General features: G+C 44.1%; 1 protein-coding gene and 1 long non-coding RNA gene across 3 annotated transcripts; one reads left to right on the plus strand and one right to left on the minus strand.

Moving 5' to 3' along the window:
* Positions 1-23697: 23697 nt before the first annotated feature.
* Positions 23698-41531, minus strand: LOC143768463 (uncharacterized). The gene is made up of 4 exons (XR_013213878.1): positions 41429-41531; positions 40359-40555; positions 27093-27251; positions 23698-25023 (listed from the first exon to the last, which is right to left on the minus strand). It is a non-coding gene; the product is annotated as an uncharacterized LOC143768463 (long non-coding RNA).
* A 2714-nt stretch (positions 41532-44245) lies between these two features.
* Positions 44246-59370, plus strand: LOC143768464 (germ cell nuclear acidic protein-like). Of its 2 annotated transcripts, none has more exons than XR_013213879.1 (11): positions 44246-44425; positions 45285-45353; positions 45583-45658; positions 46161-46237; positions 54534-54579; positions 54669-54739; positions 56021-56066; positions 56162-56306; positions 56738-56867; positions 57113-57834; positions 58441-58561. XR_013213879.1 is itself a non-coding variant. In XM_077257142.1 (11 exons), the coding sequence occupies exons 1-10, from the start codon at positions 44296-44298 to the stop codon at positions 58608-58610; spliced, it is 960 nt and encodes a 319-aa protein (XP_077113257.1). In that variant the 5' UTR covers positions 44252-44295; the 3' UTR covers positions 58611-58648; positions 58921-59370. The 2 variants fall into 2 exon arrangements, 1 of the variants encoding a protein (XP_077113257.1); XM_077257142.1 differs by lacking the exon at positions 57113-57834 and adding an exon at positions 58921-59370 and having other exon boundaries at positions 44252-44425; positions 58441-58648.
* The last annotated feature ends 12719 nt before the right edge of the window (positions 59371-72089 follow it).

The following is a 72089-nucleotide window of genomic DNA, read 5'->3' on the forward strand; positions in this document are numbered from 1 at the left end:
TTGTATTTTCCCAAGGGTAAAAGGAGAAATTGGACCCCAAAAGTTGTTGTCCAATATGTACTGAGTACGCTGATACCCCATATGTTAGGGTAAACCCCTGTTTGGGCGCGCGGGAGAGCTCGGAAGGGAAGGAGCACTGTTTTACTTTTTCAACGCAGAATTGGCTGGAATTGAGATCGAACGCCATGTCGCATTTGGAGAGCCCCTGATGTGCCTAAACAGTGGAAACCCCCCATTATAACTGAAACCCTAATCCAAACACACCCCTAACCCTAATCCCAACGATAACCTAACCACACCCCTAACCCTGACACACCCCTAACCCTAATCCCAACCTTATTCCCAACCGTAAATGTAATCCAAACCCTAACCCTAACTTTAGCCCCAACCCTAACCCTAACTTTAGCCCCAACCCTAACTGTAGCCTTAACCCTAGCCCCAACCCTAACCCTAGCCCTAACCCTAGCCCTAACCCTAGCCGTAACCCTAGCCCTAACCCTAGCCCTAACCCTAATGGGAAAATGGAAATAAATACATTTTTTTAATTTTTTATTTTTTCCCTAACTAAGGGGGTGATGAAAGGGGGTTTGATTTACTTTTATAGTGTTTTTTTTTAGCGGATTTTTATGATTGGCAGCCGTCACACACTTTTTATTGCAAAAAATATTTTTTGCGTTACCACATTTTGAGAGCTATAATTTTTCCATATTTTGGTCCACAGAGTCATGTGAGGTCTTGTTTTTTGCAAGACGAGTTGACGTTTTTATTGGTAACATTTTCGGGCACGTGACATTTTTTGATCGCTTTTTATTCCGATTTTTGTGAGGTAGAATGACCAAAAACCAGCTATTCATGAATTTCTTTTGGGGGAGGCGTTTATATCGTTCCGCATTTGGTAAAATGGATAAAGCAGTTTTATTCTTCGGGTCAGTACGATTACAGCGATACCTTATTTATATAATTTTTTATGTTTTGGCGCTTTTATACGATAAAAACTATTTTATAGAAAAAATAATTATTTTTGCATCGCATTATTCTGAGGACTATAACTTTTTTATTTTTTCGCTGATGATGCTGTGTGGTGGCTCTTTTTTTGCGGGACAAGATGACGTTTTCAGCGGTACCATGGTTATCTATATCCGTTTTTTGATCGCATGTTATTCCACTTTTTGTTTGGAATGATAATAAAGCATTGTTTTTTGCCTCGTTTTTTTTTTTTTTTTTTTTTTTATGGTGTTCACTGAAGGGGTTAACTAGTGGGACAGTTTTATAGGTCGGGTCATTACGGATGCGGCGATACTAAATATGTGTACTTTTATTGTTTTTTTTTATTTAAAGAAATGTATTTATATGAACTATGTATATATATATATATATATATATATATATATATATATATATATATATATATATATATATATATTAGGAATTTTTTTATTTTTTTTTTACACATGTGAATTTTTTTTTTTTACACTATAACATTGCCCCGGGGGGCATCATGTTATAGTGTAAGATCGCTGATCTGACACTTTGCTGTGCACTGTGTCAGATCAGCGATCTGACGTGCACTTCTGCAGGCTTACCAGCGTCTGCTCTGAGCAGGCGCTGGTAAGCCACCTCCCTGCAGGACCCGGATGCAGTCGCGCGGCCATTTTGGATCCGGGCCTGCTGCAGGGAGGAGGTAAGAGACCCTCGGAGCAACGCGATCACATCGCGTTGCTTCGGGGGTCTCAGGGAAGCACGCAGGGAGCCCCCTCCCTGCGCGATGCTTCCCTATACCGCCGGAACACTGCGATCATGTTTGATCGCAGTGTGCCGGGGGTTAATGTGCCGGGGGCAGTCCATGACCGCTCCTGGCACATAGTGCCGGATGTCAGCTGCGATAGTCAGCTGACACCCGGCCGCGATCGGCCGCGCTCCCCCTGTGAGCGCGGCCGATCGCGCTGGACGTACTATCCCGTCGGTGGTCATACGGGCCCACCCCACCTCGACGGGATAGTACGTCCAATGTCAGAAAGGGGTTAAGCTATCTAGCGCTGTATATATGTTGTTTTCATGAATATTTGAGCCCATGGATCCATTGTATGTCCGTTTTGCAAGCCGGCTAGAAAATCTCGCTGTACGGATGCCATACGGATCACTATTTTGGGAACATTTCTGCGTATTACACATTTCAAATACGGACCGTATTTCCCTACACTGAGTGTGCCTTATAGAGAGGCACTAACCTCTCTCTGCCTGCTCAGTTAGATTGGTCTCTGCCCAACATGAGCGTATAACATGGCCGAGTGCTATCTGATGTATAAATGCTTTTTTTTAAACCTTGTTTTCACTGAATAACATTAGACAGGGCTGGTTAAGGAGGGAATTTAGTTCTACATAGGTGAATGATGCTGGGTTGAAGCACATGGGGGACCTAACAGGTTCCCCTTTAAGAATATATGACCATGTTTAATATTTGCAGCAGATTTGTCTGCTGCAAAAGCCATTTTGTTGGTGTTGAAAACGCTGTGTAAAATTCACTAATTTTTGCCTGCGTTTTTTAGTGTTTTCATTTGTGCTTTTTACCCATTCATTTGAAAGAGACACTGAAAGAACGGACATGCTGCAGATCTGAAACAAAAAAACGCATTGAAGGTGCAAACCTACAAAAAAAAAATAAGCAGCACGTGCATCAGATTTCAGAAATCTCATTTACTTTGTTGTTACTGTAAAACGCTGTTATTCTCTACAGAAAAAAAAACATGACAAAAATGCAGCATGTGAAAAAGCTCTAAATCAGGATTTTTGAATCCACTATTCTAGCAATGAGACATAAGTAAACTCAAGGTTTATCATTGCTGCATCTAAATGGCTTTTTTAGTTGTTTTTTTCTGCTTTTGAGTAGATTCTATGAGTGAACAGTCTCTTAGGTGCAGTTAGTGGCATCCACATGAGGAAACACATCTGTAGTATTCAACAGAGATTAAAATATAAGCTCCCGATCGCTCTGTAGACTCCCAGAAGGCAGGCAGATGCAATAGTAAGTAATGTAAAGGACCAGCCTGTTGTCATCACAATATAGGACAATAACAACATGTTATAGTAATATTACCTACAAGCAGAAAATGCCACCTTTAAAGAAGCACTCCCATCAAAGTTTGTATCTTCTTAAATTGACATGCTTTAGCACGGTAGAGTGCAACCTTTTTTTGTATATTGCATATGGAGGTAGCTGCTCCTTGTATGCACCTATTCACAGTATCTTGGAAGCGACAGTCAGTCTTTTGCTATTTGTATGTTAGATCTCTGACTGAGCACTCCGCCCTTCAACATGTGTGGTGATTTTAATTACAGCAGGTTCCTACCTACCTATAAACGCAGGCATTGCTTAGAGAGGTGTCCACATTCACCCAGGTATTCAGACATCAGCCTAAGGCCGGGGTCACACTTGCAAGTTCAATGTGAGAAACTCACGCGAGTCTCTCGCATCAATACCCAGAAATGCCACCAGTAGTGTTGAGCATTCCGATACCGCAAGTATCGGGTATCGGCCGATACTTGCGGTATCGGAATTCCGATACCGAGTTCCGATACTTTTGTGATATCGGAAATCGGAATCGGATCCATATTCATGTAAAAAATAAAGAATTAAAATAAAAAATATGGATATACTCACCTCTCCGGCGGCCCCTGGACCTTACCGCTGTAACCGGCAGCCTCCGTTCCTAAGAATGAGCGCGTGAAGGGCCTTCGATGACGTCGCGGCTTGTGATTGGTCGCGTGCCGCTCATGTGACCGCTCACGCGACCAATCACAGGCCGCGACGTCATCGCAGGCCCTAAACTCCTCATTGAGGAGTTTAGGGCCTGCGATGATGTCGCGGCCTGTGATTGGTCGCGTGAGCGGTCACATGAGCGGCACGCGACCAATCACAAGCCGCGACGTCATCGAAGGTCTTAAACTGCTCATTCTTAGGAACGGAGGCTGCCGGTTACAATCGGTAAGGTCCAGGGGCCCCCGGACGGGTGAGTATATCCATATTTTTTATTTTAATTCTTTATTTTTTACATGAATATGGATCCCAGGGCCTGAAGGAGAGTTTCCTCTCCTTCAGACCCTGGGAACCATCCAGGATACCTTCCGATACTTGAGTCCCATTGACTTGTATTGGTATCGGGTATCAGTATCGGCGATATCCGATATTTTTCGGGTATCGGCCGATACTATCCGATACCGATACTTTCAAGTATCGGAAGGTATCGCTCAACACTAGCCACCAGCACTCGGGACCGGAGTGTGTGGCTGCATGTATTTCTCAGGAGAGTGCCGGCGGCAGTGCCGGGTATTGATGCGAGAGACTCGTGTGAGTTTCTCACATTGAACTCGCAAGTGTGACACCAGCCTAAGAGAGATATTCATACACGTAGGCACTAGTGATGAGCGAGTATACTCATTGCTCTGGATTTCCCGAGCACGCTTGGGTGGTCTCCGAGTATTTGTAAGTGATAGGAGATTTAGTTTTCCTTGCAGCAGCTGAATGATTTACAGCTACTAGCCAGATTGAATACATGTGGGGATTCCCTAGCAACCAGGCAACCCCCACATGTACTCAGGCTGGCTAACAGCTGTAAATCATTCAGCTGTGGAGATGAAAACTAAATCTCCGAACACTAACAAATACTTGGAGACCACCCGAGCGTGCTAGGGAAAACCCAAGCAACGAGTATACTTGCTCATCACTAGGAGGGACCCATCAGTTTTTTGAGATCACCTTGACTTTGGTTGATGGGCAGGCATGATTTGGCCAAATTATGTGAAAATTGTCTCATTTTTTTCTGAATATTCAGAAGCCATATTTCTATTCACATTTCATATATTTCACATGGACATGCTTTAGCACGATAAAGTGCAACCTTTTTTTGTATATTGTATATGGAGGTAGCTGCTCCTGGTATGCACTTATTCACACTATCTAGGATGTGCTAGTCAGTCTTTTGTAATTTCTATGTGACTGCAGATTTATGAATCCCCCAAGGCACACACTGTGCGCAGCGAGGATTCGCCGGTTTCTGAGCTGGGAACTGGTATGTATGCGTTATATACATACTCCCGGCCAGAGCACATCGATCCATACACTTGTATTGAGTGAGGCAGCACCCCGTCTACTGATGGGGCTGTCCAGTGGAAGTGGCCGACTAGAGGGTGCGGCCATGCTCCATACAAGTGTATAGAGCGAGGCCACGCCTGCTGGACAGGCTCTGGACAAGAGTTTGTATAAGGCCAGTCTCACATATCCAGATAATTCCGGTACCGGAGAAAACAGTACCGGAGTTATCCGTGTCCATGTGTCTCACGTGGCACATCAGTGTGACACACGTGCAGCAGCTGTGTGCAGCCCATGTGCCGCCTGAGGACCACACGGACCGTGCAGGAGAGACAGCGCTACAGTAAGCGCTGTCCCCAGCGTGTGGTGCTGAAGGCGGCATTCATCCCTTCTGTCCTGCAATAGGGGTGGAGCCACATCTTCATCACTGTAATGAGCGGTACCATGTGACCGCTCACACAGGACAAGCTGCCGGCGCTGAGAGGAGGCATCGCGGGAGCTAAGTGAGTATTTCTCTGCTAGCGGGCGGGCAAGCGGGGGTGGGGAGGGGTGGGATGCAGGAGGTGACCCCAAACTTTATTGAAAAAACAGAAAAAAAAATTGATCTTTCATCCCTTCTCTCCTGCAAGCGCTGCTTTCAGCCAAGCAGGACAGAAGGGATGAATGCCGGCTTCAGCACCACACGCAGGGGACAGCGCTTAACTGTAGCGCTGTTTCTCCTGTGGCGGTACGTGCGCACGGAGGAGAGTGCACACTGTTCTCCCTGGGCACGTGTGCGGGATGCTTTGCGGACCGTGCTGCCGGAGAAAAACGGACATGCCTCCGTGTTTTGCACACAGACACATGGTCCGTGAAAACACGCAGGCATGTGCATACTATAGACCCATTCATTTGAATGGGTCTACGTGTGTCAGTGTGTCCGGTACGTGAGAAAGCTGTCACTACACTACACCTACCGGAGCCACTGACGTGTGAAACCGGCCTAACGCAGTGCGTGCGCTGAGGAAAGGGAGATTAATAAGTCTGTAGTCACACATAGTGATTGCAGACTGATTTGATTTGGACCGGACAACCCCTTTAATGTATTACAATTATTGTATTATCCCCTTTACCCCCAAGGGTGGTTTGCATGTTAATGACCGGGTGAATTTTTACAATTCTGACCACTGTCCCTTTGTGAGATTATAACTCTGGAACTCTTCAATGGATCCTGGTGATTCTGACATTGTTTTCTCGAGACATATTGTACTTCATGATAGTGGTAAAATTTCTTTGATTTGACTTGCGTTTATTTGTGAAAGAAATGGAAATTTGGTGAAAATTTCGACAATTTCTCAAGTTTTTAACTAATTTTTTTTTGTTAGGGAGTTATAAGGGTTAAAAGTTGACCAGCGATTTCTCGTTTTTACACCATTTTTTTTTTAGGGACCACATCACATTTTAAGTCACTTTGAAGGGTCTATATGATAGAAAATACCCAAAAGTGACACCATTCCTAAAACTTAACACCTCAAGGTGCACAAAACCACGTTCAAGAAGTTTATTAACCCTTTTGGTGCTTCACAGGAATTTTTGGAATGTTTAAAAAAAATGAACATTTACCTTTTTTTCACAAAAAAATTACTTCAGATCCAATTTTTTTTATTTTCCCAAGGGTAACAGGAGAAATTGGACCCTAAAAGTTATTGTGCAATTTGTCCTGAATATGCTTATAACCCATATGTGGGGGGAACCATTGTTTGAGCGCATGGCAGAGCTCGGAAGGGAAGGAGCGCCTTTTGACTTTTTCAATACAAAACTGGTTGGAATTGAGATCGGACGCCATGTCACGTTTGGAGAGCCCCTGATGTGCCTAAACAGTGGAAACCCCCCACAAGTGACACCACTTTGGAAACTAGACCCCCCCAAGGAACTTATCTAGATGTGTGTTGAGAACTTTGAACCCCCAGGTGTTTCACTAAACTTTATAACGGCCGGGCATGAAAATAAAAAAATAATATTTTTTCCGCAAGCATGATCTTTTAGTCCCCAATTTTTTATTTTCCCAAGGGTAACAGGAGAAATTGGACCACAAGAGTTATTGTGCAATTTGTCCTGAGTATGCTGATACCCCATATGTAGGGGTAAACCACTGTTCGGGCACTTGGCAGAGCTCAGAAGGGAAGGAGCGCCAGATTTTACTGTTATCGTTTGCAGGTGCCATGACCCACTAGAAGAGCCCATGAGGTGCCAAAACAGCAGAACCCCCATAAGTGACCCCATTTTTTTAAATTACCCCTCTCAATGAATTCATCTAGGGGTGAAGTGATCATATTAATGCAGCGCCCCCACTGCCGCAGGGCCGAGGGGTACCCGGTACCGGGCCTCTGAGTCTCTGCTCTGGGGTTGTCACGGTGGCTAGACCCGGTCCGTGACCCTGCTGAGGGGCGTACAATGATGGTGGGGGTATGAGATGTCGTTATGGTGCGGTGAAGTGCCGGTCACGGTAAATAACTAGGACACCAGGTTGCAGTCTCTTTACCTCTTTACTGAAGGCTTCAGGGTCCTCAGTCCGGAATACGGTTAACCAGGCTGCGCAAGTCCGGCCGGTCCGATGGCACCTCCAGAGTTCCCTTTGCAGGTGGAAATCTGTGCCTACCTTCTAGCGCTTGTGTGTTGTGGTCCTCCCCTGCTGTGCTTACGGGATAGTCCCCACAACTGTTGTGTCTGTTTCTCGTGTTCCCTCACAACTCGATTCTGATGTTCTTCCACGTCCCCCAGATCTTATGGTTAGGACGCACCCGTATGACGGGGAGGCTCGGAGCTCTTCCGGGACTCTAGCGTCGCCCCACTCTTGTTGTTACCCCCCTGTGCCTTCCTAGGTCAATTGGGTGAGACAGCCCGCCTATAACTGACTGTCCTGCCGTAGGTTTGAAGTTTGGCCTGGAGCTCTATACTTCCTCGGCGTTCCGGCCACCGGTTATGCGCCTCAGTAGGATGTTGCCTCATCTTACAGCACGACTCCTACTGGTATTCTCCTTGTTGCGTTGATCTCGTTTCTCACTCAGCACAATAAACCTCGCTTCTTGTCCTTTCTTGGGGTACCGCCGCTATATCGTGCAGGCGCGGTCCCGTTACGTTCTCTCTTGTTGCTAGGCCTCTGTCAGGATCCCACCCCTGACAGGGACCCCTCTGAATCTTCCCCTACAACACCCTCTGCCACAAGGTGTTGCCTGGTTCCAACCCAGTCAGCTTTCTCATCTAACTTCCTGCCTAACCCCCAGTTTTACCAGATTGTGAGGAGTGGCCTAATACATAGAACCCTTAGCTCCCCCTGGAGGCCAGACTGTGAAATGTATTGGTGTCTGTGATACCTGGTCAGATGAACTCCTTCAGTGCCATCAGACGTACCATAGCCCCCCTTAGTGGCGGAGCTACAGTACTGCAACGACCAGGACTCTGGGGCGCTGCATTAACATCATGGGTGTGTCACATAATTTTATACTATTGGGCAGCCATGTGGAGAGACTCGGGAGGAACGGAGTGCTATTTCACTATTCAATTGAATGGGTCTGCATGTCAGTATGTTTCCATGGACCGTGTGTCCGTGGGCAAAACACGCTGACATATTCATTCATTTTTTAATGTCAGCACGGACCACAAAACATCCAGCACACGTGCATATGCATAACACACATCGACGTCATCCATGTTACACGCATCGGGAAGAAGCGTTACAGTAAGCACTGTTCCCCAGCGCCGTTTGCTGAACACGGCTCTCATCATTCTCCCCTGCTCTGCCGGCGATCGGCACAAGCAGGGGAGAATGATTCTCCCCTGCTTGTGCCGATTGCCAGAAGAGCAGTGGAGAATGATGAGAGCCGTCATTCTCTCCTGCTTGTGCCGATCGCCGGCAGAGCAGGAGAGAATGATGAGAGCCGTGTTTTGCACCCAACCCCTGGAACAGTGATTACTGTAAGGCCGGCGCCACACCTAGCGTATAAAAATACGGTCCATTTTTTACGGGCGAGATACGCAGAAATGTTCCCTGAACAGTGTTCCGTATGTCATCTGTTTGCAAGGTGTGGCCGCATATTTTGCGCATGTCATCCTCCGTATGTAATCCGTATGGCATCCGTACTGCGTTTTTTTCTCGCAATTTTCCAAAATGGACATTTAACGGTTTTGAGGCCTGAAATTAATTTAAATCATTATCAGCAACCCTATATATTGCCTTTACCACAGGTGGCACCCTCCAATCTGGCTATTTTGTTGCTGTGCTTCTGTTGGTGTGTTGGTGGTTCTTTGGCAACATGTCAGACCTACTTCATTTCACCCCAACTGAGCGTGTCTTATATAACTGGGTTTTGTGACGCCGCTTTGGCCAGCCATACCCAGTGATGTATCCGAGGAAGAGGAGATGAATGTGGGTCCATCCGCTTTTGAGGCAACGCCTCACTAAAGGCCATTTCCACTGGCTATATGCATCTCTGTGGACACATTCTGACAAATTTTTCCAGTATTGTCGCATGAGTATTGCCACATTTGATATTTTGTTGGAGACAGTGCACCCTGGGATAACATTTTAGGGCACCAGGATGTGGAAATGTATATCTGCAGAGGAGCGTTGTCACGATTGGACTTGTGAGTAAACTTGGACCAGGGGCACCTTTCCTGGCCCTAGCACTAGGGGGCGCTCTAACTCGCCCTGTTCCCCAGGATACCTCAGGTGGCGAGGATGCAGGGGCCTCCGCCCTTGCCCTGTCTCTTAACTGCAGCCCTGCGACTGTCCTCTTCCCCACCCGGGGAAGAGAGGCGCTACCGTGTACCGCAGTATACCAACCCGCCCGACAAACAGCGGAACCAAGACAAGGGTAAAAGAAAACTCCACTCACACAAAATATACTCTCACAAATAACAGAGGTATTCACCAGGGTGTGAAGGAAGGGGGCTGAAAATAAGGCAGGTAAGGATGAGGAATTTCCAAGCGCACAAACCAAACAACTGTCCCATAATAAATTCCTCCAGCTCTCCAAGCACCAGCTCCTCACTATTCCAGCTCTATCTAGCAAGTGCTATCTCAGACAAGGATCTGTCTGGAAGGCCTAGCTTTTATAGGAGAAGGGAGAGGCTAACTAAGCACAGCTGAATGCAGGGATTACCACATGGCTGATTAACCCCTGTCCTGCTGAAAGAAAACAAACACATTCAAAATACTGGAGAAGTGCTTCTTCTCAGTGGTGGAGCAGGAGCCATAAGACGCTGCGGTCTTCTGGTACTACTCTGTCGCGGTAACTCTGTGACAAGCGTCTTCTCCTTACTTTACGGTATGTATTCCTCATCCTCACATACTCTATGTTGATGATGTGTCTCTAATAAATGGGTTATTTAGTTAAGCTTAGCAGCTGATGTAAATTCATTATTAATATATGTACAAACTCAACTAAAATATTTGTTAGAATATGTAGTTAATGTTAAATTCACATAGCCAGTGTTAATTTTTGAAAGTACTGCTAGCCTGGCTTGTTAGTTCCACACAGTACTTGTGTTGTCTAGGAATGTTCTAAATCATTCAAACCTTGTAATTGTGTTTTTTGTCTGCTTTTAGCTTCCTGACAACTAGCCTTTCATATGCTGCACTACATCTGGAATTTTTAATTGGGAGGTCTACCATCTCCGGCATAGTCCGGGCTACCTGTGTTGAAATATGGTCCAGACCACATCAACTGGTCATGCCTGTGCCCAAGATGAAAGACTGGATGGGGATTGCGTGTGGCTTTCAGGAGCATTGTCAATTCCCAAATTGCATTGGAGCCCTTGATGGCAAACACATCAGTGTGCGTAAGCCGCCTAACTCAGGGTCCCAATTCTATAATTATAAACAATATTTTTCAGTAGTGTTGTTAGTTGTGGTTGACAGTCACTACAGGCTTATAATTGTAGATACTGGGAGAACTGGAGACTTGAAAAGTCTTCAATTCTTCCATTATGGGTCGGCGGTGGCACATTAACCAGTTGGACCTACCACCACCACGTCAACTTCCAGGCTCCAATGTAGAAGCTGTGCTGTATGTCCTTGTGGCAGATGAGGTCTTCCAGTTAACAAGACATGTCTTGAGGCCATATCCCCGTCGAAACCTGGACCACTGGAAGCGGATATTTAACTTGCGTCTATTACGGGCACGGTGACTGGTGGAGTGCGCCTTTGGCATTCTTTGTGCCAAATGGTGGGTCCTCCAGTCAGCCATTCAGCTGAGTGAAGGCAATGCCAATTAAGTAATTAAAGCTTGTGTAGTCCTACATAATTTCTCCAAACTACATGAATGCTCCTCATATGATGGTGCTGAAGGTGTGTTGGCCAATGTGGGTAGGCCAACACCACATGTCATCCCTCAGCGTCGTCCACTTTCAGGACTAAAAGTCCGTGATATCTTTACAAATTATTTTGTTACACCTCAGGCTGCTACTCCCTGGCAAGATCATGCCATCTCTATGTTATAATTTAACAATTTGTTTATATACAGTATATAAATCATTTTTTCAGTTAACTTGTGTGTTGATTTGACTTATTTAAGAGATAGTTTTTAATCTAATTAGGTATGGTGTATTAATTATTGTAAGAAGAAACATAAATTGGCTTTTAAAACTTTTTTATAACACCAAAAACAAATTTGGTATTAACCAAAACCATATTCAACTCATATGGCTTTTGTGGCCATATAAATTTGGCCACAAATTCAAAGCATAAAACAAAATAGATTTGCATCAGCAAAATACATAAAAACAAAATTAAAGGTTTTGAAACGTAGGTGGAGGTGATGGCAGCAGTCCAGATTCAGTATTTTGCTGCCTTTGTTGCCCAAATTGTCCTTCACCCTGTGTGGAAACATACTCTTGCCCATGCTGGAGATGTTGGCCATGGTCTGATTGGAGACTTGCCAAGTGACTATAGGGATATTGTGTATGTGACTCCTGGGGATTATAGAAGCCGCATGACTCATACCCCCCAATATGGCCATGTCGTCCAAACCCAGATTGGGACCAGCCTCCAACACTGGGTCTGTACAAGTGGCCATATTGAGAAGGTTGGTGGTAGGATGGAATTTGTGGCTGTTGTGGCAATGGTTGGTTTTGGGGGGAAAGGGTTGAGGTGTAGGCACACCTGAAGGAGGTGCATCAGATCCCTGTTGAGCATGCACTTGTGGGGTTGTTTGAACTCTCATGAAGTTACGGGCTGACAGCTGTCACCTCTCCAAGAATTCAAACACCTCATATGGGGTATTAGGGGGTGCATACATCAATAAGGATGTGAAATTAAAAAAAAATTAAATATATGAGCATACAATACATATGTGTAATGTGGTGTGATGCATGAACTTACGGTCTGAGATCCATACTGGGATCAAGAAATAACAGGCGGTCATAATAGATATATTTTCTTTTTTTTAGGTGCGGAAGAACCACTCCTGGCCCGCTGCTGTCTTTCCCTCCTGTAGTGGTCCCTTATGCTGCGCCGGCGTCTCATAACATCTTCCACTGCAATGACAGACAATAAAATAATGTATAAGGGCATTGCGCACAGTGGTACAACAAGTTTACAGAGATTTTACATAGTCATGTGGCCTAGTAAGCTGGATTTTTTAAACATTATCTTCATTCATAGTAATTTGATTACAAACATCAGACTAGGATTTAAGGAGATAGTGTGATAACTAGTGTTGAGCATTCCGATACCGCAAGTATCGGGTATCGGCCGATATTTGCTGTATCGGAATTCCGATACCGAGATCCGATACTTTTGTGGTATCGGGTATCGGTATCGAAACAACATTAATGTGTAAAATACAACATTAATGTGTAAAATAAAGAATTAAAATAAAAAATATTGCTATACTCACCTCTCCGACGCAGCCTGGACCTCACCGAGGGAACCGGCAGCGTTCTTTGCTTAAAATGCGCGCTTTTCCTTCCTTCCGTGACGTCACGGCTTCTGATTGGTCGCGTGCCGCCCATGTGGCCGCGACGCGACCAATCACAGCAAGCCGTGACGTAATTTTCAGGTCCTTCTAAGCATTCAGTATTTTAAAATTACGTTCTGGCTTTGTGATTGGTCGCGTCGCGGTCACATGGGCGACGCGACCAATCACAAGCCGTGACGTCACGGGAGGCAGGAGACGCGCACATTTTTAAAATTACGTCACGGCTTGTGATTGGTTGCGTGCCGCCCATGTGACCGCGACGCGACCAATCACAGCAAGCCGTGACGTAATTTCAGGTCCTGAATGCAGAAATAGGCATCAGGACCTGAAATTACGTCACGGCTTGCTGTGATTGGTCGCGTCGCGGTCACATGGGCGGCACGCAACCAATCACAAGCCGTGACGTAATTTTAAAAATGTGCGCGTCTCCTGCCTCCCGTGACGTCACGGCTTGTGATTGGTCGCGTCGCCCATGTGACCGCGACGCGACCAATCACAAAGCCGGAACGTAATTTTAAAATACTGAATGCCTAGAAGGACCTGAAAATTACGTCACGGCTTGCTGTGATTGGTCGCGTCGCGGCCACATGGGCGGCACGCGACCAATCAGAAGCCGTGACATCACGGAAGGAAGGAAAAGCGCGCATTTTAAGCAAAGAACGCTGCCGGTTCCCTCGGTGAGGTCCAGGCTGCGTCGGAGAGGTGAGTATAGCAATATTTTTTATTTTAATTCTTTATTTTACACATTAATATGGTTCCCAGGGCCTGAAGGAGAGTTTCCTCTCCTTCAGACCCTGGGAACCATCAGGAATACCGTCCGATACATGAGTCCCATTGACTTGTATTGGTATCGGGTATCGGTATCGGATTAGATCCGATACTTTGCCGGTATCGGCCGATATTTTCCGATACCGATACTTTCAAGTATCGGACGGTATCGCTCAACACTAGTGATAACATGTTATTTAGAGCAGTTTGTAATATTATTTGAAAAACATGAGTGAACTCACTTAGTTGTTGCTGTCCCTCACGTGGCCGCTGGTCAAAATCCAAAAAAAGAAGACCACATATACTCCTCCATGCCGCCTCTTTTCTAGCCCGGTTGGAGTAGTGGGCATCCCTCTGGTCCCATATTTCTGGCCTTTCTTGGACCAGGACCAGAAGCATTTCAACGTTTATGAGAGAAGCCATGCTGCAGAACTCCGTGGAGGCGTTCTTCCGGGATGTGTGGATTGCTTTTTGGGCTAAGTAGCATGTCTAAGCTTCCAGATAATGGCTTGGCACATTTCCTGTCACCTGAAAAAGTCTTGCGTATTTCTCGCAAGTCACACGCATGGTCCGTGTGCAATCCATATTTTTCTCGCACCCATAGACTTTCATTGGCAGATTTTTTGCGGAATACGCTGACAATTGCAGCATACTGCGATTTTCTCAGCCTGTAAAATACGGCCGACAAATATACAGCTAATGGAAGCTGCCCCATAGAGAAACATTGGTCCATGTGCAATGCGTTGTTTTTGCGCCTCTCCCTCGTCCGTATTTCTCTAGTGTGACTCCGGCCTAACGCTTCTTCCTTAGCACCCGTCCTTGTGGTACTGATACGGCACACGCATGCCACACGTGTGCCGCAAGTATTAAAAACACGGACACTGACATCTCCGGTATCGGAAATATCAGAACGTGTGAAAGAGGCGTTATAGCGGGTTTTTACGTTTGGCTGCTGTCACACGCTAAGAGACTCTTTTTATTTCATACAATAGTTTTTGCATCACCACATTTTGAGAGCTATGATTTTTCCATATTTTGGCCCACAGAGTCATGTGGGGTCTTGTTTTTTGCAGGACGAGTTGACATTTTTATTGATACCATTTTTGGGCACATGATATTTTTTGATCGCTTTTTATTTTGATTTTTGGGAAGCAAAATGAACGCTATAACATTTTTATTTTTCCGCTGATGGAGCTGTATGGGGGCTTTTTTTTTGCGGGACAAGATGACGTTTTCATCGGTACCATGGTTATTTATATTTGTCTTTTTGATCGCGTGTTTGGCAATATGATGATAAAGCATTGTTTTTTGCCTTGTTTTTTTTTTTATGGTGTTCACCAAAGTGGTTAACTAGTGGGACAGATTTACAGGGTGGGTCATTACGGACGCGGGGATACCAAATATGTGTACTTTTATTGTTTAGATTTTTTTTTTCATTTAAATATTTACTTAGTGATATAATAAATATTGATTTATTTTCTTTTTTTTAATTCTTTTTTTAAAATATTTTATAATTATTTTCATTTTTTTATTTTTTTTTAATTCATTCTAACTTTTGCACTTTGTCCCACTATGGGACAATTATTTTTTGCAGGCTGATCGCTTCTATAGCATGCAGATCTGCATGTACAGCGCCCCAGGGTCCTGGTCGTCGCAGTGGTATTGCTTTCCTCTCGGGGAGAGTGATGCTACGTTTGGAGGCAAGGAAAGATAACTGCATCCAGGTACCACAAACATGCAACACATTTCAGACTCCAGACCACCAGGGGGAGCTTCTGCTTCTATTTATTAGGTCACTCCCCATATATAGATAACTAATAGTCTGTAGGGAAAGTGAGTTCAGTAAAGTTCCTGTCAGAGAAACAGAGAGGAAGGAAACAGAAAGATGTGCTAGAGAGAGAATGACAGAAGGGAGCTTGCCGTGGAACATCAGCTGAGGCGGAGCTGGTACGATAGGAGAATAGCTGAGCAGACGTGGGGGTCTGCAGCTCCTGGCAGAAAGAAGAAACTGAGAAGGAAAGAACATCAGCAGAGAAAGTTCCAGACAGTAGACTGAGGAGGACAGAAGGTTAACGGAGCTCTGCATGCCCTCAGAGCTGCAGTTCCCAGAAAGAGACATTGAAAGGCAGAATTGTATTGCAGTGAGCGTGAAGGAAGTCGAAGCAAAGGAGAGGATACCAGGGGGCGACCAGCCCCGAATAGGCTGCCTCCTTCTGAAGCTCAGAATCCCGGTAGCCAGAACACTGAGGGAGTAAGGACCTCTACGCCTTATTTCAGAGACCGGCAGGACAGCTAATTGCAGGTTACCTGTCCGCACCTACACCCAGGAGGCACGGTGACACCTACAGAGCCGGGTTATCTAAGAGACCCTATAAACAGGCTCAAGTCACCAGTCATACGTGTATTGTCATATCCTATATGGGGGACATAGAGAACGGAACACCACATCTGTGAGACCCTTATGTGAAGCCATAGGCAGTAAGGGACTACACCACCGCAGTGCAAGGGAAGGGTACTGATTTCCACCTGGATAAGGGAACTCTGGACTTGCCTCCAAACCGACTGGACTCTGCCTGCCCTGTGATCTGGTGCTCTGGACTGTGGATGTTGAAGTCTTCACTAAAGGTAAAGAGACTGCAACCTTGTGTCCTCTTTCTTCACTGCACCTCTCACCATCCTACCATTTACACACTGGGAAGCCCTGGGGACATACTTTACCTGTGGGAAGGTATACCATCTAGCTGCCATAACATCACCCCAGTGGACACCCTAAAGCAGCGTTGGACACCCTCACCGAATACCACAGGTGGCGTCACGAACATTCCCCTTAACCCCTTTCTGACATCTGACGTACTATCCCGTCAAGGTGGGGTGGGCCCGTATGACCACCAATGGGATAGTGTGTCATATGCGATCGGCCCCGTGAGCGCGGCCAATCGCGGCCGGGTGTCAGCTGCCTATCGCAGCTGACATCCGGCACTATGTGCCAGGAGTGGTCACGGACCGCCCCCGGCACATTAACCCCCGGCACACCGCGATCAAACATGATCGCGGTGTACCGGTGGTACAGGGAAGCATCCCTGTGTGCTTCCCTGAGACGATCGGTACAAGGCGATGTACTCACCTTGTACCGAGCGTCTCCTCCCTGCAGTCCCCTGATCCAAAATGGCCGCGGGGCTGCATCCGGGTCCTGCAGGGAGTACTTCCGGGTCCGGAGCAGGCTGAAAGTAAGATCGCCGATCTGACAGAGTGCTGTGCAAACTGTCAGATCAGCGATCTGTGATGTCACCCCTGGGACAAAGTAAAAAAGTAAAAAAAAAAAAGTCCACATGTGTAAAAAATAAAAAAAAAATAATAATTCCTAAATAAAGAAAAAAATATATATATTATTCCCATAAATACATTTCTTTATCTAAAAAAACCAAAAAAACAATAAAAGTACACATATTTAGTATCGCCACGTCCGTAATGACCCAACCTATAAAACTGTCCCACTAGTTAACCCCTTCAGTGAACACCGTAAGAAAAAAAAAAACGAGCCAAAAAACAACGCTTTATTATCATACCACCGAACAAAAAGTGGAATAACACGCGATCAAAAAGACGGATATAAATAACCATGGTACCGCTGAAAACGTCATCTTGTCCCGCAAAAAATGAGCCACCATACAGCATCATAAGCAAAAAAAAACAAAAGTTATAGTCCTCAGAGTAAAGCGATGCCAAAATAATTATTTTTTCTATAAAATAGCTTTTATCGTATAAAAGCGCCAAAACATAAAAAAAGATATAAATGAGGTATCGCTGTAATCGTACTGACCCGCAGAATAAAACAGCTTTATCAATTTTACCAAACGTGGAAGGGTATAAACGCCTCCCCCAAAAGAAATTCATGAATAGCCTGTTTTTTGGTCATTCTGCCTCACAAAAATCAGAATAAAAAATGATCAAAAACAGTCACGTGTCCGAAAATGTTACAAATAAAAACATCAACTCATCCCGCAAAAAACAAGACCTCACATGACTCTGTGGACCAAAATATGAAAAAATGATAGCTCTCAAAATGTGGTAACGCAAAAAATATTTTTTGCAATAAAAAACGTCTTTCAGTGTGTGATGGCTGCCAATCATAAAAATCCGCTAAAAAACCCGCTATAAAAGTAAATCAAACCCCCCCTTCATTACCCCCTTAGTTAGCGAAAAATAAAAAAATTTTAAAAATGTATTTATTTCCATTTTCCCATTAGGGCTAGGGTTAGGGTTAGGGCTAGGGTTAGGGCTAGGGTTAGGGCTAGGGTTGGAGCTAAAGTTAGGGTTGGGGCTAAAGTTAGGGTTAGGGTTGGGGCTAAAGTTAGGGTTAGGGTGGGGCTAAAGTTAGGGTTAGGGTTTGGATTACATTTACGGTTGGGAATAAGGTTGGGATTAGGGTTAGGGGTGTGTCAGGGGTAGGGGTGCGGTTAAGGTTACCGTTGGGATTAGGGTTAGGGGTGTGTTTGGATTAGGGTTTCAGGTAGAATTGGGGAGTTTCCACTGTTTAGGCACATCAGGGGCTCTCCAAATGCAACATGGCGTCCGATCTCAATTCCAGCCAATTCTGCGTTGAAAAAGTAAAACAGTGCTCCTTCCCTTCCGCGCTCTCCCGTGCGCCCAAACAGGGGTTTACCCCAACATATGGGGTATCAGCATACTCGGGACAAATTGGACAACAACTTTTGGGGTCGAAGTTCTCTTGTTATCCTTGGGAAAATAAAAATTTGGGGGGCTAAAAATAATTTTTGTGGGAAAAAAAAGGATTTTTATTTTCACGGCTCTGCGTTGTAAACTGTAGTGAAACACTTGGGGGTTCAAAGTTCTCACAACACATCTAGATAAGTTCCTTGGGAGGTCTAGTTTCCAATATGGGGTCACTTGTGGGGGGTGTCTACTGTTTGGGTACATCAGGGGCTCTGCAAATGCAACGTGATGCCTGCAGACCAATCCATCTAAGTCTGCAATCCAAATGGCGCTCCTTCCCTTCCGAGCTCTGCCATGCGCCCAAACAGTGGTTCCCCCTCACATATGGGGTATCAGCGTACTCAGGACAAATTGGACAACAGCTTTTGGGGTCCAATTTCTCCTGTTACCCTTGGGAAAATACAAAACTGGGGGCTAAATAATCATTTTTCTGAAAAAAAAATAATTTTTATTTTCACGGCTCTGCGTTATAAACTGTAGTGAAACACTTGGGGGTTCAAAGTTCTCAAAACACATCTAGATAAGTTCCTTGGGAGGTCTAGTTTCCAATATGGGGTCACTTGTGGGGGGGTTGTACTGTTTGGGTACATCAGGGGCTCTGCAAATGCAACGTGACGCCTGCAGACCAATCCATCTAAGTCTGCATTCTAAATGGCGCTCCTTCCCTTCCGAGCTCTGCCATGCGCCCAAACAGTGGTTCCCCCTCACATATGGGGTATCAGCGTACTCAGGACAAATTGGACAACAACTTTTGAGGTCCAATTTCTCCTGTTACCCTTGGGAAAATACAAAACTGATGGCTAAAAAATCATTTTTCTGAAAAAAAAAAAGAATTTTTATTTTCACAGCTCTGCGTTATAAACTGTAGTGAAACACTTGGGGGTTCAAAGCTCTCAAAACACATCTAGATAAGTTTCTTAGGGGGTCTACTTTCCAAAATGGTGTCACTTGTGGGGGGTTTTAATGTTTAGGCTCATCAGGGGCTCTCCAAACACGACATGGTGTCCCATCTCAATTCCAGTCAATTTTGCATTGAAAAGTCAAACGGCGCTCCTTCCCTTCCGAGCTCTGTCATGCGCCCAAACAGTCGTATACCCCCACATATGGGGTATCAGCGTATTCAGGACAAATTGCACAACAACTTTTAGGGTCCAATTTCTTCTCTTACCCTTGGGAAAATAAAAAATTGGGGGCGAGAAGATCATTTTTGTGAAAAAATATGATTTTTTATTTTTATGGCTCTGCATTATAAACTTCTGTGAAGCACTTGTTGGGTCAAAGTGCTCACCACACATCTAGATAAGTTCCTTAAGGGGTCTACTTTCCAAAATGGTGTCACTTGTGGGGGGTTTCAATGTATAGGCACATCAGGGGCTCTCCAAACGCAACATGGCGTCCCATCTTAATTCCAGTCAATTTTGCATTGAAAAGTAAAATGGCGCTCCTTCCCTTCTGAGCTCTGCTATGCGCCCAAACAGTGGTTTACCCCCACATATGAGGTATCATCGTACTCAGGACAAATTGCACAACAACTTTTGTGGTCTAATTTCTTCTCTTACCCTTGGGAAAATAAAAAATTGGGGCGAAAAGATCATTTTTGTGAAAAAATATGATTTTTTATTTTTACGGCTCTGCATTATAAACTTCTGTGAAGCACTTGGTGGGTCAAAGTGCTCACCACACATCTAGATAAGTTCCTTAGGGGGTATACTTTCCAAAATGGTGTCATTTGTGGGGGGTTTCAATGTTTAGGCACATCAGGGGCTCTCCAAACGCAACATGGCGTCCCATCTCAATTCCAGTCAATTTTGCATTGAAAAGTCAAACGGCGCTCCTTCCCTTCCGAGCTCTCTCATGCGCCCAAACAGTGGTTTACCCCCACATATGGGGTATCAGCATACTCAGGACAAACTGTACAACAACTTTTGAGGTCCAATTTCTTCTCTTACCCTTGGGAAAATAAAAAAATTGGGGGCGAAAAGATCATTTTTGTGAAAAAATATGATTTTTTATTTTTACGGCTCTGCATTATAAATTTCTGTGAATCACTTAATGGGTCAAAGTGCTCACCACACATCTAGATAAGTTCCTTAGGGGTCTACTTTCCAAAATGGTTTCACTTGTGGGGGGTTTCAATGTTTAGGTACATCAGTGGCTCTCCAAACGCAACATGGCGTGCCATTTGAATTCCTGTCAATTTTGCATTGAAAAGTCAAATGGCGCTCCTTCGCTTCTGAGCTCTGCCATGCGCCCAAACAGTGGTTTACCCCCACATATGGAGTATTGTCGTACTCAAGGAATATTGAACAACAACTTTTGGGGTCCATTTTCTCCTGTTACCCTTGGTAAAATAAAACAAATTGGAGCTGAAGTTAATTTTTTGTGAAAAAAAGTTAAATGTTCATTTTTATTTAAACATTCCAAAAATTCCTGTGAAACACCTGAAGGGTTAATAAACTTCTTGAATGTGGTTTTGAGCACCTTGAGGGGTGCAGTTTTTAGAATGGTGTCACACTTGGTTATTTTCTATCATATAGACCCCTCAAAATGACTTCAATTGAGATGTGGTCCCTAAAAAAAATGGTGTTGTAAAAATGAGAAATTGCTGGTCAACTTTTAACCCTTATAACTAACCAACAAAAAAAAATTTTGGTTCCAACATTGTGCTGATGTAAAGTAGACATGTGGGAAATGTTACTTATTAAGTATTTTGTGTGACATATCTCGGTTATTTAATTGCATAAAAATTCAAAGTTGGAAAATTGCGAAATTTTCAAAATTTTCGCCAAATTTCCGTTATTTTCACAAATAAACGCAGGTGATATCAAAGAAATTTTACCACTACCATGAAGTACAATATGTCACGAGAAAACATTGTCAGAATCACCGGGATCCATTGAAGCGTTACAGAGTTATAACCTCATAAAGGGACAGTGGTCAGATTGGAAAAATTTGCCTGGTCATTAACGTGCAAACCACCCTTGGGGGTAAAGGGGTTAAGGGATGTGGAACTGGAAGTGCTGATAATGGTGCCCGCAGGTGCCAAGGATGTGGGGCAATGCCTATTGCTAGGGTACAAGAAACATGCCCATCCATGACATATAGGATCCTGTTCCACTTTGCAGTGAGGAATGGTACACAAGTTCTGAAGCTAGAACAGGTGGTCGGTTGGATAGCAGATATTTCCCGCAGGCTTGGCAGCACTACCTAATCTTCCACACAGTCCAGTCTCAGGAGCCTGCAGTCTGGATCACTTAATCCTCACACTGATCTTCCTTCCTCCCACCATGTTGAGTCCCAGGAGACTAGTGATACCACACTAGGACACTCCAAGGAGCTGTTTACCACAACCTTTCTTGAATGTGGCCACTCACCTTGCATGCTCCAAGAGGGACAGGAGGACATGCTTGTTAGTGATGCAGAAAACATAGAGTAGCCATGGCCACAAGAAGATGACCGTCGGGAATGGCAAATTTGGGATAAGGAGGAAGCTGATGATGAGACACAGTTGCCGCTAAGTCTTGTTGTATTTAAGTCACAAAGTCAGGAGGTGGACGACGAGGTGGTGGATGATGAAGTCACCAAGCCAACCTGGGAAGTTTGCATGCAGATTGACGCCAACAGCGCTGAGAGGGAGGGGTTGGCAGCACCGAAACAGACAGGAAAAGGCATTGGGTTGACCAGAGGGAGAAGGCGGGCAACTGTTCTGCAGGGTACCGACAGTCCTGAATTTCTCCGTCAAAGAGTTAGGTGTTCCCCAGTTTGGGACTTTTTTAAAGAGAGTTCTGAGGCAAACAAAATGGCCATGTACAACCTGTACCATGCCAAGATCAGCAGGGGTTTAACCACTAAGAACCTAATCACCACCAGCATGATCAGCCAGGAACGCCTTGGTCGACAATTGGTGCCATCGGGTGACACCACTACCCATTCCCCTGCGCTAGGTGCTTCTCAATCCCCTGTCCAAAACACTGGTGCAGAGGCCTCCTGCCCTGCATCTATCCTTGCACACTCTGACTTACCATCATCAGGCAATTCCAAATCCTTGTCCCAGCACAGCGTTCAAAGAAAGTTTCCAGCCAACCACCCACAGGCCCAAAGGCTAAACAGACACATTTCCAGGCTGCTTGCAGTGGAAATGTTGCCATTTCGGCTTGTCGACACAGACGATTACCGCCAACTCCTGGCTACAGCGGTCCCCTAATACTCGGTCCGCACTGGCCTCTCTTTCTCCCGGTGTGGCATCCCTGCCTTGTACCAGCACATGTCCAAGAACATCATTCGTGCCTTTACCATCGCACTTACTGGGATTGTCCACTTAACGACCGACACGTGGACAAGTGCTTGTGGCCAGAAATGATACATTTCCGTGATGGCTGGGGCCAAGTCACACCCTGGCATGGCACACGTGCTCCTGGCGCCGAGGATTGCTGGCCCTACTTCAGTCAGGGTGTTCTCCACCTCCAACTCCAGTTCCTGCACCCCTCTGTTCCTCCTCCTCCCCTTCTCCGAAGTGGTATCTCAGAGCACGTCATCCACATCACCCAAAAGCTGGAAGCTCTGCACACTGCATCAGAGAAGTGGCAACAGGCTCTGCTGAAGCTAATTTTTCTAAGAAACAAACCGCACACTGCGGCAGAGTTGCTTAACTCCTTTCAGACATCGGGTGTAATAGTATGTCGATGTCGAACTCCTTGTATTTGGTGCGGGCACCGGTGCTAAGCCCGCACCTTTCAGGGAACATGACAACTGAGCTAGACATCTGACATGTGCCCGCAACAGCCGTGGGAGGAATCACGATCCACTTGTGGCTGTTAACTAGTTAAATGCTGTGTCAGCGCATTGTAAATCCCGCCCATCCGTGACCCTGTCACATGATCACGAGTCACCAATGGGCCAGCATGACAACCAGAGGTCTCAAGCAGACCTCTATGGTTGTCATTGCCGGATTGCTATGAGCGCTTCCCCGTGGTCAGCGCTCATAGCAAGCAGGGCTGTGGAGTCGGTAAGCCAAACCTCTGACACCGACTCCACGACTCCGACTCCCTCATACATGGCTCATTTTTAAGTTTAAGTGATAAATTTACTGTAGTAAAATGGTAGCATCAGGCTTTTAATCTTTATTATGATACAATAATCAAGTCATTTAGATAGAACATAAAATATATTTATTGGAATACAGCTTTAGAACAAAAAAAACTTTGCATATTTGCAATTTATTAAACACTCTGCAGTAAGTGGGAAAAAAAAAGTTTTCAACAAAAACGAACTGAATAGCATTTGTGCAGTCTATGAATTTGTTCTGAGAAATAGTATTGCCTCCATCAGATACTCCTTTATAGATGACCTCAAATCTGACCTAATTATTTTAAGGCTAAAGAACAACCTCTCTATACTAACTTGAGTTGGTGGCAAAGCAGTAACCACATGGGCAACATCTCTAACAATTTCAGGTTATAAAGGAATTGCCTCGTGCACAGTCAGTTTTGATGAACGATTGAACTCTTCTACTTCTTTGAGAGCAAGTGAAAATTTTTGCTGAAATATGGTCATTCTGTTCTCTATGGGAGTGGAATCTTTTTCCCTGCAGCAATGCTTTGCCTGCTCCATGGCGTCCAAATACTTGTCGAAATCAAACTCCTCATCTGATGAGGATGAAGGAACAGCAGCAGCAGCACTGGCAGGATCCGAGTCCTCTTGCTTTTGGCCATCCTGTAGCCCACTCATCCTAACTGCTACCTCAATCAAAGCTTCTTTTCCTTTACTAAGCTGTTGATCATCCAGCAATATACGATGACTCGGGTCCACATAAACAGCTGCCAGAAGAATTTTATTTGCTAATAGCAGTGTCTCTCTCCATTTCATTGAAGCAGCAATGCCATCTGCGATTAAACCTCCTCTTTGGGACAGGCAAAACAACAAGTTCTTCGACTCCTTTATAAAAATGCCAGTCGTTAAATCCTTAGCTAGTAACTTTTTAGTCACTGTAAATGGGTGATGAAGCAATTCCTTCAATTCAGCCACCTATGTCCATTGACCTTCATGTACTGTTACCTGTAGAATGTTCTTCTAGCTGCTTTTCACCTTCATTATTCTCATTCATCAATTTAATTGTACTTATCATGTTTGAAGCCTTATCAGTTACAATAGCAAGAACCTGTTCTTTTTTGAGACCATAATCTTGCAGAACTTTTTACACTAAGGTCTGGAGAAACTGGCTGCTGTGATGAGCTTTAGTATCTTTTACTGTCAGTTGTCTTAGTAATAATTTTTTTGTTGTCACAAACATATCAAACTTTGATTGCAAAATAGTTCACTCTTTGACATGTGCAGACATCCCTTTTAAGAAATACGAAGCATCTCTTGACAGTCTTGTTAAGATTTCCTTTTGGTTAAGGGCTTCTTCAATCACTAATTTTTGAATACTTTCTCTTTCCAGAGAAACACCAAGTTGGCGAGCTATTTCTCCATTAAGAGCTGTAAAAGACAGTAGTGCAAATAATGATAATGGTACACAGTCCTTCACAACAAGCTCGATGAGCTGTCTTTTAAACACATCTGCTGTCATTGTTAAGGCCCCGTCACACACAGCGACGCTGCAGCGATACAGACAACGATGCTGTTTTGTCGCTGTGTGGTCGCTGAAGAGCTGTCACACAGACCGCTCTCCAGCGACCAACGATGCTGAGGTCCCCGGGTAACCGGTGCCGCCGTAAAGTGAAAGCAGATCACAGCGGTGACGTCACCGCTGTGATCTGCTCTTACTTTCCGGCCGGCAGTCAGTCAGAGCGGGAAGCAGACGGCAAGGGACCTGAAGGACACCGGAATGTGAGTATGTACGGTTTGTTTGTTTTTACTTTTACGCTGGTAACCACGGTAAACATCGGGTTACTAAGCGCGGCCCTGCGCTTAGTAACCCGATGTTTACCCTGGTTACCAGTGAAGACATCGCTGAATCCATGTCACACACACCGATTCAGCGATGTCAGCGGGACCTCAACGACCAAAAAAAGGTCCAGGCCATTCCGACACGACCAGCGATCTCACAGCAGGGGCCGGGTCGCTGGTACGTGTCAAACATAGCGAGATCGCTACTGAGGTCGCTGTTGCATCACAAAACTTGTGACTCAGCAGCGATCTCGCTAGCGATCTCGCTATGTGAGACGGGGCCTTTACAGTAACTTTGTCACTGATAAAATATCTTGTAACTGACATTTGAGATGCTCTTTCCTCCTCCTTTGCCTATAGCAGGAAGTGCTGGTCTCTGGTTTCTTGGTGCTGCTGTGATCTTTTTCAGTCACAGCTTTGTAAACTTCTGGGTGGCAGCGTTGTAAATGTCTTTATAGATTGGAAGCTCTTCAAGGAGCATTTTTACCACTGCCTGAGTATGTGATGATTTTGGCATCACAGTATGTGTTTTCATCTGGGTCACTTATACACTGACACACAAAATGTTTATTATCTTGAGTCACTGTGAAATGCTCAAATACAGAGGATTTCATAAGATGCTTCTTAGACATTTTGTAATTATGTAAATTTGTTCTCAAAATAGTTTTGTCCTGTAAATAAATAAAGTATATTGTAGTTCTTGCAAGAATAGGGAATAGTGCACTGTATAATTTGGGATAGAAATAAAACAATCTTTGCATAAATCAATAGGACAAATGATAAGTATATAGTTTGTAGAATGTGTTATTAAATAGCTTTATTCTGAACTTTCAATGTCAAGGCTTGTCTCAACAGGGTACAGCTCACTAAATGCTTCACATCATATTTCTTCACAGGCTATGAAGAGGGGAGGAGGGAGGAAGCATGTTTGTGCTGAATCACATTCCAGAACACACATATACACACACAAATATTTATGTCCTAATCGATCCTGTTACTGTATTTCTGAATTTGAGATGTTAGGAAACACTTTTTCCCCTTATATTCTATGTATAGTGTATATAAGTCATCAGAGCAGCTAATTTCTCCAAAGATGAGCTAAGAGGAAAAACAAACTAAAACATCAGTGAAGGGCTAGAAGGAAATAGGAGCACAATAGGGTCTTATCTGGGTATAAAGAGATACATTCCAATCAAATTTACTCACCAGATGCAGCCCTTACCAAGGCTTATAGATACGTAAGCTGCTGCAGATCCACTGGTCTCCTTTTGACCACACCAAAGATAAAAAAATGGGATATAGAGGTGGATTCTTCTCTGCGCCGCTCATAAACTTAGAAAAAGTGGCTTTATTTCAATGCGTTTCGGAGCACCACGGCTCCTTCATCAGGATACCACATGAAATATACCCAATATATAGGTATATTTCATGTGGTATCATGATGGAGCCGTGGTGCTCCGAAATGCGTTTAAATAAAGACACTTTTTCATTGGATTACTGAATTGGACTTCTAAGTTTATGAGCGGCGCAGTGAAGAATCCACCTCTATATCCCATTTTTTTAAACTACAACATCAAACATACAGAGACAACATATACTGGACTATTGACTTATGCACAGTTTATTAAAAGTTTAGATATGCTTTAGGAAGTACTTACCTTCTTTAATCCTGCTTTCCTGTTCACTCCAGAAATTCTGAGATGAATGTAGGCTTTCCTTCCCTGTGTGTTTATTTTTTCCCCTTATCTGTAGAGCAGGAGCTTCACTGCTTATCATGAACATAAACTGCAGCACAGATCTCAGCTAAAAGTCTAGACCTTAGATCAGGAATAGGGCAGACAAATATAAGATATTTCAGAACTTTCCCAAAATCTTAGGAAAACAATATTCCCCACAAACTGAATTGAAATACGGTACCCAATCTAATATATAAAGCTGAATCTGTATGTGTGTGTGTGTGTGTGTGTGTGTGTATGTGTGTATGTCCGGGATTGGCATCTGCAGCATCGCAGCTACAGCCATAAAATTTTGCACAGTCACACGTCTGGACCCCGAGAGCGTCATAGGCTATGTTGTGAGGCGAAATTTTAACCCCGCACTTTCCAATTCACTAAACAATTTTGCCCCTATCTACATAATGGGGAAAAAGTGAAAGGAAAAGAGTTGGAGGCAAATTGACAGCTGCCAGATGTGAACAAGGGGGACTTAAAGAATGAGAGCGATGGCGCCAAAGAGTATGTACCGTACAGTTGCTAAGGTGGGGCCCCAACATGGGATACTCACCACACACGGGGATATGAACACACACACAAAATGCGCCACACACTATCACGTGCTTGAACACATATACCACCCTCAGCACACATTTCACCACACATACACCAACCTTGCCACATAAAAGTCGAAACACAAAAGTCACAGCTCAAAACTCACCACGCGCAAAATTCGCCACATGCAAAACTCGCCACATGCAAAACTAGGCTCACGCAAAACTCGCCACACATGCAAAACTCACCTCAAGGAAAACTCACCACACGCAAAACTTGCATACGCGGAAAAATTGCCACATGCACAAAAGTTGCAACACATGCAAAAGTTGCCTCACACAAAACTTGCACATACTCAAAACACACCACACATTAAACTCATCACGCGCAAAACTCGCCATAGGCAAAACTTGCTGCACACAACTTGCTACACTAACCTGTCACATGCAACTCGACACACAAAAAGTTGTTACACGCATGTCGCCACACAAAACTCATCTCACAAAAGTCGCTACATGCATGTCGCCACACGCAACTCAACACACACAACTTGACACATGAAACTCGCCCTAAAACACACTCAAGTCTGATATTAGCCTTCAAAAATAAAAATCTGATTAATAAGCAGACAAACTACATGAGCAACAAATGTACCATATAGGAATCCGGCAGCTGTCAGTCACATGACCTGTCTATTATGTGTATGTGTGAGCTAATATATACTGCCGGGGGGGAGGGCTTCCTGTTGGCTGGGGATTTATCAGGCTGCCAATTTAGCTTACAAATACTGAGGTAAAAATACTGACCAAATAACGTGTGAACGAGGTCTAATACAGGAGGAGATGACATACAGATATATACTATATACAGGAGGAGATGACACACAGGTATATACTATATACAGGAGCAGATGACACACAGGTATATACTATATACAGGAGGAGATGACTTACAGGTATATACTATATACAGGAGGAGATGGCACCCAGGTATATACTATATATAAGAGGAGATGACATACAGGTATATACTACATACAGGAGGAGATGACACACAGGTATATACTATATACAGGAGGAGATGACTTACAGGTATATACTATATAGAGAAGGAGATGACTTACAGGTATATACTATATACAGGAGATGACATACAGGTATATACTATATATAGGAGGAGATGACATACAGATATATACTGTATACAGAAGAGATGACATGCAGGTATATACTATATACAGGAGGAGTTGACACATAGGTATATACAATATACAGGAGGAGATTACATACAGCAGGTATATACTATTTACAGGGGAGATGACATACAGGTATATACTATATACAAGGGAGATGCCATACAGGTATATACTATATACAGGAGATGACATACAGGTGTATACTATATATATAATGGAGATGACAAACATGTATATATTGAGGGGAAAATGAGATGTGTGAGGTGAAAATGAGAGGTGTGAGGTGAAAATGAGAGGTGTGAGGTGAAAATGAGAGGTGTGAGGTGAAAATGAAAAGGTGTGAGTGCAAAATGAGAGGAATGAGGGAAAATAGTGGAGTGATAGGAAAATGACAGATGTGAGGTCGAAATGACAAGTGTTAGGGGGGAATGAGAGGAGTGAGGGGGGAATGAGAGGAGGGGAAAATATGAGGATATGAGGAGTAAGGGGGAAAATGAGAGGTGTGAGGGAGAAAATGAGAGATGTGAGGGGAAAATGAAAGATGTGAGGGGGAAAATGAGAGGCGTGATGGGAAAATTAGAGAAGTGAGGTGCTAAATGAGAGGCGAGAGTGGAAAATAAGAGAAGTGAGGTGCTATAACTAACCACAGATATTTACTATGCCCAGGCAACGCCGGGCTCTTCAGCTAGTTTATTATATATTTTAGGAGTCGGAGTCGGTCCAGTTTATACTGACTCCGACTTCGACTCTGACTCCACCAAAATGGGCTCCAACTCTGACTCCACAGGTCTGATAGCAAGTTAGCATTTCTGCTGCACACAGGCGATCTGATGATCGCCTGTGTGTAGCAGAGGAGATCAAATTACTGCAGCTTCTATTCTCCCATGACTATTGAAGCATGCAAAAAGTAAAAAAAAAGTTTTAAAAAATATAAAAAATATCAGAAAAATATTAAAGTTCAAATCACCCGCTTTCGCACCATTCAAAATAAAACAATAAAAAAATCAAATATATACATATTCGGTATCGCTGCATTCAGAATCAATATAAAAAAGAATGAACCCGATCGCTAAATGGTGTAACGAGAAAAAATGAAAAACTTAAAAAATAACAGGCAATCAAAAGATTGTATCTAGACCAACATGTTATCAATAAAAGTGTCAGCTCGGCTTGTAAAAAATAACCCCCCACCCAGCCCCAGATCACGAAAAATAGAGACACTACAGGTCTCGGAAAATGGCGCCGTTTTTTTTTTTTAACCAAATTTTGGATTTTTTTTCTTGTTACTTAAATAAAAGAGAACCTAGCATGTTTGGTGTCTATGAACTTGTAATAACCTGTAGAATCATAATGGCAAGTCAGTTTTATCATTTAGTGAACATGTTAAAAAAAACAACAACTGTGGAATTGCACTTTATTTGCAATTTCACCGCAGTTTTTTTTTTTTCCGTTTTCCAGTACAAAATATGTTAAAACAAAAGGTGTCATTCAAAATTACAACAACTTGTCCCGCAAAGCCCTCACATGGCCATATTGTCAGAAAAATATAAAAGTTGTGTCTCTGGGACGAAGGGGAGTAAAAAACAAAAATGCAAAAATGGAAATACCTCTGGTCGTGAAGGGGTTAAAGGAATAGCAGACCATACAGATCTGTGTTTTTTCCACTCACACTCCAACCAGACATTGTCATGTGTGATAATGGATATAACCTGGTGACAGATGTGAAGCTTGGCAAGCTCGCACACATACCATGCTTGGCACGTGCTCAACTTGGTAGTTCAGCAGTTTCTGAAAACCTACCCAGATTTGCCAGAGCTTCTGGTCAAGGTACGCTGCATCTGCAAATATTTCCACATGTCGTCTACAGCTGCTGCCTCTCAGGCAAGACTGCAGCATCACATGCAAGTGCTAGCTCACCAAGGATATGGTGGCTAGCGCAACAGAAGCTAGAAGCCACACAACCTTTGTCCCGTCTTTCCTTAGGGGATTGGTTGAGGATGAGAATGGAGGAAGAGAGGGAGGAGGAGGAGCTGGAGAGTCGTCATTATGGTGAAGACGGAAAAGTGTTGGCTGAATGGAGCTTGGCACATATGGCCGACTTTATGTACTGCTGCCTTTTCTGTGACCCTCGCGTTACAGTCTTCCTGGCCAAAAAAAGAGTACTGGTTGTTCACCCTGGTTGACCCATGCTACAAGTAGAACTTTGCATCTCTTCTTCCTGAGGTGGAGAGGTCTTCTAAAATGGTGCTACGCCAGAAGGGCAGTGTAGAATATGTGTTGAAAACATTCCAATCAGATAACGCTAGAGGCAGGTGGAAAGCTTTCTTGCCTAACCAAAGAGGAGAGGCCAGGGAGATGCACAGTAGCAGAGGCAGGGGTACACTGTTAAAGGCATGAGGCAATTTCATGACACCAGCCCAGAGTCCAGGACCTAATGACCATGTATTTTTGACAAGGAGGGAAAAGTTTTTAAAGATGGTCAAGCAATACCTGGCCAACCTCAGCGACTTTCAACCATTGAGTTTCAAAGCTGGACACATGGCATGAACTGCCCCTTTATGCCTTGGAGGTGTAGTGCTGCCCTGCCACAATTATCTTGTCTGAGCGTGTTTTTAATGCTACTGGGGGACTCTAAACAGACAGGCGCTTTTGCCCATCAACTGAGAATGCTGACAGGCTTACTCTCAAAAAAATGAACAAATCTTGGATTAGCCCACACATTTCCACACCACCAGATGACAGCAGCACATAAAGTTTTTTTTAATATTCAATATGAGGCCAGCTAGTTGTTACCTTTCATGGGTCTATGGATAACCTTCCTTATAACATTTGCCTGGCTTTGCACTTTCGGCAAAGCCTTTAGAACTGTAGAAGTACATCAACCACACTTTCAAAATATTTACCGTATATACTCGAGTATAAGCTGAGATTTTCAGCCCACTTTTTTGGGCTGAAATTGCCCCTCTCGGCTTATACTCGAGTCATACCCAGGGGTCGGGAGGGGAGGGGGAGCGGGGGGCTGTCTAATTATACTCACCTGCTCCTGGCACGGTCCCTGCAAGTCCCTGCTTCCCGGCGCTGCAGTTTCTTCCTGTAGTGAGCGGTCACATGGTACCGCTCATTACAGTAATGAATATGCTGCTCCACCTCCCATAGGGGTGGTGCCACCTATTCATTACTGCAATGAGCGGTAACGGTGACTGCTCACTACAGGAAGAAAATGCGGCGCTGGGGAACAGATGTGCAGGGACCGCGCCAGGAGCAGGTGAGTATGATGGAGGCAGTGCGCGATAGTCACCTGCTCCTCGTTCCACTGTCGGCGCCGCTGTGTCTTCCGCAGTGACGCTCAGGTCAGAGGGTGCGGTGACGCGATTAGTGCGCGCCGCCCTCTTCCTGAATGTCGGTGCAGAGGATGGGAAGACACAGCGGCGTTCAGAGGTGGAACGGGGAGCAGGTGACTATAGCAAGTGCCGGGGGCCTGAGAGGTGAGTATGTGATTTTTTAATTTTTTTAATTGCAGCAACAGCATATGGGGCAAATATCTGTATGGAGCATCTTATGGGGCCATTTGCAGCATTATATGGGGGCAAATATCTGTATGGGGCATCTGTATGGGGCCATGTGCAGCATTATATGGGGCCATGTGCAGCATGATATGGGGGCAAATATCTGTATGGAGCATCTTATGGGGCCATAATCCACATTTGTGCAGCATTATATGGGGCATATTTTAATATGGAGCATCTTATGGAGCCCATCATAAACTGTATGGAGCATTATATGGGGCTCCTGATTCAATATGTATATTCAAAAACACTTAAACTACTGATGTATCAATTAATTTTACTTTTATTGGTATCTATTTTTATTTTTGAACTTTACCAGTAGCTGCTGCATTTTCCACTCTAGGCTTATACTCGAGTCATTAAGTTTTCCCAGTTTTTGTGGCAAAATTAGGGGGGTCGGCTTATACTCGGGTCGGCTTATACTCGAGTATATACGGTGTGTTCTACTTTTTTTTAAAGGATTCAATGAGTCATCCATAAAGTTTAACACAGTTATTATTCCATTACGGTGGTATGTAAAACTCACAAAAAGTGTTAGAAGATATTTCTGGATTAGATTACTCCTTCAGAGAGTATTACTTGCTTTCTGTCACATTTTGGTGTTACATAACAGTCCAAAATAGAGTTTAAAAAATTTGCTGGGTTACATTTCTTGCCCATACACTATTCTGTGGTCTGGGGTGCATTTTTGCCATTTATAACACTCAAAAATGCGTTAACAAATTTTGCTGGGTTAAATTTTACACCCATAGAGTATTATGTGGTCTTGGGTACAATTCTATGATATATAACACTCCAAAAAAGCATTAAAAGTTTTTGCTGTTTTAAATGTGTCACCCATACACTATTCCGTCTTCTGGGATACATTTCATTATTATATAACCCTGTTTATTATATTGTTCAAAATATTGTCAGTATTATATTGCTCATCCAAAGAATGTTACATGTTCTTATGTACATTTTGATGGTATTTAACTCTCCAAAAAATTGTTCACAAATTTATCTGTATTATATTGCTCACCCATACACTATTCCGTGCTCTTGGGTCAAATTTGTTGATATATAACCCTAAAAAAAGTGTTTATTTTTTTTTGTATTATATTGCTCATCCATAGATTTATTACATATTCTTGAGTACATTTAATTGCTATAAAAGAATAAAAAAATGGTTAAAAATGTATCAGTATCATTATATTGCTCATCCATAGAATTTTACATATTCTTGGGTAGATTTTGGTGGTATATAAGCCTCAGAAAACATGTTCAAAAATGTATCGGTATTATATTGCTCATCCACACAGTGTAATTTGTTCTTGAGTACATTTTGTGGCTATATAACCCTCAAAAAATTTGGTAAAAAAAATTATCGGTATTACATTTCCCATTCACACAGTATAATGTGTTCTTGGTACATTTTGATGCTGTTACAGTTTAACGTGTTTGTACTGGTACACTTAAAATATTTTTTTTCAAAAAACTGATTATTGTCACATATATTCTACAAATTGGTTTGTGTGAATTTTCTTTGGTTTAAAAAAAATCCCAAACTTCCCTGATAAACAGTACAGACCAAAAGTTTGGACACACCTTCTCATCTAAAGATTTTTCTGTATTTTCATGACTATGAAAATTGTACATTCACACTGAAGGCATCAAAACTATGAATTAACACATGTGGAATTATATACTTAACAAAAAAGTGTGAAACTACTGAAATTATGTCTTATATTCTAGGTTCTTCAAAGTAGCCACCTTTTGCTTTGATGACTGCTTTGCACACTCTTGGCATTCACTTGATGAGCTTCAAGAGGTAGTCACCAGGAATGGTCTTCCAACAATCTTGAAGGAGTTCCCAGAGATGCTTAGCACTTGTTGGCCATTTTGCCTTCACTCTGCGGTCCAGCTCACCCCAAACCATCTCGATTGGGTTCAGGTCTGGTGACTGTGGAGGCCAGGTCATCTGGCGTAGCATCACATCACTCTTCTTCTTGGTCAAATAGCCCTTACACAGCCTGGAGGTGTGTTTGGGGTCATTGTCCTGTTGAGAAATAAATGATGGTCCAAATAAACGCAAACCGGATGGAATAGCATGCCGCTGCAAGATGCTGTGGTAGCCATGCTGGTTCAGTATGCCTTCAATTTTGAATAAATCCCCAACAGTGTCACCAACAAAGCACCCCCACACCATCACACCTCCTCCTCCATGCTTCACGGTGGGGACCAGGCATGTAGAGTCCATCTGTTCACCTTTTCTGCGTCGCACAAAGACACGGTGGTTGGAACCAAAGATCTCAAATTTGGACTCATCAGACCAAAGCACAGATTTCCACTGGTCTAATCTCCATTCCTTGTGTTCTTAAGCCCAAACAAGTCTCTTCTGCTTGTTGCCTGTCCTTAGCAGTGGTTTCCTAGCAGCTATTTTACCATGAAGGCCTGCTGCACAAAGTCTCCTCTTAACAGTTGTTGTAAAGATGTGTCTGCTGCTAGAACTCTGTGTGGCATTGACCTGGTCTCCAATCTGACCTGCTGTTAACCTGCGATTTCTGAGGCTGGTGACTCGGATAAACTTAACCTCAGAAGCAGAGGTGACTCTTTGTCTTCCTTTCCTGGGGCTGTCCTCATGTGAGCCAGTTTCTTTGTAGCGCTTGATGGTTTTTGCCTCTGCACTTGGGGACACTTTCAAAGTTTTCCCAATTTTTTGGACTGAATGACCTTAATTTCTTAAAGTAATGATGGCCACTTGTTTTTCTTAGCTGCTTTTTTCTTGCCATAATACAAATTCTAACAGTCTATTCAGTAGGACTATCAGCTGAGTATCCACCAGACTTCTGCACAACACAACTGATGGACCCAACCCCATTTATAAGGCAAGAAATCCCACTTATTAAACCTGACAGGGCACACCTGTGAATTGAAAACCATTCCCAGTGACTACCTCTTGAAGCGCATCAAGAGAATGCCAAGAGTGTGCAAAGCAGTCATCAAAGCAAAACGTGGCTACTTTGAAGAACCTAGAATATAAAATTCCATATGTGTTAATTCATAGTTTTGATGCCTTCAGTGTGAATGTACAATTTTCATAGTCATGAAAATACAGAAAAATCTTTAAATGAAAAGGTGTGTCCAAACTTTTTGTCTTTACTGTATGTCTTGAAACAAATTATCCACAGCGTTCATATTAAAACAGGGAGTCATTGTTACTTCATCCCAAATAACGACAGTTGACTCCCTAAGCTCCTTTGCTTGAAGTGAGGTTGGCTTAATTTTTGACACTGGTCTCATTTGTTGTAATTCCAAGCCAAACTTGGAATGGTAGCTGCTACCCTTTTGTAGTAATGTAGCCGCCAATCCAGTGGAGGCTACTGAGCAAATAGACTTCTCTTCGGCTTGTAGTTTCTTGTGCAAGCAGTTGTACAAAAATGTCTTCCCACTGCCTCCTGGGTAATCCAGAAAAAAACAGTGTAAGCTACTGTCGTCTGGCTGTTATGCAGCATTGACTGCATCGAAAGCCGATTTCTGAGCTTCATTAAGCATAGCTTTCAATTGCTCAGCCTCCTGCTTTATTGCAGCATAATTCAGTTGGTCCAGTATTTCATCTGAACATTTACTGGAGTTGGCAATCCGTAGTCAGAAGAGGACTTTTTATTGCTTAAGAGTACTTCATTAATATCACGAAGAGCCAGTTGCTCAGCAATTTCTGGAGTATACCGCCTGGTGTAATCCTCCATAAATTCGGTTTTATATTTTTGCAATAATGCCAATGGTTTAGCTGGTTCCCCATATACACAAATTATAGCAAATCATTTGTGAAGTTGGTAGGGCATTGTAAAGCAATTGCATCCATTATACCGTCTTCCCATTGGGAATCGTCTTCCAAAAGATGAAGATCAATGCACGCATTTTTATACGTGTCATGTACAACTCCATTGACAGTTCTTAAGTCAACATAAGACTTTGCTCCTCTTACGGAGTCTAGGGTAATACAGCTCACCATCTGTTATAGAGACTGTATACATTCGGGCAATTGTTTTCCCAAATTGAGTCCGTCGTTTTTTCTATCCTTCTGTACATCTTTTCTATCCCAGACATAGTGTTCAGGGATTTCACTGTACAAATACTGAAGGGCAGAAGTGTCAACTCTGTTTATCTCAAAGTAAGCCTGCAGAGTAGAGGCTTTTGAGTCCGAAATAACCATATCCACAATACCATCCTCGAAAAACACTTGCTGCATGTTCTCAAGGTGAACAGCAAGCCTTTAATGGTATGTGAAGCATCATGCATTTTATTTTTTTCTGATTCTCCACATTCTCCACACTCAGGGGCGCTTATATACCAAGAATCTAGGTACATGGCTGGTTCATTCCAGTTTAATGTATCAAACTTGATATTGGCAGTCATGTCCTTTGTATACATATTTGAAAAGATATTTAACACTTTTTTTAAGCACATATCTCAACATTGATATGGCAATTGTACTTAAGTAATAAATAGGGGTTGTATGGAACTACCCATCTATTGTCGATTTCTCGCGTTCCTCGTCTGGTTTTCCCAGTATTGCGTCGACGGTACTGTGGATAACCATCAACATTGAGGTTTGTCTGTATTAAATTCCTTTGGGAATTATTTTGCGCATTGACCATCTTTCATGCATATAGCACCAGGTTCATCTTCGCCACATGGGCCATGAATCATGTGCTTCATCACTGCCTCATACAGTTTTGGATTTGCTGTATCATTTGGGATTTCAGCAGAGACCAATTCATCAATTATTTCTTTGTCCCTAGGTTTATCTTCCTCTCCAAGGATTAAGAGCATGTGAGCGTGTGGTAGTCCACGCTTGAAATTCTATTACATGCACAGAGGCAACTACAGGGCCAAAACTGTTTTTTCAAAATCTCGTTATGCACGGCTTGGAGCTTGATTTTAAATTCTTGTGCAACCAAATCTGGTCTGAACTCTGGCATTTGCCATGGTTCTAAGTTTTCAGTAATTTCTTTCCACTTTGGGTTACAGGTCATCATAACAAAAAGACCTGGCTTTCCAAATTTTCAGACAACTGTCATGGCGTCTTGGTAATTTTACTCTTGGGCTTGCAATGAAAGTGGATGGTAAAATTACTGGTGTCCCAGCTTTTAGCCCTTGCTGTAACGCAGCATTAAGGATGTTATCCATACTGCCGGAATAACTGTCGACGCGTAATGGCTTTTGATTTTGTTTTATATATTTGATTCTGTCAGATTCAATTTTGACGTAACTGTCAACGATAAATTGTTGCGTCAACTTCCCAGCATTTAAAAGGGGATTGAACTCATCAGGAATGGCAAGCCTGTATGCATAGTACTGCAACAGGGTGATTTTTTCTTGTCGATCTTGATCCACTGGTATGGATGGTAGATGAATGTCACTAATTCTTTGATGTTGCACACTTAGGGCAATTGGAGTTGTCAAATTTATTGTCCATCCACTGTCCCCATATGGGAATAGAAATGGATATGTCATGCATCACACTTTCTGTGAACTCTGATGACCCTATTAAATGGGGGTTCACCTATTACATTTTGATAAATTATAGCTACTTCTTTGCACCTTGGTGCATTGTAGCTCCTCTGGTCATCATTGTAGTCATTTATAATTGACATTGTTATTTCGAGTGGATCGTGATTTTCTAATTCAGCAATCCTCTCTTCCTCTATTTCAAATTCCCTCATCATTGTGAAGGCTCTTGCGAGTGGATTAATTGCTTTCATTTTCTCTTCAAGAGATGATAGTAGTACTGGGAGGCACTTTTTATTTGCTTGACTTCTTGTACTTATTGCTTCTCCACTGTCCAAGATATAAATCTGGGCAAACTTGGGAGTACTACCCACAACGGGATGCAATGGGGTGGTAAATTTGTCCATGAATTAAAAAACAGTATGGACAGTGCCCAGGAGGTGGCGCTACTAGTGCTCCCATTGATGCCAAAGCAAGCGATCTATTGTATTGCCTTATATTAGCCATAAAGTTATTGGAGTGCTGATGTTCTCCTTTCATCTACTTGACTAATTGATCATCCATACAAATGGGACATAATTGGATGCGCCCTCTCTTGCAGCAGGAAGGGAATGTTTTGTCCTGCGCCATTTCGTCTTTGAATTTTTTTGATTGGCAGAACTGACATCGAAATGTCAGTTCGCCAGCATAATGGTCTTCAATACGTGTCTTATCAATTTGATTGAGAAGTCATCTAGTGGCAAATGTAACTTGCCGTCATTGAGTGCTCTTTCATTTTTGACACGTATTCTATCATGTTCTATTTTTTGTGAAATATGTGTATCACTTTGTGCATTGCGTGTTGCTCGTTGTTGTGCAGGATTAGATGCTCTACGTGATTCAGTTACTTCATTAGTTTCTCTTGCTATGGCTGCCCTCTGTCGGGCTGCATCAGCAGTTCTTCGACAATTTCGTTCGACAAAGTTAGTCTTCTATTTCACTAAGACGCAGGTTATGCATCCGTGTGCGATTCGCTTCTTTACATACAGAAGGGTGCTCAATTTGATCCATCTTTGCAATGTTGCCTCACACTGTTGCCTCACAGGCTAACGTTCAAAAAAGGCTTATGCCTTAACTCTCCACCAGGGAGTGCTCCTCTCCTTAGGTATCCATGGTTACGCCCACGCAGTTAGCTGCTAGTGGTAGTAACTATGGATATCTAAGTTACTGTTCAGCTGTGGATGACTCATTGCGCACAGACACATGGTTGAGCTGTGGATGACTCATTGTGCACAGACACACGGACATGTCCAAATTAAGTATATTGATTAAAAAATGTAACTACATGTCCGCCAACCTACTCTGCTAAATCACCTCTGGCTCTGTGGCTGATGGTTCGGGGTCCCTGATGGTTATTATTCACTTTGCAGCTATAATATAAGGTGAAGCCACAAGACCCCTGCAGCCCAGTGCGGAGACTGGCAGAGACCCCCCGGAGCCACAAGACACCTGCAGCCCATTGTGGAGACTGGCAGAGACCCCCAGAGCCACAAGACCCCTGCAGCCCAGTGCTAAGACTGGCAGAGACCCCCGGAGCCACAAGACCCTTACAGCCCAGTGCTGAGACCAGCGGAGACCTCCGGAGCATCAGTGCTGGGGCCACGGGGAATTTATCATTTCATTCTAATTATTGTTACATTCTCAGAAAACCCCTGTAGTGTCTGTTCACATGCACTATTTTTGCTGCAGATTGATCAACAGTGTTGGCAGGAAATATTCTGCTTTATTGCAGCCTGTTCACTTGCATTTTTGTGTCCAATTCATTTGAATAGGGAAAGAAATGCTGAAAGACGACAGCAACAGATTAAAAAAAGTCAAAAAGTGTCTTCTGGCCGCTGTACTGGGACAGCGCGGAATAATATAGCACTATTCCACACAATAGGATATTAAGCCCTGTTCACACTACTTCTGCAGTGCGTCTGGGGGCTCTGCCTGAATCCCCTTAAGATAGGATTCACGTGAATCCCCAACGGGGCCACAGACTGCACCAACACAAGCAGAGGTCAAAGGAATTTTTTTTTTTTTTTCTGAAATTGACTGATTTAATTTCTTAGGCCGGGTGCACAGGTGCTAGGTGTTTTTTGTCTAAAAGTGTCCACTTTTCTGTGGCTGTTGGGACAGACAGACACGTTCAGAAAAAAAAAAAAACATTCATGTGAACTCCATTCCTGTCATTGCAATCTATGGCTCTATACAAGATTCAGGCAGCTTGCACCGGGAGTAGTAAAGAAAGTGTGAACAGGTCCACTCCTAATGTAAGACAGGCATTAGACATACCGTAGTTTTCAGATTATAAGACGCACTTTTTTTCCCCAAAATTTTTGGGAAAATAGGGGTGCGTCTTATAATGCAGATATACCTTACCGGCCGTGGTGGAGCAGGGTCCAGGGTCTCTGCAGGCCGCAGGCTGGGATGAAGGGGTGATCACATGTGCGGTGCGTCATGCCATGGTTAGCACTGCAGCACTGGGGTCATGGGTTCCATCATGGACAACATCTGCAAGGATTATGTATGTTCTCCCCCTGTTTGCGTGGGTTTTCTCCAGGTACTCCGGTTTCCTCCTACATTCCAAAGACATACTGATAGGTAATTTAGATTGTGAGCCCCATTGGGGACAGTGCCACTAATGTCTGTAAAGCGCTGTGGAATTAATAGCGCTATATAAATGAGTAAAAATAAATAAATAAACTGCGGGGGTTCTTGCCTTTCACAAAATATCAGCAGAGCCCCCCGCAGCACCAAACACCCACAGCACCGAACACGCCGCCGCACATTCGAGCACCCCCTCATCCCAGCCTGCGGCATGCAGGCACGCTCCAGCAGCGACCCTGGGACCCCACTTCACCACCCCCGGTAAGCTATAAGATGCATGGATTATAAAGTAGCACCACCATTTTATTAAAAAAAAGGTTTTTCCTATTTTTCTCCTCAAAATTTGAGGTGCATCTTATAATCCAGAGGGTTTTATAATCCGCAAAATACGGCAAACTACTGATTCCTATTATAGCGACACTAGAATTACAGAACTATACATGCAGCACACATACACGGATACACACTATACATGTACACACATTATATATACTTTCTAAATATAGAAACACACACTATACAAAGTATATACACACAGAAACATTCAGTTTATATATACAGTATATACAGTTTGCCCACGTACTTCTACAGTTTATATATTTACACAATATACTGCACACATACAGTATACAAATATAATATACATACACATACTATATACTGTATGTACATGTGTGTATATATTATATATACTGTACATATATACTCACATGCATCACAGATATACACAATCATACTATATACTGTATATATGCGCACACACGTACTATATACACATATACAGACACACACTGAATAATGCACATGTACACACACAGAGACACATATACATGTATGCTTACCAGGTTCTGCGGCTTTACTAGTACAGATCCATTCCCAGGACAGTGCTAGGAGCAGCCATGATGAGGACTCAGGAGGAGAGGACACAGGTTCCTCCTTGCCCGGCTCTGACCTCTGTCTGCTGTAGTGATGGGTAGCTCCTGAATGAGCCGGCTCAAAGAGCCGGCTCTTTATAGTGAACCATATGAGTCGGCTCCTGGCAAGGAGCCATATAAATTTTAAACGGCTCCTTGCCAGTTCCACAGACAGTCACTGATCCTATTTAGCCACAACCCCAAAGCGGAGACTGACAATGCATCCTCCTGCCCGTTGCGGCCACCTGCTGCATGCATGCAGTACTCACAGCCTAGCCTCCCCCATTGCCCTCAAGCCTGCCTGCCCATTCACATTAAAGTTCACAAAAACAAACTGTACTCTATGTGACAGACTGTTGGAATTAGTGTATGTGTCAATTCTTAAAGTTGCTATCACATCTTGAGACCATCAATTCCGCCCAGTGTGAACATGGCCTAAAATCATACCTCCCAACCGTCCCGATTTCAGCGGGACAGTCCCGCTTTGGCACCGGGGTCCCGCTGTCCCGCTTCGGGCATTTAAAATCCCGAATTTGCGGCCGCCAGTGAAGCCCCGCCCACTTCCGGGACGTAGAGAGAGCCCGATTACTGTACCCGCAGCTGTTCGTTCCGTTCCCTGCCTGGGACTGTCTGCGTTGTAGCCACGCCCCCTTGAGTTGCCTCACCGCCCGCCTCCGGCTTCCTCCTCAACGTGTGCGGACTCTGAGGACACTAGAGCGGCAGTGCCAGCACCCGGACTGGTTTCTCGTGACCGCGGGAGCAGCGAGCGGGGATCTGCAGACTGACTGTAAGTGAATGTGTCTCTCCCCCTCTCCATGCAGCGCTGCCCGTTACAGCAGAGACTCTGATCTGACAGCATTAGGAGGACTGACACAAACTTTGTCTCCCCATGCAGCGCACCCCGCTCCCACTCTCCCCCTGGTACCCATCCATCGGATTCTCCACCAACCTGGTGCAGCACCCCTCTCCCCATGGTTATCGTTAAAGGGGTATTGTCACCCAAAATGCTAAATACGGCAGCAGCATGCCGACCCCTCACCCCGTTACTCACCTCTGACTCCACCGCCTCAGGAATCTTCGGTCGCACTTCACGTATGCGCACTCCGGGGGTCAGGAGGACCTGGTGCCGGGCAGATGTGCTCCGTGGGTGTTACTATGTTTTTAGCCCTGTCGAACCCATAACACAAATTACATGAACACAAAATGGTGCTCGGTGTATATCAGGGAGATATATACAAAAGGGACTTGGCCCCTATAATAATTATACCAGTAAGGCCGGCGTCACACTCGGCGTAAGACAATACGCCACGTATTATACGGCCGTACTACGGGCGTAATACGGAGAAATGTCCCCAAAATATTGATCCGTAGTCAGGGTGTGTCAGCGTATTTTATGCTATGGGGCATTTTATACGTGCCCCATCACGTGGGGCAAGTATACTGTACGCAGCATCATGTGGGGCCATTATACAGTATGGAGCATAATGTGGCCAATGGCCATTGTACAGTATGGAGCGTCGTGTGTGGCCATATTTTTTTGTTCATAATTATTGTTAACGAAACATTGTGATCAGAAGTGCTAAATGGGTGTGGTTGGGGCGTGGCTAGTTGTGAAATGGGTGTGGCCTAAAATTTGCCACGGCGCGCTACGCGCGCCGCTGACTTTGTCCCTCTTTCCCTTCCCCTAAAGTTGGGAGGTATGCCTAAAATGTGTCACTGTAAGGCTACGTGCAAAGTCGTATTCTGTTGCTGATTTGCAGGTTGATTTTGTGTTTGTTACTTTTTACAGCAAATAATATAAAATCTGGTTATTCTGGAAATTATACTCTTATGTCATAAATGGCCATGTGTGAAGATTTTTGCTAAAATGATGGATTAAAACATTCCAGAATTTGGCTGTAAATTAAAATGCAAAGGTAAAAAATGAAGAGCCATTTTGGGAGCCAAAAGAACCGGTTCTTTTTGGTAAGCCGATCCAAAAGAGTCGGCTCACCCAAAAATCGCATTTTACCCATCACTAGTCTGCTGTGGTGTAATCGGGCCCCTCCCCCTCACTCAACTTCTAACCTGACTGCAGGGAGAAAGAGAGGGGGCTGGAGGGAGGCTTGGGAGATACGCTCCGAGACTACAGAGGATGCACAGTGTTATTCACTGCTGTACACCCTCTGGGCACTTCATAAAGGGGCTGCTGATGCAGGGGGCCCCCTTTGTGATTGGGGGCCCCAGGCATCTGCCTGGTCTGCCTGCCCCAAATACTGGCCCTGACTATAGGTGTCCTATGTGTGGGCGACTACAACATCTGGACGATCAGGGATCGGCACTAGCGGCCACATCACAAGATATTTCATTATATTAAAGCAGTGTGGCCAAAAGGATCCACTTGGCGACAAGCACAGAATTTCATCTAGGAGATGGGTGATGTACAGTAGGTCAATGATCAGCCCGTCAATCAGACAGGTCACAGGATGTGGTTCCCCGGTTGGGAAGAGAGACTGTTCCTGTCACCAGCACTTCCTAGGTGCAACCATTTAATTTTCATAGTAGGGACAAAGCTTTCTAGGTCTTCTTTCTACAATCTATTGGGGCATTTAGGAATCTAGTAACACGCTGGTGATGCCTGTCTCATGACTTGTAAGCTACCCGGGGCAGTTCAGGAGGCATAATCCATATGACATGTTCCCTCTAAATATCATGGCTCCATCTACTGCTCCCTATTCAGATTACATCACTGATGACATCATCACAGCTGGCAGTTCTGACGCTCTGTGACATCACAATGCTGTGTTCAGTGTTCTATGCGTTGGAGGGCACTGGAGTCTTTTGAGGGTTTGATGTTGGAGAGAATGGATGTGCGGAGAGTTGTTGTAGTGTTGTTCACTATTTTTTTCAGTTGTGTAGAAGGGAGACCTGCTAAAACACCAGAAGGTAAGAAACATTGATAAATAACGATTGAATATTGTATTTTTCATTCTATGTTCATGGGTATTGGTATATAGAACAGTTGTGTGTCATATTGCATTTTATCACTATCACTTGAAAGTCATTGAACTGCAATACCGGACATGGCCCATGGGCAGGAGTGGCGCTGTAGTGCGAAGAAATCAGCCATTATTCTATAATCTACTAATTCCCTTTATAGAAAAAAAGTGTATGCCTGAAACCACCACTAGGGGGAGCTCACTGAATACTAATTACTATTGAGTTGAATGTATCCATGCGCCCATATTCTCTAGTGGTGGCAGACAGAACTGTGTCATTTACCTCTATGGCTATGCACGCCATTGTTAGCTCTGTGTCAGGAAACTGGCCGTTATAAAGAAATATGAGGATATTTAGATCCTGAATGTTATTCATGGGTGATGATAGAAGGTACTTCATGTCTATACGGCTCCTCAGAAGTCTGACTGGAGGTAGAATCCCCCTGTAGATATTATATCCCATACACCAACATCAGTCAGCAGCGCTCAGCAGCCCCCAGACGACAGGATTCTGATGCTGTGTGACATCACAGCGCTGGGACCAGTGTGCTATGTGTTGGGGCGCCAACTCTTTATAGGGGTAATGTTGGACAATACAGAAATGCAGAGAATTGCTCTAGATTTGTGATTTGCTCATGTTCAGATAAGAAATTCCAATGATATAAGCAGGTAATGGACGTTATCACTGGGGACTGTCTAGGGTTCAGCTATAAGGAGTCTTCTATCCCCTCATGGTACAATACGGGGGTCACTTGCAGCTATCATGGGTTTCATGTCTTCATTTTCCTTCTTTTTCTTCTGGACAGCGGTTTCCCAGAGCCCATGGGCTGAGACGTTCCCCACAATGAACGGGAAAATCAGCGATGATAATAACAGTGAGTAGTCAATTCCTTCATCTCCTAGTTCCCATCATCCTATGCCAAGTCCTGCCCGCAGTTATATATATATATATATATATATATATATATATATATATATATATATATATATATATATATATATATATATATATATAATGTGGAGCCCCTTATCCTGTCAATGTCTTCTGGAATATTCTGTCTGTGATAGGAATTAATATCCGGCTTCTTGTTTCTTTCTTACCAGTCATTCATCGCTATGTCCTGCCCATTGGTCTGATTGTTTGCATTGTTGCCTTTTTGGTCGTGATCTGGATCTGCTAGTAAGTTTCCATCTTCTCTCCATATCATATTATTCTCTTTTCATGTAAACGGGCAGCACGGTGGCTCAGTGGTTAGCACTGTACTATATAGGGTAGCACAGTGGCTCAGTGGTTAGTACTGTACTATATACAGGGAAGCAAAGTGGCTCAGTGGTTAGTACTGTACTATATACAAGGTATCAGTGGCTCAGTGGTTAGAACTGTACTATTTACAGGGTAGCACAGTGGTTAGCGTACTATTTACAGGGCAGCACTGTGGCTCAGTGGTTAGCACTATACTATATACCGGGTAGCACGGTGGCTCAGTGGTTAGTGACATAATCAGTAGCTGCCATTTTCCCGGGCCTGGTGCTGTATTATGATGTAATATGTACTAGGACTGGTATACTCTCTACCTTTATATCCCCATTTGTAGTGGGGGAGGGGCAGGGGTAAATTCTGGTGGGCAGCTGAATATTATCTTCTGTGCCAGTTTACATAAAGACATTTCTCTGTGTCACAGTTACTTGTATGGCTTCTGGAGACGTCGGGGCAAACAGGAGGATGCAGACCTGAGAGAAGTTGTCGTCGTGAAGCCAGGTAGCTATTAATCTAAAATACCATAAAACCCAGGTCCAGGCAGAGTCTATGTGACCCGTCATTACTGGTGATGTCACACATGGGTGGTCTTTCTACTACCCTGGAAATCAGCGGAATGATGAAGTGAGAGCTTACGTCCACTATGGGCTGCAGTGCTATATTGCGGCCACATTGTATTGCTATTTTATAGGGAAAGATTTTGTGGAATCTACTATCTACTAGTTTGTAGAGATGAGACAAGAATTTGAAATTAGAATTCTCCAGCTTCGCCGAATTAGGCTAATGTGCACACGTTGCGGATTTACTGCGGATCCACAGCATTTACCGTGCAGAAACGCTGCAGATCCGCAAGTGATTTACAGTACAATGTAAATCAATGGAAAAAATATAATGCTGTGCTAATGGTGCGGAAAACTCCGCACTGAAAACGCTGCGGGTAAAAAGAAGGAGCATGTCATTTATTTGTGCGGATCTGCAGCGTTTCTGCACCCATTGACTTGCATTGAGTCGGGCACATCTGCAGCAAAACCACAGATCTAAAAAAGATCTGCGGTTTTGCTGTGAGAAACGCTGCAGATCGGGAGGAGGGAAGAGTGTGTGGGCGGAGTGTGGGCGGTGCGTGGGCGGAGACTGTGTGTGTGCAGGAAAGATGTGTATGTCTGTGTGCGGCGATCGCGAGGGTCTAAGGGGATCGTGGAGGGTCTGCGGCGGGCTGTGGGGGGGTCTGTGCTGGGCTGTCGGGGGTCTGCGGTGGGCTGTCGGGGGTCTGCACCGGGCTGTGAGGGGTCTACGTCGGGTTGTCGGGGGTCTGCGGCGGGCTGTCGGGGGTCTGCGGCGGACTGTGGGGAGTCTGTGCCAGCCTGTGGGGGGTCTGTGCCCGGGCTTTGGGGGGTCTGTGCCGGGCTGTGGGGGGTCTATGGTGGGCTGTCGGGGGTTCTTGGGGGTGTGTGCGCGTGCAGGCATCGTCCGATGGGACTACAAGTCCCATTGGGCTCTGCCTGCTACAGTGACAGTGATTGACACATTAGCCAATGATGGGACAGTAGTAGTCCCATCATCCGGCTAATGTGTTAAATGTAAAAATAAAAATAAAAAACACGAAAATGGAACAGAACATACAACATACGACAGTACATACAACATATAACATATGACATTACCTTCAACATACCACATATGACAGTACATACAACATATGACAGAACATACAACATATGACAGAACATGCAACATATGACTGTACATACAACATATAACATATGACAGTACATACAACATACAACATATGACAGTACATACAACATACAACATATGACAGTATATACAACATACAACATATGACAGAACATACAACATATAACATACATACATATAGACATACAATACATACAACATATGACAGTAGATACAACATATGACAGAACATACAACATTTGACAGTACATACAACATATGACAGTACATACAACATACAACATATGACAGTACATACAACATATGACAGTACATACAACATGTGACAGAACATACAACATACATACATATAGACATACAATACATACATACAGTCCATTCATACATTACATACAATACATACATATAACATACAATACATATAACATAGATTATATACTCACCATCACTTGTCACTTTGATCCCCGAAGTCAGTGTCACCTGTAAAAAATATTAAAATAGCAAACACTATACTCCCTGATCTGCAGAAATCCACTAGTGTCCCATGACGATCTCCCGTGGAGAACATCAGCTGATGCGACCGCTCTCTAGGGGCTCCAGGAATACAATGACAGGAGGAAGGTATCCTTCCGCACTGTATTCCTCCGCCACTGTAAAAAATAGTCCCTAGTCTCACTTTTGGCATTGCTGTGTGAGAAAGTTCCCACGCAGCAAATGCCATAAAGTGAGACCAGTGAACTGAGGTAACCTCAGTGATGCACTGCAGGATCCATTGTCTCCTGTCAGTGTGTCAATGGAGGTCCTATAGAGCAGTGACACTACCCAATGTCACTGTTCTGTAGGGGAGATCGTCGTGGGACACTCGTTACTAATTGGACTGCGTCGGACAGATGCGCCATTTCTGAGGCAGATGCGGACTGGTATTTGTAGCCGGGGGGGGGGGCAATACCCATGGCCCCTCTCTAGGCTATGAATATCAGCCCGCAGCTGTCTGCGTAGCCTTTCTGGCTATAAAATATAGGGGGACCCCACATCATTTTTTTGGGGGTCCCCCTATTTTAATAGCCAGTAAATAGGCTTTCACCCTCTGGCGCACAAAATTGCGCGGGAGCCCACGCCGTTTTTTTCCCCTTTTTTATGTCCATTAATCAACATCAGCCTATCTATGGATATATCTATCTATAGGTATATCTATAGATACATAGATGTTTCTATCCATACATCTATCTGGCTAATTTCACACATCAGGTTTTTGCCATCAGGCACAATCCGGCGAGTTTTGAAAAAAAAACGATCCGTTTTTTTTCTGCTGGATCCATTTTTTTCTCATAGAGTTGTATTAGCGCCGGATTGTGCCTGATGGCTACATGTTTCATCCGTTTTTTGCCGGATCCGTAAAAAAAAGCTGTTTCCGCCGGACAGAAAACACATACAGAGGAATGGTTTTTCTGTCCGGCGAAAACTTTTTCTGTCTGGCACAGCGACGGATCCGGTGAAAAACGTATGAAACTGAAATGTTAAATGTTGAATCTGCCTCCAAATCCGTTTTATCATGCATGTTTCCATTCAAATCATGCACATTTTCCGTTCGCTCTCTTTTTTGAAAAAAAAAGTATCAGTTGCATCAGTTTTTCACTATTTGCAACAGATCCGTTTTTTTCAAAAATTTGCCGGATCCTACCTGACGGAAACAAACTGATGTGTGAAAGTAGCCTTAGGCTTCTTTCACACTTGCGTCGATACGGGGCCATCGCAAAGTGTCCACCCGAGGTACCAATGTACGTTGTGCAAATTCGGCACAACGTGGGCAGCGGATGCAGTTTTTCAACGCATCTGCTTCCCATTCTAAAGTCCCGGGGAGGAGGTGTTTTTTTCCCAAAATGACGCATTGCGACGGATCTAAAATGACGCAAGTGTGAAAGTAGCCTGTCGTTTGGAATCCGTCGCAATGCGTCGTGTTAGGGAAAAAACGGATCCTGCAAATGTGCCCACAGGATGCGTTTTTTCCCCATAGACTTATATTGCCGACGGATCGCGACATATGGCCATACGTCGCGTCCGTCGTGCACTGGATGCGTCGTGTGTTGGCGGACCAGGAAATGGCGGACACGACGTACGAAAAAATGTTACATTGAACTTTTTTGTGACGACGGTCCGCCAACACACGACGCATCCAGTGCACGACGGACGCAACGTATGGCCATATGTCGCGATCCGTCGGCAATACAAGTCTATGGGGAAAAAACGCATCCTGTGGGCACATTTGCAGGATCTGTTTTTTCCCTAACACGATGCATTGCGACGGATTCCAAACGACACAAGTGTGAAAGTAGCCTTAGGCTACTTTCACACGTGTCATTTTAGATCCGTCGCAATGCGTCATTTTGGGAAAAAAACGCCTCCTCCCCGGGACTTTAGAATGGGAAGCAGATGCGTTGAAAAACTGCATCCGATGCCCATGTTGTGAAGAATTTGCACAACGTACGTTGGAACGTCGCGCCGACGCTTAGCGACGGCCGCGTACCGACGCAAGTGTGAAAGAAGCCTAACTATCCATATACAGTGCCTACAAGTAGTATTCAACCCCCTGCAGATTTAGCAGGTTTAATAAGATGCAAATAAGATAGAGCCTTCAAACTTCAAACAAGAGCAGGATTTATTAACAGATGCATAAATCTTACAAACCAAAAAGTTTTGTTGCTCAGTTAAATTTTTATAAATTTTAAACATAAAAGTGTGGGTCAATTATTATTCAACCCCTAGGTTTAATATTTTGTGGAATAACCTCTGTTTGCAATTACAGCTAATAATCGTCTTTTATAAGACCTGATCAGGCCAGGACAGGTCTCTGGAGTTATCTTGGCCCACTCCTCCATGCAGATCTTCTCCAAGTTATCTAGGTTCTTTGGGTGTCTCATGTGGACTTTAATCTTGAGCTCCTTCCACAAGTTTTCAATTGGGTTAAGGTCAGGAGACTGACTAGGCCACTGCAACACCTTGATTTTTTGCCTCTTGAACCAGGCCTTGGTTTTCTTGGCTGTGTGCTTTGGGTCGTTGTCTTGTTGGAAGATGAAATGATGACCCATCCTAAGATCCTTGATGGAGGAGCGGAGGTTCTTGGCCAAAATCTCCAGGTAGGCCGTGCTATCCATCTTCCCATGGATGCGGACCAGATGGCCAGGCCCCTTGGCTGAGAAACAGCCCCACAGCATGATGCTGCCACCACCATGCTTGACTGTAGGGATGGTATTCTTGGGGTCGTATGCAATGCCATCCAGTCTCCAAACGTCACGTGTGTGGTTGGCACCAAAGATCTCGATCTTGGTCTCATCAGACCAGAGAACCTTGAACCAGTTAGTCTCAGAGTCCTCCAAGTGATCATGAGCAAACTGTAGACGAGCCTTGACATGACGCTTTGAAAGTAAAGGTACCTTACGGGCTCCTCTGGAACGGAGACCATTGCGGTGGAGTACGTTACTTATGGTATTGACTGAAACCAATGCCCCCACTGCCATGAGATCTTCCCGGAGCTCCTTCGTTGTTGTTCTTGGGTTAGCCTTGACTCTTCGGACAAGCCTGGCCTCGGCACGGGAGGAAACTTTCAAAGGCTGTCCAGGCCGTGGAAGGCTAACAGTAGTTCCATAAGCCTTCCACTTCCGGATAATGCTCCCAACAGTGGAGACAGGTAGGCCCAACTCCTTGGAAAGGGTTTTGTACCCCTTGCCAGCCTTGTGACCCTCCACGATCTTGTCTCTGATGGCCTTGGAATGCTCCTTTGTCTTTCCCATGTTGACCATGTTTGAGTGCTGTTCACAAGTTTGGGGAGGGTCTTAAATAGTCAGAAAAGGCTGGAAAAAGAGATAATTAATCCCAACATGTGAAGCTCATTGTTCTTTGTGCCTGAACTACTTCTTAATACTTTAGGGGAACCAAACAGAATTCTGGTGGGTTGAGGGGTTGAATAATAAATGACCCTCTGAAAAGACTTTTCCCAATTTAAAAAAAAAATAAACAAAGAAATAACATTCTTTTTTTGCTGCAGTGCATTTCACACTTCCAGGCTGATCTACAGTCCAAATGTCACAATGCCAAGTTAATTCCAAATGTGTAAACCTGCTAAATCTGCAGGGGGTTGAATACTACTTGTAGGCACTGTATCTACATCTATCCATCTCATTCCTTCTATCTATCATCTATCAATCTATCTATCTCAGGCCGGCGTCACACTTGGCGTAGGAAAATACGGTCCGTTTTTTACGGGTGCAATACGCAGAAATGTTCCCAAAACAGAGTTCTGTATGTAATCCGTTGGCAAGGTTGGCAAGATTTTCATTGGCGGAATTTTTGCGCAATACGCTGACAAAAGCAGCATGGTGTGATTTTCTACGCCCGTAAAATACGGCTGAGAAATATACGGCAGATAGGAGCTGCCCCATAGAGAATCATTGGTCCGTGTGCAATGCGTAATTTTTGCGCCTCTCATACGTCCGTAAAACTCTCTAGTGTGACGCCGGCCTCATTCTATCTATCTATCTATCTATCTATCTATCTATCTATCTATCTATCTATCTATCTATCTATCTATCTATCTATCTATCTATCTCATTCCTTCTATCTATCTGTGTGTAATGGAGTGTGGGTTGGACAAATGTAAAAGAGAAGGTTGGACAAGAAATGACATCACAAATCTTTTTTTTGGCAATAATAGATCTTTATTTAGCTTTCAAAAACGCATACAAATCCGCATGGAAAAAACGCATCAAAAACGCAACAAAACCGCACCTGCGTTTTCTGGAAAGAGAGGGAAGAATCTGCAGCAGAAATCCGCAACGTGTGCACATACCCTTAAGGTTTCCTAGGATTGTATTGGACCTCTATGAGCTCTTTAACGCTAACACAACCTTATTAGGGTATGTGCACACGTAGCAAAAGAGTTGCAGAAATTTCCTGCACAAAATCCGTATCTCCTGGCCAAATCCGTAGCTGTGGATTTGCCGCGGTTTTTATGCGGATTTTGTGCAGAATTGATGCTGATTTTGTGCGGATTTTCAGTGGTTTTTGCCACTGCTGAATTTTAACATGGAGGGGTGCAGAAACGGTGCAGATCCCCACAAAAGAAGTAACATGCACTTCTTTGAAATCCGCAGCAATTCCGCACTGATTTTTCTGCACCATCTGCACATCTTTTTTTTTTTTCCATTGGATAACATTATACTGTACATCACAGTGCGGATCTGCAGCGTTTCTGCGTGGAAAAATCCGCTGCGGATCCGCAGCAAAAGTGCATCGTGTGCACACAGCCTTAATATCCAAGTCTCCTCAACTTATCTGGGTAGGGAAAAATGGATGGCAACCATCTCACAATCCAAGAGGAATCCTGTCTGTGACAAACAAACTTTCTTGTTTAGCAGCAAAACTAGAACAGATGGGTATTCAACAGCCCTCCTTGTTTTAGGGTCAGACCTAACATATCAAAATACGGTCCGTTTTTTACAGCCGAAATATGCAGAAAAGATCCTGAACAGTGATCCGTATTCAATGCGAGGATGCGATTTTTTTCTCCAAAAATGATCTGTGTCTCATCCGTATGGCATCCGTACGGGGAGATTTTCTTGCCGGCTTGCAAAATGGACATAGAATGGATCCATGGGCTCAAATATTCGTGAAAACATATATACAGTCTCTCTCTCTCTCTCTATATATATATATATGGCAGTGAGACACATATATATACTGTATATTTATATTTAATTCAGCGCTAGATAGCAGAAAAGCCGGTAGTTCAATTGCCTGCTTTTGCTATCTCCTTAGCAAACCCGACAGCATATGAGACATGGTTTACATACAGTAAACCATTTCATATCCCTTATATTTTTACATATTCCTCACTAATAATGTTAGAAGTGTCTGTGTGTAAAATTTGGGAGCGCAATTTTCTCCACCAGAGTGGGAAAGCCAGTGACTGAGGGCAGATATTAATAACCTAGAGAGGGACCATGATTATTGCCCCCCCCCCCCCCCGGCTAAAAACATCTGCCCCAGCCACGTCAGAAAGGGCACATCTGGAAGGCTACTTTCACACCAGTCCGTCGGTACGGGCCGTCGCAAACCGTCAGCCCGACGTACCGAAGGACAGTGTGCTAATTAATCACAACGTGGGCAGCGGATGCAGTCTTACGACGCATCCGCTGCCCAGTGTGATGAGCAAGGAAAAGGGGGGCGGAGTTTCGGCCTCGCATGTGCGGTCAAAAATGGCGGACTCAAGGCACTAAAAAACATTACATGGAACTTTTTTTGTGTCAATGGTCCGCCACATCACGACGCATCCGTCGCACGACGGATGCGACATGTGGCCATACGTTGCAATGCGTCGCTAATGTAAGTCTATGGGGAAAAAACGCATCCTGCAGGCAACTTTGCAGGATGCGATTTTTCTCATAAACGACGCATTGCGACGTATTCCAAACAACGCTAGTGTGAAAGTAGCCTAAGATGTGCCTATTCTGGCACATTGGTCCGTGTGCATATTAGCATATTTCAAAGCAAAGTATATTAGAAAATATCTAGATTATGGGACTAAATTGATAGGGAGTTAGTAGCAAAATTAATTTGCCTCCGGACCACCCCTTTAAGAACAATGAAATGGGGGAAAAAAGGGTCTCCTTGCAGATGATACTCTATTGTGTTTGACAGAGTCAGGGAAATGCCTCCTGCGGGCCATGAATGTTATTAGGACTTTTAGTGCCCACTCTGACTTGGATAGCAACAAGAGTAAATGGGTTTTATTATCAATTAATTAAAAAATTAGACAAGCATGAGGAGATTGACAGGTGTTAGTAGAAAAAGACAACTTTGAAACTGTAGGGATAATTACGATATTGGGGATACAAGTGTGGTATCACTTAACACTACATGGTTAATTAGGAAAGTAAGACAGAAGATAGAATAGCCCTGATTAAGATGAAGGTCTTTCACTTCTAGTTCTATAATATACTAAGTGTCTTCCTGGTAGGAGTAAATGAGTAATATTTCTGTGATGTTGCGTCTCAGTCATTACTAATACAATATTTGAAAAACATATTTATTTTTTTTGCTCCTGCAGATGTGAAAGTACAAACTTCAGATAGTGATTTGGACAGTCCCACCAGGTACAATATAAATCTTCTCCATTACTAGATAATTAATGGGGGATTAATGATTAGTGGTGGGCTCATATTTTGTTACATTTATTTCACAGCTCCGATGACGACATCACTAACATTAGTGATCATAAGGATTCTAATAGTGGAGAAACTTCCACAAATAGCAGTAAGTAATAACTTCTAGATAAAATTCAGGTTTATGTTATTGTAGAAAGAACAATTCTTAGCTTTTTGTGATGGACACTTCCATATTGGCATAGTGACCGCCATGTTGACTTATGGCGACCGTTGTCTTTATAGAATGTCTTACAGCACTGCAATAAATTTGCTTGGGTGTTTCTGTAAGTCCCATAGACATCAATAGAACCCTATACAAGTGCTCCCACATCTCCATTAAAACCTATGGAAGCTACTATAACACATCAAGTAAGGTCATGGGACGTCTATTTTCCTGTTAAATGTGGGACCCACTGGACAGACCTTTCCTTTTGATCTGCCATAAATAATTAATATGACAGTATTACCTATATTAGAGGTGCAGAACATATTATGTGACAACTTTTCATATCTAGTAGGAAATCATATAATCTCAGCTTCCATTTATTTCCTGAAAACCATTGTTAGAATGGTTGAGATTGTTGAGGGTCCACCTTCCGGCTACGTAGGACATGTTCATTTCTAATCGTGTACTGAACACATACATCATATCATTAATAAGGACAGTGTAACTTAGCAGCAGGTGGGATAGACATCTGCTAAAACCCCTGGGTCCTGTTGTGTTTGGACCTCATTACAGTCGTTGTAAAGGATAGTTTGTGGATTAAATTTGCGTTGCCACAATGATGCAAATTCGAGTACAATGAAAAACTCTGGTGTTTTATTTAATGCGTTTCAAAGTCTATCTGACCCCTTCATCAGGAAAAATACCACAAAGACATCTAGATAGACCTTGAAACGCGTCGAATAAACCATCAGAGTTTTTCATTATATTCGAATTTGTATCATTGTGGCAGCACGGATTTAATCCACAAACTATCCTTTACAACGATTTTCAGAAGGTCGCGTGGGCGGCCCGTGGATCTGCAGCAGCCGATACGCACATGCTTTTATTTTCAGCCATCAGATGAGTAGCTCCCTGTTAAAAAACACATTTAATCTGAAGGATAAGACCCTATTTGCGCTTTTTGACTCCTTAATTTACTAGACCACATTACAATGTGAGATCCTGATCCTAATATAGGATCCTGTGGATCGCTGGTAATCTGGTCAGTGATGTATCCTGCTCTGGTTTTATCCCATATCTGTAGTCTTATTGACTTTCCAGACTCCATGTTTATAGACCCCTCTCCAGTATGGACCTGCATACGGACATGCTTTATTGGCAAAGTCATCAGTTTTTAGCCTAAAACTTAGAAAAATCTTTTCACTCTTCTATATTTTTATACAGGTAAAGAACCATCTGCTAGTAAGGAGAGCGCTAACACACAGGACACGTGAGTTATTTTGTACATATTCATTTCTATATAAAACAATGAACTAGGTAAGAAATGTTTCCTGTGAATTTATAGATAATTTCCATTTTTCCCAGTATGCCATTGTGCAAAATCCCTGGTTGTTTCCTGGAAGACATCATATCACCCAATTCCATCTACGTGACAAACTTCCAGAAGACTAAAAACGAGCTAGCGGAACGACTGTATAAGCTGTATAACGAAACCATCTTCGGGAATCAGGTATGTTCTCATCAGTGACAAATCCATCATCTCCCTCCTCCCACAATTACTTCCAAGAAAAGTGGCCTTAGCTTTCTTGACACCACCCTAACAACTTTGTCACTGTTCTGTAATTTAGTTATTGAAAATCTCAGGAAAACTCTCTTCTTATCTAGGAATGAGTGGAGACCTCATACGAGCTCCAACACGTATAGAGAGAGATTGCCAAATTATAGGTTGACGTTTAAAGGATTTTTACATTTATTTAGTTGACATTTGGACATTTTATAATAAGTTTATTTTTGTTGTTGCTCTCATAACTTGGTCTTCCCAAAATACCCAATGCCCAATATAAGGAGACCAGTCACGTAAATAACACATGAGCGTTGGGTACTTTGTTAGATTGGGACCTAAGAGCTTACAGATTTAATAAAATTAATTTCTCTTTTTAGCTTCCTAAGGATATGGAATTAGTGTGGGATAAGACACTGACCAAAATATCTGCTAGAACCTATCAGATTTTACAGAATAACAAACCCTATTGCATTATAGAACTTTCCGATCAAGTCTTGAATTCTGCCGGTAGGTTTCACATTACTTTGAGATGCTTCATAAGATAACATGTATACATGATAAAGAGATGCTACCTGGGTTGTAATACATTTTGTATACTCAGTGTACATACAGTCATGAAGAACTAAGTACACCCTATCAGAATTCTATAGATTTACATATCAGGACAAATTAAGAAAGTATTTGGCCCTTAGAATGTCTTAAAATTAGGTGAATACAATTTCAAAAGACAATTTCTATTTGACAAAAACTAGGTCAACATGGAAAAGCAGTGTGTAACGCTGTCGCCCTGACTGGTTTGCGCGAGCGTGGGGGTGTGGCCCCACTGTGCCACAAACCAGTCTACCCCGGAAGGGGTGTGACTAAGCAGCTACATTGGTGTTCACTGGAGCCTCTGATGGTGAGGTCAGGCTTGTGCGGCAGGTCGCTGCCAGGTACCACTCCAGGGTAGTGTCTGGCTGTGGCTGCTGATCCCACTGGGGATGGAACACTGACAGGCAGGGAATGCACAGCTGAATGGAAAGTGCAACAGACAAGGAAACAACAGGAACAGATATAGACCAGAGCACAGACAGGGACAGGAATGGGACAAGGCACAAAGACAAGGATTCAGATCAGGGAACAAAGCCCCACTGGGTGGCTGAGACAAGACACACAGGTTCAGGCCAGGGTACAAAGCCCCACTGGGTGACTGAGACAGGACAGGACCTGGCAGCTCAGTAGCAAGACACTAACTGAGGGAGAAAGTTGCTCAGGCATCCTCCAAAGGGTGGGGATGCCTTAAGTATCAAAGGCCTCTTGGCAATTGTCCGGGGACACCTTAGGAAGGTGCACACAGTCTCAATAAGAATCAGGAATTGCCAGCTCCACCCCCCCCCCCTTTGCACACAGCCTGGAAGCATGCACAGAGCAGGCAGGAGACATGAGGCACACAGCATGGAACTGGCAGAAGACAGTACTCACAGCATGGCCAGGAGTAAGTTGATGTATCAGGCAGGTGGGGAATGGAGGGCCATGCAGTGATGACGGCAGGGTTGTTACCCAGTGTGTGAAAAGTAAGGTAAAACGTTCCTACTTTAATAGGAATTAACAGGGAAAGTAGCAGCCATATGATGCTAATAATACAAACCTAAAGGGATCCTGTCAGGTCCCATAATGCTATTAGCCTGCAGATATAGGGTCAATGTGCAGGATAATAGTGCTATGAAGGTGCCCAGTCGCATTATTGAAATTGCAGCACCCAGGAGAAACTTAACTTTACTTCATCCAGGAGCTGCCAGCTTTCAGTGATGTAGGTATGACTGGAGCCAAATACAGTCACAAGTCACTGAGAGCGACGACTGTAAGCACACCTCGGCACTGACTAACAGCCAGCTCGACAGTACACAGTTCAGTGTGGCTCTCAGTTAGTGTCAGTGTCAGGGCATTTTCACTGTGGCAATTGTAATTGCTTCCGGCATGCCTGTATTTTCCTTCTAATGACCACATTTTTTTTTATTATGTCTTGATATGTAAAACAAAAAAATTCAAACAGGGTGTATTTAATTCTTCTCATGCCTATAATAAATTCTTTTATTTTCAGTGCGCCTACGATCCACACTTGCTCACGAGATGTGTCATGTTGCCTGCTGGTTACTCGATAACGAAATGACAGACAAGCATGGTCCGTTATGGCAGGCTTATGCAAAACGAGTCAATTCTATCCATCCTGAGCTGCCAGAGGTGAAGAAGTATCACAGTTATACTTTATGATATAACTTCTACTATCGATGTACCTTATGTGATAACAGGTAAGTAAATTTAATGATTCTATGCCTCATGAAGCGCAATCACCGAGTAATGATACCAGTGCGGTTCTGTTGTTGTTATGCTTTTATATTTTACTTCTATCAGAGTAGACTGACGTCTGAAAGCTGTAGGGTTAAGGGTGCATCATATTATTTTTTGTTATCTACAGACCATTCTTAATATGTTGCTTACAATTTGTTCTTTTTGATACAATCCATGGTACTAACCAACATTTATACCAGTCTGTTAACCAATATTCCTTCTATATTTGTAGATTTCAGCGGTTTAGAAAAATAACCGAGAATAAAAATTATTGCTGCCGCTGGGGAGGCCAACTACATCTACTGGCCACAACGTAAGGATGTCATACCAAGAAGAGCAACTCAGGATGAAGAAAAAGGCAGAGAGATGTCGTCGCTCTACAGTACAAGGCTGAACAAGCGATGGATGAATCTGTTGTAACAGAAACAACTTGTCTGAATTTAGTTTAGGGCAACACGGTGGCTCAGTGGTTAGCACTGCAGCCTTGCAGCGTTGTGGTCCTGAGCTTCAATCCCACCAAGGACAACATCTGCAAGGAGTTTGTATGTCCTCCCCGTGATTGCGTGGGTTTCCTCCGGGTACTCCGGTTTCCTCCCACACTATAAAAACATACGAATAGGGAGTTTAGATTGTTATGGCACTATATACAGTATGTAAAGCATAACAGTAATTAAAAAAACAAAGTAAAGTTTAACATCTGAACTGAATAATGTATTAAATGACCTGATTCATTGCTTTCCCACCCATCTCATGAGGATTAGAGCTCACCAGTTCCAGATAACAGGTTACAAGCAGAAAACTTATCACAAGAGTCATTTGAACTCCTCAGTTTTAGAACCTCTGCAAATTACAACTGTCATCAAAGGTCTTATCTCAAATATTTCAGGACCAATACTTAGGTCTGCACTAGTCTTGTTTATAACTCCATTAGTATCACAGTTCCAATATATTAGGATGTCTACTAGAGAAGATCTGGGATTGACTGATTATGTCCGGTTATGGTATATATACACTGCTCAAAAAAAGAAAGGGAATACTTAAACAACAGAATATAACTCCAAGTAAATCAAACTTCTGTGAAATCAAACTTTCCATTTACGAAGCAACATTGTTTGACAATCAATTTCACATGCTGTTGTGCAAATGAAATAGACAACAGATGGAAATTATTGGCAATTATCAAGACACACTCAATGAAGGAGTGGTTCTGCAGGTGGGGACCACAGACTACATCTCAGTACCAGGAGGAGCACTGCCAGAGCCCTGCAAAATTACCTCCAGCAGGCCACAAATGTGCATGTGTCTGAACAAATGGTTAGAAACCGACTGCTTGAGGATGGTCTGAGTGCCCGACGTCCACAGATGGGGATTGTGCTAACAGCTCAACACCGTGCAGGATGCTTGGCATTTGCCACAGAACACCAGGACAGGCAAATTCCCCACTGGCGCCCTGTGCTCTTTACAGATGAAAGCAGGTTCACACTGAGCACATGTGACAGACGTAACAAAGTTTGGAGACGCCGTGGAGAGTGATCTGCTGCCTGCAACATCCTTCAGCATGACCAGTTTGACAGTGGGTCAATAATGGTGTGGGGTGGCATTTGTTTGGATGCCGCACCAGAGGTAGCCTGACTGCCATTAGGTACAGAGATGAGATCCTCAGACCCCTTGTGAGACCATATGCTGATGCGGTTGGCCCTGGGTTCCTCCTAATGCAGGACAATACCAGACCTCTTGTGGCTGGAGTGTGTCATCAGTTCCTGCAAGATGAAGGCATTGAAGCTATGGACTCGCCCGCCCGTTCCCCAGACCTGAATCTGATTGAACACATCTGGGACATTATGTCTCGCACCACCCACCAACGTCACGTTGCAACACAGACTTCCAGGAGTTGGATGCTTTAGTCCAGGTCTGGGAGGAGATCCCTCAGGAGACCATCTGCCGCCTCATAAGGAGCATGCCCAGGCATTGTAGGGAGGTCATACAGGCACTTGGAGGCTACACACACTATTGAGCATCGTTTCCTTGTCTTGAGGCATTTCCACTGAAGTTGGATCAGCATCATTCCAACTCCAAACCTCCGTGCGATATTAGTTGTCATTTACACTGATCATTTTTAGGTTTTATTGTTCTCAACACATTTAATGAAGAAAGATTTACAACTGGAATATTTCATTCAGTGATATCTAGCATGTGGGATTTTATTGTTCCCTTTAATTTTTGAGCAGTGTATATATTCTGGCTTGGAGAAGGAGTTAGTTAGTTCAGTTTGGAGTTGATTGAGCCTGGAGCAGACAGTGAGCAGAGAGCTGAGGCCATGCTGCCCCATGCTGCAGTTCCAGACCAGAGAGGAGAAGCAGACTGGTTGCATCTGTAGAAAGTGCCAGAGGGGAGAAGCACAGGAGAATTATGGAGCTGGAAGAGAGCTGTGACTGAGCTCTTTCCATGCTGAAGCGCAGGAATCGGGCACCGGGAACCCGAGGCTGTGTGGAACTGTATGTCCCATAGCAGAACTGGAGGACAGAAGATTTCTAGGTCGTCTGTCCACACCCACACCCGAAGGTACAGCAAAATACGGAGCCCGGGGTCAACTGAGAGACACCTGTAAAAAGGCTCATGTTGCCTACCAAGCGGGTACTGTCTTAGGACAGGGAAAGAGAGAACCTTGTGTGAGGCCTAAGGCAGCAAGGGACTCGTCTTACAGCGCTAGAAGGAAGGCTTATAACCTCACCTGGAGGAGGGGATCCATAATTGCTTTCAGGCTGACCGGACCTCACCAACACTTGCTACCGGTACCCTGGACTGTGGCCATGAATCACCGGTAAACAGGTAAAAAGACTGCAACCCTGTGTCCTTTGATTATTTCTGGCACCACACCATCTTTGCCAAATACACCAGGAGCCCTGGGGACCCAGCTTCACCTGTGGGAAGCCATACCATCCCTGCTGCCATAACATTACCCCAGTGGACCCCTTTAAGCAGCGTCGGTCACCCCTGACCGAATATCACAGGTGGTGTCTCGAACATACTTTTTCCTAAAAACCCCTTTAAAGACCATTCCCTTTAATTTGGATGCCCAGTGCCACGGACCGGGTTGCTGCCACCGTAATATCCCCTTTAATGACCACCGGACCCGGTACCAAGTACCCCTAGGCCCTGGCGGGCCCGGAGCAATTACAGTCACCGGTCACTGAGATCGGTGACTTTAAGCAAACCCCGGCACTGATGAACAGCCAGCTCGGCAGTGCACAATTCAGTGAGGCTCATTCAGCGTTAGGGCATTTTTACAGCCACCGCTCTGTGTCTTAAATGGCATCTGTCATAGCTCTGGGCATTTTTATTGTTGTGGCCAGACACCTTTATAACAGTATTAATTTGCAGATTAAAGGGAATCTGTCACCTACTTTTTCGTATATAAGCCTCGGCCACCGCCGTGAAGGGCTTATCTACAGCATTCTGTAATGCTGTAAATAAGCCCCCGATGTAACCTGAAAGATACGAAAAACAAGTTATATTATACTCACCTGGGGGGCGGTCCGATGCGGTCCGGTCCGATGGGTGTCGCCGTTCGGGTCCGGGGCCTCCCATCTTCATGCGATGACGTGCTCTTCCTTGCTTCCTGTCGCTGCTCCTGCGCATGAATACTTTATCTGCACTGTTGAGGGCAGAGCAAAGTACTGCAGTGCACGGGCGCCGGGAAAGGTCCGAGAAGCCCAGTGCCTGCGCACTGCAATAATTTATGCTGCCATCAACAGGGCAGATAAAGTATGCCTGCGCAGGAGCCGCAACAGGAAGCAAGGAAGAGGACATCATCACATGAAGATGGGAGTCTCTGGACTGCGACGCCCATTGGACCGGACTGCACCCCCCCCCCCCCAGGTGAGTATAATATAACTTGTTTTTCTTATCTTTCAGGTTACATCGGGGAGCTTATCTACAGCATTACAGAATGCTGTAGATAAGCCCCTGATGGTGGTGGCCGAACCTTATATACGAAAAAGTAGGTGACAGTAGATTCCCTTTAACCCTATATATGTAGGATAAATGAGTTATCGGACCTGACAGGTTCCCTTTAATTAATTGGTTTTTCCGCAAGAGCTTGTTTTGCAGGCTATTGATTCTTGGGGTCTACTTAATTGTTCACACAGTTTTTGATAATTTAGTAATGACCCAATGTTGTTCATCTGAAGTAATATTTCCCTTCTTTAACCCCTTAACGACCGCCTGTTAACTAGAGATGACCGAACCTTGCTGAATGTCCCATGTTCACCGAACAGTTCGCCAAACATATCCGTACCCCATTGAATTCAATGGGAGGCAAAACCAAACGCATAGACGACACCTTCAGGGGGACCAAAAAGCAGCCAAGACAGCTCAAATTAAGGGCAGACACCAAGAAAAGTGTCATCAACTGACCCAGAGTACAAATGGTATAATTGTGCAGCATTTAGCACAAAGGCTCCGGAAAGTGCTAAGGCTCCTCATCCTCAAATGAAATCCAATGATATTTGCACTCACTGTTATGCACAGGAATATTTACCTTGTAGCTAGTCGCATCAAACCAGCAAAAGAGCAGTCACAGATGCACTTTACGCAAGCCACCACTGCTAGGCAAGTCCTTAAGGGCTGGGATATTCTTCACCCACTCCAGGAAGGAGAGGGGGCTTTATAGAGCCTTTCCCAGACTGCTGTCACAGGATAGTTGGTGTCTGGTGACTCGGATGAGGTACAAAAGTAAATCCAAAGCTAGCAAAAAACCCAATTAAAAAACAAAGGGAAAACCCTGGACAATAGCTAATAAAGAAGAACCAATAGTGACCATTAGCAAGTACTGAGAAGCAACCAGAACCCAACCAGCAAGCACTCACTATACTAGATTAGATGCAGGCCTTATATAGCCAACCCAAATCCAAGGATAACGATCAGGTGAGGCATTCCTCCCAGTTACACACGTGGTCAAAATTGTTGGTACCCATCGGTTAATGACAGAAAAACCCATAATGGTCACAGAAATAACTTGAATCTGACAAATGTAATAATAAATAAAAAAATCTATGAAAGTGAATAAATGAAACTCAGACATTGCTTTTCAACCATACTTCTACAGAATTTTTTTTTAAATAAAACTCATGAAATAGGCCTGGACAGAAATGATGGTACCCTTAACTTAATAATTTATTGCACAACCTTTTGAGGCAATCACTGCAATCAAACGATTCCTGTAACTGTCAGTGTGACTTCTGCACCTCTCGACAGGTATTTTGGCCCACTCCTCTAGGGCAAACTGCTCCATTTGTCTTGTGTTTGAAGGTTTCCTGTTCCAGACGGCATGGTTCAGCTCCAAAGATTCTCAATAGGATTTAGGTCAGGGCTCATAGAAGGCCACTTCAGAATAGTCCAATGTTTTCCTCTTTGCCATTCTTGGGTGTTTTTATCTGTGTGTTTTGGGTCATTATCATGTTTCAAGACCCATGGCCTGCGACTGAGTCCAAGCTTTCTGACACTGGGCAGCACATTTCTCTTTAGAATCCCTTGATAGTCTTGAGATTTCATTGTACCCAGCACAGATTCTAGATACCCTGTGCCAGATGCAGCAAAGCAGCCCCAGAACATAACAGAGCCTCCTCCATGTTTCACAGTAGGGACAGTATTCTTTTCTTCATATGCTTAATTTTTCCATCTGCGAACATAGAGCTGATGTGCCTTGCCAAAAAGTTCCAATTTTGTTTCACTTGTCCATAGGACATTCTCCCAGAAGCTTTGTGGCTTGTCAACATGTAGTTTTGCAAATTCTAGTCTGGCTTTTTTATGATTTTTCTTCAACAATGGTGTCCTCCTTGGTCGTTTCCCATGAAGTCCACTTTGGCTCATAGAACGACGGATGGTGCGATTTGACAGTGATATTCCTGGAGCTTGAAGTTCACCTTTAATCTGTCTAGAAGTTTTTCTGTGCTCTTTTGTTACCATTCGTATTATCCATCTCTTTGATTTGTCATCAATTTTCCTCCTGCGGCCATGTCCAGGGAGGTTGGCTACAGTCCAACGGATCATACATTTCTGAATAATATGTGCAACTGTAGTCACAGGAATATCAAGCTGCTTGGAGATGGTCTTATAACTTTTACCTTTAACATATTTGTCTATAATTTTCTTTCTAATCTCCTGAGACAACTCTTTCCTTCTCTTCCTCTGGTCCATGTTGAGTGTGATAGACACCATGTCACCAAACAGCACAGTGTGTATCTGTAGCCCTATATACAGGCCCACTCACTGATTCCAGGATTGTAGACACCTTTTGTCACATTATTTTCAGGGGTACCATCATTTTTGTCCAGGCCTATTTCATGAGTTTCATATATTTTTTTTTTTATTCTGTGCAAGCATAGTTTAAAAGCAATGTTTGACTTTCATTTGTTCATTATCATAGTTTTTTTTTAGTTATTATTACTTGTGTCAGATTCAAGTTATTTCTGTGACCATTGTGGGTTTTTCTGTCATTAAACGAGGGGTACCAACAATTTTGACCACGTGTGTATGCCCACTCCCTGCTCACCTGAACAGCAGGTTACACAAATTCACACCATTGGCTAACCCTAGGCAGGGCAATGTCCTGCGTTGCCTGGCAATCTGGAGACACAACATCCCATGTCTCCTGGGCCGTGAAACCAGTGGGAAACATGGCATCCTGTGTTCCCACATTACTCACCACTTCCACACACGAGGCATCACGCTGTGCGGTAGCTTCGCCTTAGCATGGACAGACAGGTGGAGCAGACTGGAAACTGGAGGAGAATTACAACCATGGCAGGGCTTTCTTACAGTTCCCCCCTGTCTAAGAGAGAGCACTAGACTCTCACCACCCACCTTATTCGGAAACCTCTTATGGAATTAAGTGATAAGGCAATCAAAATGATTTCTGTTTCTCGGGACTCAGGTCCTCTCCTCCGGAAAATACCTCTTCCAGTGGATTAAATATCGGACAGAGTTCTGAATCTTCTGAGAGTCTCAATACTCTCTACCTCATACTCCTCTGCGTTGTCTTCCATAATAGGAGGAGGGGGTCCTGAGTCACGAACAGATTGTGTCTCATCACTGTCACGCTCGCGCCCTGACTGGGTGGTGCGAGCATGTGATTCTGGCCCCACTGTGCAACAAACCAGACTACCCTGGAAGGGGTATGACTAAGCAGCTACCTTGGTGTTCACTGGAGCATCTGATGGTGAGGTCAGGCTTGTACGGCAGGTAGCTGACAGGTACCACTCCAGGGTGGTGTCTGGCTGTGGCAGCTGATCCCACTGAGGGACTGAACACTATTAGCAGGTGTGAGCAACAACAGACAAGCACAACTGGTACTCAGGAGGGCACTGCTGGCATTCTGGCAGGCAGGTGAGCATGGTTGGCACTCTGGCAGGCAGGCGGGCACGGCTGGCAATCTTGGCAGGCAGGCGGGCATGGCTAGCGGGACTGGAACTTGTTCGGATAGGACAGGAACATAGGCAGATACGAGTGGGAAAAAGGGAACAGGTAGGAACCAGTTCAGACTGGAGGGACAGGAACTGGAAGGAGCCAAGTCAGACTAAAGGCTAGGAACCGCAGGGAGCGTAGCGGGAGCAAAACAGAGACGCAGGAAGCAGCGATCAGTGCAGAAACACAGGAGGTGGAGTGGAGCAAAACCGTAGGAGGCGGAGCAGAGCAGACCCGCAGGAGGCAAAGCAGAGCAGAACTGTAGGAGGCGGAGCAGAGAGCAGAGCCACAGGTTATGGAGAAAAGAGCAGAGCTGCAAATAGCAGCGAGCAGAGCAGAGCTGCAGGTAGCGGCGAGCAGAGCAGAGTCGCAGGTAGTGGAAAGCAGAGCAGAGCCGCAGGTTGCGGAGCAAAGAGCAGAGCCGCTGGTTGCAGAGCAAAGAGAAGAGCCGCAGGTTGCGGAGCAAAGAGTAGAACCACAGGTTGAGGAGCAAAGAGCCGAGCTGCAGGTTGCGGAGCAAAAAGCAGAAGGAGTGAACACTAGGAAACACACAGCGGGATAGGAAAGGCTACAGACAGGGATACAAATGGACACAGGTATAGGACTTAGTTAAGACAGGGTCAGGTACGGGATGAGGTACAGGGACAAGGATTCAGACCAGAGCATGCAGCCCCCTGGGAAGGCAGAAACGAGAGACACAGGTACAGGCCAGGGTACAAAGACCCCTTGGGTGGCTGAAACGAGAGATACAGCAAGACAGGCACCCTCAAATAGGGGGCATATCATAGGGGCCCCCATTTGAGGAAGCCAGTCAGGCGAAACGGCGCTGTCGGGGTTGCTGTGGAACGCTCCTCACCAGGAAAGATAACTATGTAAGTTCACAGCTCGCATGGACATTATAGATATCAGCTTATGGACACGCACTATGCACTTTATAATGTTTAGCAGGCTATTGAAGATGTTATAACAGAGTTTTAAGTATATTTAGCACCTTAGGAACTAATGCTCCATGATAATTGAACTTGTGCAGTATACTTTTACTATCTATAGTGAGGTTTTATTGAACATCATATTGTTGCTTGCTTGCTGCTGATATAAAGGATCACCATTCTTGTCACACCACCTAGTGTAGATATTGTTCCCAGCCGTATGTACTATGAACATTTCCCTGTTTTATACATCTGTTGTATTTTAAAATTGATCTATTAAAAAAATGTTTTTTAATGAATTTGAATTTATAGCCTATGCCTCTTTTTCCCTAAATACGTACTGGGGATTGTTGGTTTAAAATTCCACTATATTTGCTGTCTGTGACCTTATTTCTATACTCTATTTTGGGGTACAAATTTTAAAAGTACAGGCCACATATTGAAGACTCTGGTATCTCATTCAAACACCAGATGTATCTGTGGCCTACAAATTGTGGCGTTCCAGAGCTACATTCCACTGTATTTACTGTCTGTGACCCTATTTCTATACACTATTTTTTGGGACAAAATAAAAACACAGGCCACATATTTTACAGTCTGGTATCTACGTGACACGCCTCATGTATCTTTGGGCTACAAATTATTTAATTTGAGGCTTCCATTCACCTTTTTTGCTATCTGTTAATCTAGGTCTATATGTTATTTTGGGGGGAAAAATAAAAAAATACAGGCCACATATTGAACAGTCTGGTATCGCTGTCAGATGCCTGATCTATCTGGGGGCTACAAATTGTGGCATTTAAGGCCTACTTTGCACTGTATTTGCTGTCTGTTACCCTAGGTCTCTACACTATTTTTTGGGAAATAATAAAAACACAGGTAACATAGTGAACGATGTGGTATCTCGGTAAAATACTCCTGTTTCAAGTTTTTATGGCTGCTTCAGGACTGTCTTAAATGCACCAACTACTACCACCATCATCATCTTCTGCCTAGAGGCAGTCACTGCGCAGATATAAAGTCTGAGGAGCAGAGGGTGAATGCTTGGGCGTTGTTGTTCTCTGTCTCTGGATTACGAAGGCGAAATCTTCTAGATGAAATCATGACTGGAAGAGCCAGAGCAAGAGCACATGGAAGAGCACAGGGACCAGGACTCACAACTACTGAAGCCTTGTGTTAATTGACCGGATTCTGACAATACATCACCTACTAATTCTGAACTTGTTGGATGAGGATGTAAAAAAGGAGCCCCTGCAGTTTTTAGAACAGAAGCTAGAGATTTTGACATTTCGGCTGTATTTCAATTGGAGAGTGTGGTGGTCGTAGATGTGACTTCTACTACATGGGTGTTTCCACTAGACAATCCATCTAAAATGTATTGAATCAAAATCTTTTTTTTCTCGCAACTCAGCTGTGAACAAACTATGTCAAATTGGTAGGTAGACCCCAGTTGGTCTTGTCACAGTGTCACACACAGTGTCATGTTGACTACAGTCCACAGATGTGTTGTAGATCCCTAATCTTACCTCTACTTTACCAACATGATGAATTAATAGGAAAAGCACATGGTATTGATGGAGCTGTTGTTTTCTTGCCAAAGAAACAAAATATGATCTATGAGGTGGTTAGCTGCACACTCAATGGAGAAATAGTAAACATAACAATTACTTTCACATTTGAGTTAACACTAGAGATGAGCGGTGTTCGAGTCGAACTGTTCGCCAATTTCAAATTCGAGCTGTTTTGGGCGGTGTTCGAGTCGTTCAACGAACCCGAACAATTTGCCTAAAATTCGGCTGTTCGAGTTTCTGTTCGATAACTGTTCGTTCACCAAAAGCCTAGCTTGATTTGCACATTAAAACTGTTTATCATTGCTAATGGACTGTTTCAGTGTATAGTGGGTGGGGGGGCGGGGGATACATCTGTGCTGAAATAATGCCGATCTCCACTTTTTTTTCCTTCCCGCATTTATAGAGGGGCGTTGCAGTCTCTCAGCCTATCAGCAGTGCACACACACACAGCAATGTGCATGTGATGCACACAAGCAAGGGCATGTGTCATTGGCTGTGTATGTCACATGTCCTTGCCTTATAAGAACCAGCCATTTGCCCCGTCGCCACCATTTCCTCGCTGCTGCAGCTTAGTGTTAGGCGGCACCGCTGCTGCTGTGGGTGCTATACAGACTAAGAGTGTTTTTTTGGAGCGAATTGTCAGAGAGATAGGTTTAGGGAGTCGGGAGGAGTCAGGACTAGTTGTAATATCAGCCCTTTTCAGGGTAAGTTACAGCACTTCATAGCACTGTTTGCCAGGCAGGTCTGAGCCAGTGCTGTGCAAGTGTTAAGGTACCTTCACACGAAACGACTTTACAACGAGAACGACAACGATCCGTGACGTTGCAGTGTCCTGGATAGCGATATTGTTGTGTTTGACACGCAGCAGCGATCTGGATCCTGCTGTGATATCGCTGGTCGTTGAATAAAGTTCAGAACTTTATTTGGTCGTCAGACCGGCGTGTATCGTCAGGTTTGACACCAAAAGCAACGATACCAGCGATGTTTTACGCTGGTAACCAGGGTAAATATCGGGTTACTAAGCGCAGGGCTGCGCTTAGTAACCCGATGTTTACCCTGGTTACCAGCGTAAAAGTAAAAAAAACAAACAGTACATGCTCACCTGCGCGTCCCCTGCCGTCCGCTTCCTGCACTGACTGTGAGCGCCGGCCCTAAAGTGAAAGTAAAAGCACAGCGGTGACGTCACCGCTCTGCTGTTAGGGCCGGCGCTCACACAGTACAGGAAGCGGACGCCGGGGGACGCGCAGGTGAGCATGTACTGTTTGTTATTTTTACTTTTACGCTGGTAACCAGGGTAAACATCGGGTTACTAAGCGCGGCCCTGCGCTTAGCAACCCGATGTTTACCCTGGTTACCTGGGGACCTCAGCATCGTTGGTCGCTGGAGAGCGGTCTGTGTGACAGCTCTCCAGCGACCAAACAGCGACGCTGCAGCGATCGGCATCGTTGTCGCTATCGCTGCAGCGTCGCTTCGTGTGAAGGTACCTTTAGTCACAGCATTTGGTGTAATCTAGCTCAGCCAATCCTTTTGGGCTAGTAGCATTGTCTGATAGTCATCTGAGTAGCCCGCCTGTGAAGCTAGCTACACCGCCTGTGTATCTCAATTTTTACTGCATCTAACCCAGTAAATCGTTTTGGGGTTTTGGGCTTAGTAGCAGTGTCTGCACGTCAGCAGAGAAGCCCGCCTGTAAAACAAACTATACCGCCTGTGTATCTCAATTTTCACTGCATCTAATCCAGTTAATAGTTTTCGGCCTAGGAGCAGTGTCTGCACGTTAGCAGAGTAGCCCGCCTGTGAAACTAACTATACCGCCTGTGTATCTCAATTTGTACTGCATCTAATCTAGTTAATAGTTTTGGGCCTAGGAGCAGTGTCTGCACGTCAGCAGAGTAGCCCACCTGTGAAACTAACTACACCGCCTGTGTATCTCAATTTTCACTGCATCTAATCCAGTTAATAGTTTTGGGCCTAGTACCACAGTTTGGCCACTCAGTTCTGCTTGGTTTTCATCCATCGGTTATTGTGCCAACAACTACAGATACAGAGTTGTCAAGCACTAAAATGAGTGGATAAAGGCCTGCTGCTAGTGGAAAGGGGAATAGGCGTGTTGGAAAGGGAAAAAAAGGTTGTGTCCGTGGGGTAGGTGGTAAAGCAACAGTAACATCTGCAGAAGAAAGACCATCTTCCAGCCAAAGTAACATGTCTACTTCTTTTCGTGGACAATCTATGATCCCTTTCTTACTACCATCGCTACAAGCATCTCCAAAAATTCCAGATGAGGCACAAAAACAGCAGGTGCTTGAACGGATATCAAGTGCTCGTTCAAGTGGGCTCTCCTCCATGTCAACTTCAACATCACAACTACTCCAGTCCTCAGAGTTGTCACCCCAATCGCACTTGCTTCCTCACAGCTCCCAAGTCTCCAGCTGCCCGTCTGAGCATGGGGTAACTGTCATGATTCTCAATGGCGAGAGAACATAGCCCAGCATATATGAGAACTAGCTCTTGGAAGATGGAAACTATACTGACCATGAACTAAACCTGTCGCACAACTAGAAGTGGCCGGGTAGCATGCCTACGTTTTTTAACCCTAGATGCCCAGCGCCAGCCGGAATCCTAGCAGAGGAAAAGACAGTCCTGGCTCACCTCTAGAGAAATTTTCCCAAAGGCAGACAGAGGCCCCCACATATATTGGCGGTGATTTTAGATGAAATGACAAACGTAGTATGAAAATAGGTTTAGCAAAATCGAGGTCCGCTTTCTAGATAGCAGGAAGACAGAAAGGACACTTTCATGGTCAGCAGAAAACCCTATCAAAACACCATCCAGAAATTCCTTTAAGACTCTAGCATTAACTCATAACACCAGAGTGGCAATTTCCGATCACAAGAGCTTTCCAGACACAGTAACGAAACAGCAGCTGTGAACAGGAACAAAATGCAAAAACACACAAGGACAAAAGTCCAACTTAGCTGGGAGTTGTCTAGTAGCAGGAACAAGCACAGAAGGCTTCTGATTACATTGTTGACCGGCAAGAAACTGACAGAGGAGCAAGGTTATATAGCGACTCCCACATCCTGATAGGAGCAGGTGAACAGAGGGGATGATGCACACAAGTTCAATTCCACAAGTGGCCACCGGGGGAGCCCAGAATCCAATTTCACAACAGGTAACACACATGGTTGAGTCTGTAGAGCTGTTTACACATACTATAGCCTGGGAATCAGAGGTCTGCTCCAGAGCTTCTGTGAATCCAGACGAGGAAATGATCTGCACTGATGCCCAGAATCTGTGTGTGTCGGATCCAGGCCCAGATGAAGAAGGTTTTGAGCATAATGTAGACCCTCGTTCCCAAACTATAACTCCTGTTGGTGGAGACAATGAGGAAGATGATGATGAGACTGAGATACCTGATTGGAACGAAAACTTGACTTTTC

Source organism: Ranitomeya variabilis, chromosome 4 (genome assembly GCF_051348905.1).
Source record: "Ranitomeya variabilis isolate aRanVar5 chromosome 4, aRanVar5.hap1, whole genome shotgun sequence".
Lineage (NCBI taxonomy): Eukaryota > Metazoa > Chordata > Amphibia > Anura > Dendrobatidae > Ranitomeya > Ranitomeya variabilis.

Coding starts and splice junctions, on each gene's coding strand:
- LOC143768464 (XM_077257142.1), top strand. CDS start 44,296: ATGCGTTGGAGGGCACTGGAGTCTTTTGAGGGTTTGATGTTGGAGAGA. Junction 44,426..45,284: donor ACCTGCTAAAACACCAGAAG/GTAAGAAACATT, acceptor TCTTCTGGACAG/CGGTTTCCCAGAGCCCATGG. Junction 54,740..56,020: donor AGAAACTTCCACAAATAGCA/GTAAGTAATAAC, acceptor ATTTTTATACAG/GTAAAGAACCATCTGCTAGT.